A 72089-nucleotide genomic window follows, 5' to 3' on the forward strand; every position below is an offset into this window, starting at 1 on the left:
CTATTAGCCCAGAATTATATCTCTTTAGTCCTGTGCTTATTTAGACAAAACTTTAGGCTTCAGAGGGGGAGGTGCAATGGTTTGTAGGGAGTAAGTACAGCTGTTTGAGCGTCATCTGAAGGACTAGTTCTCTTTCCTTACGCCATACAATCTGAAATTAATCTGCTGACTTTGAAACCTATTAATGTGAGCAACACTATCAACTAAACTTCCAATTAATTCCCAGGAAGATCAATCTCCTTCTCTTATTTATCCCCTTACCATTCCCACAGGGATATCATGGTTCTTTTCACTTTATTTTATATTTTACTTTTACCTACTAAGAACTTTCATAACAAAATTCTCTGCTTTCATGGTTTATTTAAATCTGAAAAGTATCTAAGCCTCAAGTCAATTTCTCTAAATTTACGAGGCATCCTTAGGCAATTTGGAACTCATTAGTATCTCCTTTCTCAATTTCCTATAGTGCTCAAGCTGTAAAGCTTAAAGCTATATTAGCTTATCATTACTTATGAATACCATATACAGGACTTTTTTTAGTCTATTGGGATAAAAAATATGGTAAGATGTAATATTATTTACATGAAAACTCATAAAAGAACACTTAAATTATGTCAAGAGTAATTATTGGTAGTGAGAAATAGATTCAAAGTGACAAGTATTTTGGATATATTAGATTATGTTCTAAAAAGTTGAGAAAATAATGCTTTAATGATTGTGGGGGGGGCGGTTGGAGGAGATTTCAGAATCTCCCTCCAAAGTTTTAAACCAATATAGGGAAATGGACAAGGGAGTCAGACAAAAGAAAATCAAACCATTAGCTTTACTTATTGAAAAGCTGCTACCAGAAGGAGACGGGATTTGTTGCCACAAAGAGGCTATCTGGCATGCCCTACCCTTCTCTCTTTTGTTTATTTTTTATTGTGCTTTAAGTGAAAGTTTACAAATCAAGTCAGTCTTTCATACAAAAATTTATATACACCTTGTTATATATTCCTAGTTGCTCTCGCCCTAATGAGACAGCACACACCTTCTTTCCACTCTCTATTTTCGTGTCCATTCAGCCAGCCTCTGACCTCCTCTGCCCTCTCATCTCCCCTTCTGACAGGAAAGGCCCACATAGTCTCATGTGTCTACTTGATCCAAGAAGGTCACTCTTCACCAGCATCTTTTTCTACCTCATAGTCCAGTCAATGTTTCCTGTCTTGGGCTAAGAGAAAGGTCTGGGGACTGTGATCTTTGGGGTCCTTCTAGTCTCAGTCAGACCATTAAGTCTAGTCTTTTTACCAGAATTTGAGGTCTGCATCCCACTGCTCTCCTGCTGCCTCAAGCGTGCTCTCTTGTGTTCCCTGTCAGGGCAGTCACTGACTCTAGCTGGGCACAGTCTAGTTCTTCTGGTCTCAGGATAACCTTCTCTTTTTTATCAAACATACCTGCTCAGTAATAAGCAGAACTGAGCGAATACAGATCTTTCTTCTCTCCAGGGACACACTAGTTACTTCAAAGGAGGGGAGCAGAAATGTAACTTAGGAAGAGGCTGCTCCCAAAGGAAGAATACTCGAAAGAAGATGAGACACATGTTCATTTCCTTAGCTCTATATCAGCAATCTAATGCGTGAATCATATTTCCTCTTACGGTGAGGATTCAGTAAGGGGCTGTGGAAAAAGAGATGAAGTGTGCAACCAAAACCCTTTAATCCTGAGAAGCCTCTCTCTCTCCCTTCCACGGAAATGTGAGGATGATAAATGGACATTTTCTCTTTCAACAGAAGCCATCATTAGAGCATAGAACAGGGGTTGTTCTACGAAGGAGGCGTGGAAAGGAGGTGGAACACATTTTCAGGAGCGTGTGTTGCCTGATAATTGGTGCAGAGGCTGGTAAATAAAGGTTGAGCTCAAGTAGTAAGGCTTCATTGGAACATTATTTTCCTAAGGGTAAGATCTTTATCTTTCTTGTTTCTTCTATATCTCTAGTACCCAAAATTTTAAGTTTCGTATAACACTCACTAAGTTTTTGAATGAAAGAAGGGCAGCAAGCAACTTATGAGGGCCTTAAGTTTTAGACTTCACAAGTGGAATTCTCTTTTATAGTACTGCAGTAAAGGCTTTCAAGCAGTGTCTGACATGAACAAAATATCATTTGGGAAGATTAATCAGGCAAAGCATTATGCAATGGATTCCATTACCAGGACACTTGAGGGAGGGACTTCAATTAGAAGATAATTGCAGTAGCCTTAAGATGATCTTATGGTGGCCTTGATTAAAATAGAAGAGGGTGGACCTGGAAGACAGTAAAGGACAGTTAAGTAAAACCTCATGGAAGAAAACCAGCCTGCCTTGATAAATGACTATAAGGGGGTGGATGGGAATTTAGGGAGATACATCAACTGACTCATCGTTAATTCAGCACAATGTAGAGCTCTTGGCTGAGTAAATCCAAGTGAGTGACATAATGGCTATCCCATTTGTAGAACTATGGGGTTTCAGGGAATGGTCTTATGGAAAACTAATAAAGGTATCAGACATGAATTCTGTGGGTAACTGGTATTATCTGTGCAGAGACAGTAGCTGGAAAAGTGTAAAAGAATTCAAGTTAAATGTATACTGTAGATAAAAGATCATAAAAGCAACTTTTGGAAAGACTTCATTAACTAGAGAGATGGCCTCATGTTCATGATGCTGGTTGTGTTATGGTGTGTTCTGGAAACACTGCAGCAAGTATCATTTATCATTTGTATCTTTGGAATTTATTTCAATCACACTACTATTATTTATAAAATATAAATATGAATGATATTAATGCATGACCCCTTAATAACATGACTACTGTGTCTGGAATATCTGGTGAAGTAGTTAAGAGCTACAGCTGCAGACCAAAAGATTGGAAGTTCGAATCCATCAGGTGCTGCTTGAAAATCCTATGGGGCAGATCTACTCTGTCCTATAGGGTCACTCTGAGTCAGAATCAACTCGACGAAAACAGGTTGTTTATTTATTTATATTGTGTCTCTATTTTTTTTAGCCACAATAGCAACAACTGCAAGTATGGATATGTATGTAAAATTAGAAAAAGGAAACAATTTAAAGACTAAGAATCCAGTAAAAGCGGTAAAACAAATTCAGGCTATGTTGAAAATGCAGAGATGGGATATACTGATAGCAAAAGAGGTAGAGTTTAAAAATAAATGTAATGCTTCATCAAATTGAATTCCATGCTCAATTTTAAAAGGATTAAAAAAATTAAAGAAAAATTACTGAGATATTTTGTCATTAATTTATTACACATATACCTTAATGATACATTCATAAGGCAGTTTGATACTCTTCAACATATTTAAATCTGGAAACTTCTTAATTACAAATTTTATTTCGTTCTTAGTTTAAGAAAGTAAGGTTTTAAATACAACCCAAGTACTTTCAGTTTTTGTTTTTTTTGTTTTGTTTTTAACTAAAAGAAGTAGTAATTACAGGTCATTCTACACCTTAAAAATTTGTCAGTTTTGGCCCTTAGGTTCATTCATAGAATTACATAAAGACGGTTTTCTAGGGGAAAAACTAAATTGTAAAATTTCAAGTCTTTTATGTGGGTAAATATAATGGTTAATTTTATGTGTCAACTCTCCCAGGCTACTGTTGTTGTTGTTGTTATGTGCCATGGAGTCAATTTCAACTCACAGCGACCTTATGCGCAACACAACAAAACTCCACCTGGTCCTCCACCATCCTCGTCATCGTTGTTATGCTTGAGCCCATTGTGGCAGCCACTGTGTCAATCCATCTCATAAAGGGTCCTCCTCTTTTTTTGCCGACCCTCTGTTTACCAAGCATGATGTCCTTCTCCAGGGGCTGATCCCTTCTGATAACATGTCCAAAGTATGTGAGATGTAGTCTCACCATTCTTCTAAGGAGCATTCTGGTTGTACTTCCAAGGCAATTATTCACTTTTTTGGCAGCCCAACACCACAGTTCAAAGGCATCAATTCTTCTTCAGTGTTCCTTATTCATTGTCCAGCTTTCCCATGCATATGAGGTGATCGAAAACACCATGGCTTGGGTCAGGTGCATGTTACTCTTCAAGGTGACATCTTTGTTCTTTAACACTTTAAAGAAGTGTTTTCCAGCAGATTTGCCCAATGCAATGTGTCTTTTGATTTCTTGACTGCTGCTTCCATGGGTGTTGATTGTGGATCCAAGTAAAATGAAACCCTTGACAAATTCAATCATTTCTCCATTTATCACGATGCTGTTTATTGGTCCAGTTGTGAGGATTTTTGTTTTCTTTATGTTGAGGTGTAATCTATACTGAAGGCTGTGGTCTTTGATTTTCATCAGTAAGTGCTTCAAGTCCTCTTCACTTTCAGCAAGCAAGGTTGTGTCATCTGCATATCACAGGTTGTTAATGAGTCTTCCTCCAATCCTGATGCCAAGTTCTCCTTCATATAGTCCAGATTCTCAGTTATTTGCTCAGCATACAGATTGAATAATTATGGTGCAATGATACAGCCCTGACACACAGCCTCCCTGACTTTAGAACATGAAACACTTCCTTGTTCTGTTCTAACAACTGCCTCTTGATCTATGCACAGGTTTCTCATGAGCACAATTAACTGTTCTGGAATTCCCATTCTTCAAAATGTTATCCATAATTTGTTATGATCTATTCAGTTGAATGCCTTTGTATAGTCAATAAAACACGGGTAAATATCTTCCTGGTATTCTTTGCTTTCACCAAAGATCCATTTGACATCAGCAATGATATCTCTGGTTCCATGTTCTTTTCTGAATCTGGCTTGAATTTCTGCTACTTTTCTGTCAATATAATGCTGCAGTCACTTTTGAGTGATCTTCAGCAAGATTTTACTTGATATTAATGGTAGCATCAGCTAATTTCCACATTCAGTTGGATCACTTTTCCTGGGAATAGGCATACATACAGATCTCTTCCAGTGGGTTGGCCAGGTAACTGTCTTCCAAATTTCTTGGCGTAGGTGAGTGAGCACTCCTAGCACTGCATCCATTTGTTAAAACATTTCAACTGGTGTTCTGTCGATTTCTGGGGCCTTGTTTTTCGCCAATGCCTTCATTGCAGCTTGGACTTCTTCCTTCAATACCATTGGTTCCTGATCATATGCTACCAACGTCAGCCAATTCTTTTTGGTGTAGTGATGCTGTGTTCATTTAATATTTTCCCCACGGAATTTTTCAATATTGCAACTCGAGGCTTCAATTTTTTCTTTAGTTCTTTCAGCCTGAGAAATTCAGAGCATGTACTTCCCTTTTGGTTTTCTATCTCCATGTCTTTGCACATGTTATTATAATTCTTTACTTTGTCTTCTCCAGCCAGCCTTTGAAATCTGTTCAGCTCTTTTACTTTACCATTTCTTCCTTTCACCTTAGCTACTTGACATTCAATAGCAAGTTTCAGAGTTTCTTCTGACATCTATTTTGGTCTTTTCTTTCTTTCTTTGTCTTTTTAATGACCCCTTGCTTTCTTCATGTATGATGTTCTTGATGTCATTCCATAACTCATCTGGTCTTTGGTGGTTAGTGTTCAAGGAGTCAAATCTATTACTGAGATGATCTCTAAATTCAGATGGAATATGCAGAAGGTCATACTTTGTCTCTCGTGGACTTGTTCTACCCAGCTCTTTGGTCAAACACTAGTCTAGATGTTGCTGTGAAGGTATTTTATGGATGTGATTAACATTTAAAATCAGTTGATATTAGTAAAGGAGATTGCTCTTGATAATTACCTTTGATCAATCAGATGAACAGCGTAAGAGTAAAAACTGAAATTTCCTGGAGAAGGAATTCTGCCTCCAGACTATAACATAAAAATATTGCCTGAGTTTCTAGGCTGCTGGCCTGTCCAACAAATTCCACAGTTAGTAGACCCCACAATCAAGTGAGCCAATGCTTTTAAGTAAGTAAATACATACATACATACCTACCTATATACATGTATACATACATACATAATCTATATCTTTTTCTTTGGAGAAACCTGACTGATACATTAAGGCTTACTGTTACAAAGCAACTTCATGAGATTAACACCTTCTTAATAATTGATCTTCATATGTAATGGGAGAACCACTTAAGTTCCTTATGTTTTACAATTATGTGTTGATGGAAATACACTTAAAAATAGTAACCAAAAATCACTTATGTATACAGCCTAACCACTCTTTTCTTTTGTTAGCCAATGTGTATTAGAACATTTAAAAATACGAATACTTTTACATTTTTTACAACTGAAAATTATCATATACATTAAAAATACAATGGCCCTACAAGTCAATGGGCACTTAACCATGTCATGGGAAGAAATATACAAAAAAAAAAAATCAAGCACAGAAATAGGTCCAGGATTTTTGCTGGTTGTTGTTGCTATTATTATTATTGCTATAAAGTAATAGAGAGACAGTAAAGGTAAAGAGTCATAGTATTTATTAATTAGTAGTCCATCTGGGTATTCTTTTAAAGTAATTTGTTTAATTAGGAAAGTTAAGTTAGCCTATGAGACTGTACTCCTTCAAGTTCTCTAGAAGAAAGTCATGACATATATTACACAAGTTATCTTTGAAAGACATTTTTCCACTCATTAGAGCAAAGTTGCTATTAGGACCATATCTATCTTTCTGCAAGTTACAAGAGAGGATGCTTTCCTATGAAGCTGACTGCAATTTTTTAAATGCTGTGATATCTCACATTTGATATGACCAAGCAAGGAAAGAAGCTATGTATGTCCTGGCTTCTTATACACACCAGGCATACATGAACATAGGTCAAGGGCATTGTGACAGCTGCTATCAAAACTTGGGGAGCAGGAGTGCTTGCTTCAGGCAATGCCCAACAGATTATAACTACATCTGGGATTCAGCATATTTTTGATGAAAAATATGGGGGCTGGGGACAGAACGAGTACAGGATGCATTTCTTCATTCTGTGACCCAGGAGGACACACACATGAACACTGACTCTGAGCTTAAAGGTAGGTAATTAGGTTGACTTAAATTAAGCTTACCTATATATGTTGTGGAAACCCTGGTGGCGTAGGGGTTAAGTGCTACGGCTGTTAACCGAAGGTCTGGCAGTTTGAATCCACCAACCGCTCCTTGGAAACTCGATGGAGCAGTTCTACTCTGTCCTATAGTGTCGCTATGAATCGGAATCGACTCGATGGCACTGGGTTTGGTTTTCTGGTTTTATATATGTTGTTGTTGTTGGTTGCTGTGGAGTCAATTCCAGCTCATGGGGACCCCATATGTGCAGAAGCTTGCTCCATAGAATTTTCAAGGCTGTGACTTTTCAGAAGCAGATCTCCAGGCCTGTCTTCAGAAGCATCTCTGGGTGGGTTCAAACAGCCAACTTTTGGCTAGTAGTCCGAGGGTTAACTGTTTGCTCACCCAGGAATTCCTTTACCTAAATATAAATGTTTCAAGTTTAAATCAAGGGCATGACTAGACTTTTAATTATTAGGCAAGGATAGTGTCTTATTACATCATTATTGTTGTTTTAATTATATTATGATTATGGTTTTGAACAAATATAACACATTGATTTACAAAAAAAATACATTGAAGACATTTCACAGAACTGTACTGATTATAATCATTGCTTATGCTCCTGATCCCATATTATTTTTGGATACCAATGGGCTGTTCCTAGAAAAATTGTAAGGGAGGTATCCTTCTTTGAGATGTTCTTCATTGCTGCTCAGATTACAAGTGGTGCAAGGAAACTCTTCTTCTCACAACTCTGGTTTTCCTTGTATTTATCTCATCTTTCCATGGCCTTGTTCTCCTGTATATGATGATACGAAATAATTAGATTATTCATTTTACTTTATGGTACTATCAGTTTTCAAGAAATCCAGCTTGGGCAACATCATAGTCAACTTTGACTTCTCCCATTCCTTGTGCCCTCAGATAATAACTCAGTTTCAGAATTTACCACTGAAATGTCTCAGGTACCTGTCAAATCACTCCTAATCCTTGCTCCCAATTCATAGTGTTATCACCCTCATTCAAGCCCACATCATTTCTCCCCTGAAAGACTACAATCACTTTATAACCAGTCACTCAGCTACAATTGTCCCTACACACAGCTGCCAGAGGTCGCTTTACCATGTATTGTTTGGTTATGGATTATGCTGTTTCCTGCTCAAAAATTCTTTCTACTGCATAGCAAATTTAAAAATATGCATAATTAAGGCATTTCAAATACTTTAAAATATGTCCTCAACCATATTTTCTCTTCTTTGACTCCTTCCTTAAATGGCTCCTAAGTCTTGATCAAATTTGCCAGCTTGTTGCCATTTATCTTCATATGCCCTGAAGCTTAAAATGTTAGTTTAGGTTGGACAGGATACCAAAATGACTAAAGCAAAAAACTCCACATAAAAACAGCCATTACTTTAGTAATATGAAAATATAAACACAGATAAACATGGCACCTCTCCTCTTGGGCCAGTCAATCATTTTGATGAAGGAGTTGTATAAATATATTCAAGGGAATAAAAGTCATGATGGACATATTTGAAATGTGATAGGTATTCTTTTTCCTTGAAAAGTTAAGGAACACCGTCTAATAGAAATGGTAATATTTTATCTTGGCCTTGGAGAATTAAGTAGATGTTTAGCAGATGAAATTGGAAAATAAGGAAAGCAGAAGAATATTCCTGGTATGGGAAACTTATATCATGACAGGCAAAATTTTTTAAAGTATTTTAAGTGTTTATGAAATAATATCTATATTAGCGTGCATAGATCAAGGCTTCCAAAAATATGAGTCAAAAATACCAGTCCTTCAAGAGGTTCCATATGAGAAATGGGGGACTGGTGAGTTCCATGTCCAAAATGGCCTGGAAATTTGGCAGTGCATTTATTTATTTATTTTTCCTGAGTCTTATAATGAATTAGCATATTAACTGCTTTGGGAAGTCTGAAAAACAAAATTACTTTAAATTTTGAAGAATTTTACAGATGAATCACCCTTGTCCCCCTTTTGTAAAACAAACAAACAAAAAACAGCATTTAATTTTATTTTGAATAAATGTTAGGTAAAAACTGATTTGGGGAGTTGGACTGGACAAACACAGAGATGTTAATGAGGTTCTTGCACAAAAAAAACTATAAAGGTGTCATAAAAATTATTCTAAATAGCAAAGACAACTTCAGTACAGCCTAATATACTTGATAATAGTACATACATAGTATGACTAGAAATAGAGTGTTCTCTCTTGTTGTTGTAAGGTGCCAGTGAGTCTGTTCTGCCTCATAGTGACCCTATGTACAACAGGACAAAACACTGCATGATCCTGTGCCCTCCTCACAATCGTTGCTACGTTTGAGCCCATTGGTGCAGCCACTGTGTCAATCCTTTTCATTGAGAGTTTTCCTCTTTTTAGCTGACCTTCTACTTCACCAAGCATAATGTCCTTCTTCAGGGACTGGTCCTCCTGATAATATATCCAAAGTACATGAGATGAAGTCTCACCAACCTCACTTCTAAGGAGCACTCTTGTACTTCTTCCAAGACAGACTTGTTCATTCTTTTGGCAGACCATGATATATTCAATATTATTCACCAACACCATAATTCAAAGGTATCAATTCTTCTTCCATCTTCCTTATTCATTGTTCAGCTTCCACATGCATATGAGGTGATTGAAAATATCATGGGTTAAGTCAGGCACACCTTAGGTCTCAAAGTGACATCTTGGATTTTTAACACTTTAAAGAGTTCTTTTGGAGCAGATTTGCCCAATGCAATATGTCATTTGATTTCTTGACTGCTGCTTCAATGTGCATTGATTGTGGATACAAGTAAAGTGAAATCCTTGACAACTTCAATATTTTCTCTGCTTATCATGATGTTGCATATTGTTCTAGTTGTAAATATTTTTGTTTTCTTTATATTGAGATATAATCCATACTGAAGACTGTAATCTTTGATCATCAATAAGTCCTTCAGGTCCTCTTCACTTTCAGCAACCAAGGTTCTGTCATCTGCATATGGCAGGTTGTTGACGAGTCTTCACCCAATCCTGATGCCAAGTTCTTCTTCATATAGTCCAGCTTCTTGGGTTATTTGCTCAGCATACAGATTGAATAAGTATGGTGAAAATATACAACTCTGATGCACACCTTTCCTGATTTTAAACCACACAGTACCCCCCCTTGTTTTGTTCAAAAGATTGCCTCTTGGTGTATGCGTGGATTTCACATTACCACAACAAAGTGTTCTGGAGTTCCCATTCTTCATAATGTTATTAATGATTTTTTATGACCCATACAGTGGAATGCCTTTGCATAGTCAATAAAATGCAGTTAATCATCCTCCTGGTATTCTCTGTTTTCAGCCAAGATCCTTCTGACATCAGTAATGCTGTATCTCGTTCCACATCTTCTGAATCTGGCTTGAATTTCTGGCAGTTCTCTGTTGATGTACTGCTGCAACTGCTTTTAAATTAACTTCAGCAAAAATGCTACTTGCATGTGATATTAATGATATTGTTCAATAATTGCTACATTCTGTTGCATCACCTTTCTTTAGAAATGAACACAAATATGGATCTCTTACAGATGTTTGGTCAGGTAGCTGTCTTTCAAATTTCTTGGCATAGACAGTGCTGTATTTGTTTGTGAAAACATCTCAAATGGTAGTTGTTCAATTACTGGAGCCTTGATTTTGTCAATACCTTCAGTGCAGCTTGAAATATGCTATTGCCTGAAATAGTTGAACTTCGACCAATTCTTTTCGGTAGAGTGACTTTGCATTTCTTCCATCTTCTTTTGATGTTTCCGTATCATTCAATATTTTACCTATAGAATCCTTCAGAATTGCATCTCGAGGCTTGAATTTTTTTATTCAGTTCTTTCCTTTGAGAATTGCCAAGTATGTTTTTCCCTTTTGGTTTTCTAACTCCAGGTCTTGGCACAGTTCATTATAATACTTTATTTTGTCTTCTCAAGCTGTACTTTAAAACTTCAGTTTGGCTCTTTTACTTCATGATTTCTTCCATTTGGTTTAGCTACTCTACATTCAAGAGCAAGTTTCAGAGTCTCTTCTGACATCCATTTTGGTCTTTTCTTTCTTTCCTGTCTTTTTAATGACCTCTTGCACTCTTCATGCCTGATGTCCTTGATGTCATTCCACAACTCATCAGGTCTTCAGTCATTGTTCAATAAAATTTTTTTTTTTTTTTTTTGCTTCAAATATATTCTTGAGATGGTCTCTAAAATCAATTGGGATACACTGAAGGTCATATTTTGGTACTTATGGACTTGTTTTAGTTTTCTTCATCTTCAGCTCAAACTCGAATGTGACCAATTGAAAGTCTGTTTCACAGTTGGCCCTTGGTTTTGTTCTGACCAATGATAGTGAGCTTCTCCATCATCTCTTTCCACAGAAGTAGTCAATTTGATTCCTGTGTTTTACATCTGGTGATGTCCATGTGTATCGTTGTCATTGCTGTTATTGAAAGAAGGTATTTGCAATGAATAAGTTGTTGGTTTTGCAAAATTCTATCATGCAAACTCTAGCATCACTTTTATCACCAAGGCCATATTTCTCAACCACTGATCCTTTTCTTTGTTTCCAGCTTTCACATTCCAATCATCAGTAATTATCAATGCATCTTGACTGCATGTTTCATAATTTCATACTGTAGAAGTTGGTTAAAAGTCTTTAATTACTTCATTTTTTTTTTTTGGCCTTAGTGGTTGATGCATAAATTTGAATAATAGTCATATTAACTGGTCTTCTTTCTAGGCATATGGATATTATCCTATCACTGACAGCATTGTACTTCAGGACAGATCTTGAAATTTTCTTTGACTATGAATGCCATGCCTTTCCTCTTCAATTTGTCCTTCCCAGCATAGATTGTCTGATTCTAAATGGTCAATATCAGTCTACTTCAGATCAATAATACCTAGGATATCAATCATTATTTGTTCCATTTCATTTTTCATGACTTCTAATTTTCCTAGATTTATGCTTTGTACATTTGATATTCTGATTATTAATAGACATTTGTAGCTGTTTCTTCTCATTTGGAGTTATGCTACATCAACAAATGAAAGTCTCAGATGGTTTACCCCATCCACATCATTAATATCAACTCTACTTTGAGGAGACAGCTCCTCCCTAGTCATATTTTGAGTGCCTTTCAGCCTGAGGGAATCATCTTCAGGCATTATATCAGGCAATGTTCTCCTGCAATTCAGAAGATTTTCACTGGCCAATTGTTTCAGAAGTAGACCACTAGGTCCTTCTTCCTAGCCTGTCTTAGTCTGAAACCTATGCTGATATCTGATATACCATACAGGTGGCATAGCTTCCAACATCACAGCAACATGCAGACCAGCACAGCAGGACAAACTAATAGTTCTCTTTTAAGAAAGTAGAATTTTCTTATTCATTATTTTAGTTTTTGTAGAGGTAATATGGCAACTTGAATCTGGATATGTCTCTTCAATGACAAACTTTGACATCTTTTCCAGCAGAAAAGGGGATGAAGTGGGGGAAATGGCATGTCAGAGATAGGGGTACCTGTTACTGTAAGTATACAATAGCCTGCTTATATTATATGTAAAAAGATCTGAAGATAGTGGACTGCATTGTTTCAATTGCCCATATGGGTATCACTGAGTATGAAGAGATCAGAATTAGGAACTTCTGCATACCCAGGGACTGCGTCAATGGGCTTAAACATAACAACGATTATGAGGATGGTGCAGGACTGGGTGGTGTTTTCGATCTGTTATATGTAGGGTCACCAGGAGTCAGTCAACTCGATGGCATCTAACAACAACAATATGGTGTTGATCACAATCTTGATGATGATAATACTTCTAATATTTCATCGTATGAATAGGGTTTGTAAATATTTATATTCTGAATTGTTTAACATGGAGTAAATATTTGTTGTTGTTAGGTGCTGCCGAGTCCATTCTGACTCATAGTGATCCCACGTACGGAATGAAATGTTGCCTGGTCCTGCCCAGTCCTCACAATCATGGCTGTGCTTGAGCCAATACTTTCTCCGTCTAAAAGGTACTTGATCTGGTTAAGGTACTTAATTCTATTCTATGTAATTACATATATAAATTATGCGAGAAAAAAGCTATTTTAAATATTTCTCTTAATTATAAATGTTACTTATTTAGCAATAATGTTTATTGTCATTTAACTTGTCTGGTTATAACTCCTAAGCATGTCTTGAGTTGAAGTCCTTATTTTACACATATATTTTTCTTGATGAATACCACGAAAAAGAGACAGAATAGAAAAAAAAAAAAAAAGGAGAAAGAGAGAGAAGAAAACAAATGCCTTCACTTTCATGAGCAACGGAGGTTCATTTTCTTTTCTTCTGTCTTAGATGCTTACACTGCCTTGACGACTTAAAAGGTTTAACTGTTTATATCACCCAGGGCCTCCCCAATCTCCTCAATATCTGTAAATGCTCCAAGAATAGAGCAACATGTGCTGGCCTCTCCTGTAAAAGTTGTTCCTCCCTCAGAATAGCTAGGGAGTTATCGTTTCTCTCTGGTCTGAAAGTAGAGAAGGTAAAAGCCTTGAGTTTAAGAAGGCTGGGTTTCTTGCCTTGTCGAGAGTAAACATAAGAGAATGAAGATAATTCTAAAGGACAAACAAAAATGAATAGGAGTGTCTGTCATTGGCATTTTGGATCATGGTTCCATCATATCTAGGGTCAAAGTTATCCAATCTCTCCTAGAAGTTTGGTTAGGTGAATTTATAACTTTATCCTTGTTGGTTAAAATTGCCACATAAGAAGTCTTGAATAATAGCATGATGGTAAAATAAATAGCAATTTTATGGTATATGTTGAAGTTTTCTTGTTTAATTTAGAATTGGTCCTTTATGGTGTGATAGGTTGCTTTTATATGGTCTTTTTCACCATGGTCTTGTGACTCTCACAAAAATGATTTCATGGGACTATGTAAATAAGGTAATTGTGGTCCACCAAAGGGATTAGATGGCTTGCTAATAATGTAAATAAATTATATGGCATACATGTGGGGGTGTGGCCGTACAAATAAGGTTTATGGAACCCTAATGAAGGTGTTAGTTTCGCTATTCTGCTAGGCTTCAAATGAGCCATCCCAGAGGTGGAAAGGGGACCTCACCACCACCAAGAAGAAGAGCTGGGAGTGGAGACTGTTCTTTGAACCTAGGGTCCTTAAGTCAAGAAACTCCTAGAGAGAGAGAGAGCTGTAACACCAGAGACAGTGAGAAGCAGAGGCAGAGAAAAAGCAGCAGCAGAACCAGAAGACCAGCAGGAGACAAGCAGGAGGCAGCCAAGAGCTTTCTGGCCCATAGAGTGAGAAAGCTGAGTGCCTTCAGGCAGGAGACTTGCTGACAGAGTGGAGCTAGGCTTACTGACCCAAGGAGCTACAGTTGAGTGCCTTTGAGCTGAGGCTTACTGGCAGAGTGGGGTGCCTCTTGGCTAAAAGAGCTTTGTAACACTTGCCCTAGCAGGACAGAGTTCAGGCCGATGGGCTGAGGACTAGAGAAAGAGAGGCATGCCTGCAGGCACGGCTGAGAAGAGGCTGTCCTGATTGAAGGACTGTATCCTGGACTGTTTCCTGATCCTGAACTGTAGCCTGTTACTTCCTTAACAAACTTCATAACTGTGAAGGTATGTGTGGCCACTGCAACAAATTATTGAACCCAGCAGAGAAGTAGACAGTGCTGTGGGAGAGACGGTTGGTGTCAGAATTGGTAAAAAGTTTGGCTAGAGGAGGTGTGTCTCATCTCTACCTCATAGGAATTGGCCTTGGGTAACTGATACTGTTAATTTTAATTCTCTTTCCCCTTGCAAAGTTAGAGGAGGTCAGGCAGCCCCTCCACCACACCGTTTTTACAGGCTTGTTATCTGTATTTACTATAATTTGAGCCTATTTAAGTGAACAACTTACCTTTAGTGGTCATATTATTTATCTAGAATGTAAAACTTTTTAAGATTTTTTATTTTTCACGATAGTACTATTATATATGTTGCTTAACTGGCAATGAAGTATTTGGAAAAACATTTAAACAAAAAGCACTGAATAGTTGTTTGATATGGTACCTGTGAAGCATTTTCTCTTCTGAATGTAGTTTTATACACATTCATATAAATAGTGAATATAATATTTCTCAAACAAGGAGTATTTTAGCTCTGAGATACTATATGCGATTCTCAGTTGCCATGATAACTGGTTTTTATTGTACTACAAGCACAGATGTATGAAGCAAAAAGAAATAGACAAGAAAAAGGCAAATTTTCCAGAAATGGCACATTTTATTTAATCCAAACATTGAATTTCTTTCCTTTGCAGCTGATAACTTTTGAATCTTTAATATAAAATGTGATTTTAACATTAGATTTTGCAATGCATTTTTTTTTTTTTTAATAAAAATCTAGTGAGTCTGGATAACATACTAGATGACTTTAATGGACATCAAAAGATGCCTAGTTACCTGATCAGTCATTCTATGCATCATCAGGTTCCATTTTACACATCAAGCTGATTTACAAAATGCTTCTAAGATCTATTGTATTTATGCAGAATGGCCATCCTGAAATGCAAATGAGATGTATTTTAGTTTTGCTTGGACTGCCTAAAATATTGTCTTGTTTAATTCTTGTTAATACAGAGCCACTGGTGTGCTCCATTCAGCAAGGAAGGCCATATTTCTATCTCTTACCCTTGCAGATTTCCCTGATACCCTCAGAATAGTAATATGAAATATAAATTACTAAAACAAGCTTAAATATAGAAAAATATAAGAAATATGATTATAAGAAAATTTGGGCATCCATTCAAAGGAAGCATTGACTTTTAACTGAAAAGCCAAGCCTCAGTTTTGACTTAACTTTGTTCAAGAATTACATATTTTCCAGGTCTAGAAGTATGTCTGATCTTTGTTTGCACAATTGTATGCTGAACGAACTGAAAAAGAGCCAACATATCAGTTTTAGAAGAAATACAATCAGAATACTTCTTAGAAGTGAGCGTGGTGAGACCTCGGCTTGCTTACTCTGAACGCATCATCAAGAAAGACCAGTTGCTAGAAAAGGATATCACATTTGGTAAAACAGAAGGTCAGTGAAAACAAGGGAAACCCTCAATGATATTAATTGACACAATAGCTGTGAAAATGGACTCAAACATACCAAAGAGAATGAAGATGGTACAAGACCAGGCAATATTTCATTTTGTTATACGTAAGGTCACCACAAGAAGCTGACTCGACGGCTACTAACAACAACAACACTTACTGAACATTCTTGAGAGAACTAAATTGTGATATTTTCTTGATCATTATTTGATTTCTGTCTCTTAACACTCCGGAAAATAGGAGTCCCCACAGGACCCAACAGCAAGGTTCTTCTTTCTAAATCAGCGCTAGGTCAAAGGGAGCTAAAAGACACTTTCCCCCCAAATTTGTCACATTGTCGGCAAAGGCAAATTTGTTCTCTCCTATTATACCTGCTGGATCTTTTTGCATGCAATTCCGCGCTTGTGATCAAGCCTACACAACAGTTGGAGACCACAGTATTATCTCTTTTTCTAGTGCTGACCCTTAAATTTTCTCATCCTCAAACTTCATTCACCTGGTGCCCTTTTCTTCCAGAAAAGTCGGTGCCCAATCTGTGGATAAGATCCCTGAGTGGGCGGTGACGAGAGTATTTCAAACATTTAATTTGAGAGACTGTGATAAAGAAAAAAATAAATAAAACGGGCAGCTAATGCCCTGCCACCCATGTCCTGAAATAAATCTGTCTATAATGAAATTGCAGAATTAGTAAAATTGGTATCTATTGTTTGAAGAGGTAAAGAGGTAAGTGCTGAAAAACATTTTTTTTTTTTTTCTGGAAAATAGAACCTGTTCTACAAAATGAGTTGCAGTAGCGTTTCAGCACATTAATCCTGTATCTCTAGTACTTGGTATTTTAAACCTGCCTCTCCACTTGCTGGGAGCGTGGACAAAGCTATAAGCACTCCTGAGATCTCTGCGGCTCAAAAGGTGGCTCACGGACCAGGGCATGGCATGACTTAGGAGCTTTTCAGATATAATGGAATCTTAGGACCCACTCCAAACCAGCTCACTTTGAATCCCCATTTTCACCAAATCCCGAGGTGATTTTTATACACATTAAAGCTCTAGAAGCACTGACCTTAAGGAGCTGTAGTTATTTATCAGTGTCACTAATTTCTGCTTAGATCTGAAAATAATCACAAAAGAGCTGACAGCTTGTTTACGGGCACAGGCCAATGGAGGTCGGAATGAAAGATGCGAGCAACCAGATTGAATTCTATTGGGACACGGTGATTAATAGTTTCACAAATATTTTCTCATCTAATATTTGCAGCAGTCTTTGGCAGGTAATATGACCCATACTCTTATTATTATTTTAATAAAATGTAAATTTAGGTAATACTAATAAAACAGAGGTTCAAGTAGATCAAATAAGGTGAAAAAACTTTCTCCTTATTACCAGTTGCCACAGAGTTGATTCCGACTTATGGTGACCCTATGTATTTCAGAGTAGAACTGTGTTTCGTAGGGTTTTTGATGGCTAATTTTTTGAAATAGATCACTAGGTCCTTCGTCCTGGGTGCCTCGGGGTGGGCTCGAACCTCCAACCTTTTGTTTAGCAGCTAAGTGTGTTAACTGTTTGCACCACCCAGGGACTCCTTTCCAATATTACACAACTTTTTTTTTTTTTTAAGTTTTTTTTTTTTTTAGTAAATGTGGAATTATTTTATCAGGATTACTAAATATCTTCCTAACTGATCTTATTGATTTAAGTTATACTATCCTCTGTTTTTTTTTATCCTCTACAGTGTTACTAGAATAGTTGTTCTAGTATGCAGACTTAATTCTACCAGTTATGAGCTTAAAATCCTGAGATAGATTTCCATATGATTTAGATTTCTTGTCCTAAAACTTGTTTATATACGCCCTCCCTGCTGATAGATCATTCTCCCTCTTTTTATTTGTATGGTCAGCTCCGATTCTTTAAGACATGTTTCATTGCATCCTCTAAGAAATTTTCCCAAACATCTCAATCTGATACAACATTCTGAATGCAACTTTATCAGCCATCAACCTCACCCTTGAAACTACAAGCTGTTTGAGAGCAGAGAGTATCGCTTCTTTATTCCTTTTCCACCATTGTTTAGTGCAGTGCTGAGCCTGTAAGAGTTTAATGAAGGTTGATTGACTTACCTAAAGCAATTCAAAAAGTTAAGCAGAATTGGATGGGTCTGGCAGATCAACATTTAGAGTAAGTAATGAATGGACCACGTCTAGAAGGCCAACAAACCAAGTTAAGAATCTCAAAGCAAATATTGAAGGTCATAACAGTGTAGTTCTGAGTTCAGGACATTTTGTGCCAGAAACTTAATATGAAATAACAACAATAACAAAACACTTACCTGGCATTTCTAACACATATTATAACTCAAAAACCACCTTTTCATATAATACTGTAAACCACTGAATTTGATTCTAAGTCTAAGACCCTGTCTTCTGTTGTCTTGTCCTCTTCCTGATATTCATGGAGCTGATATCACTGTGAGAGATAGAGTGACAAGTACTCAGGTGGCTCTGCCTCTTGGTAATAACTGAAATGGGGGTATTCACCACTCCCTGTTGAGTCAGTTTTGACTCGTGGTGACTTCCTTTGTGTCAGAGTAGAACTGTGGCCTATAGAACTATCAATAGCTGATTTTTCAGAAGTAGATCACCAGGCCTTTCTTCAGAGGCACCATGGGGTGGATTCAAGCCTCCAAACTTTTGGTTAGCATCCAAGCAATTTCACTACCCAGGGACTCCATAGAAGTATTAAAATGGTTTTATTCAATGTAACATTATTTGGTTTCCATAACATATAAAATTTTAATTGGTTTTTACTGAATTTTCTTATGATATAATCACATTTTTGGCAGTTTATCTGTTGTTGTTCTTTTTAGGTACCACTGAGTTGATTTTGACTCATGGCAGCCCTATAAGAGTAGAACTACTCATAGAGTTTCCTAGACCATGATCTTTACTGGGGCAGGTTGCCAGGTCTTTTCTTCTGTGGAGACACAGGCGGGCTTGAGCTACAATCCTTTTGATAGCAGCCAATCACTAAACTATTGTACCACCAGGACTCATTATATTTATCTAATTAACCTTAATTAAAAATTGTGAGGTTTACATTATCACTTCGTTTTACAGATTAGTATATTAAATTTACAGAAAGTATTGTATCGTCCAAGATTGCACAGGCTGAAAGTGGCAGAAATCAGGACTCAGGCTTTGTTGGCTCTGATTCTAATACAATCTTCCATCATTCGTCTGTCAGTTTGTCATACTGTGGTGGCTTGCATGTTGCTGTGGTGCTGGAAGCTAAGCCACCAGTATTTCAGTTACTAGCAGGGCCACACAAGGTGGACAGGATTCAGTGGAGCTACCTGTCTGAGACAGACTTGGAAGAAGGACCTAGCAAAGTACTTTTGAAAAAAACTGGCCAGTGAAAACCTTATGGACAGCAGCAGAACATCGTCTGATATAGTGCTAGAAGAAAGTCCCTCAGGTTGGAAGGCACTCAAAATACGACTGGGAAAGAGCTGTCTCCTTGGAGGAGAGTTGACCTTAATAACCTGGATGGAGTAAAGCTTTCAGGACCTTCATTTGCCAATGTGGCACAACTCAAAATGAGAAGAAACAGCTGCAAATACCCCTTAATAATCTGAATGTGGAATGTAGGAAGAATAAATCTAGGAAAATTGGAAGTTGTCAAAAAAGAGATGGGCCACATAAAGATAGATATCCTAGGCATTAGTGAGCTGAGATGGAATTGTATTGGCCGCCTCAAATCAGACAATCTTGTGGTCTACTATGCTGGGAGTGACAAATTGAAGAGGAACTGCCTCACATTCATTGCCATAAAGAACATTTCAAGGTTTATTGTGAAGTACAATGCTGTCAGTGATAGGATAATACCTAAATGCCTACAAGGAAGATCAGTTAATATGACTACTATTCAAATTTATGCACCAACCACTAAAGCCAAAGATGAAGAAACTGAGGGTTTTTACCAATTTTCTTCTTCAATCTGAAATGGATCAAACATGCAATCAAGTTGCATTGATAATTACTGGTGATTGGAAAGTGAAAGCTGGAAATGAAGAAAAAGGATCAGTAGTTGAAAAATATGGCCTTGGTGACAGAAATGATTCCAGGGATTTCATGACACAATTTTGTAAGAACAATGACTTATTCGTTGGTAATGACTTTTTTCAATAACATAAATGGCAACTACACACATGGACCTTGCCAGATGGAATACACAGGAATCAAATTGAATAGACCTGTGGAAAGAGCTTAGATGAAGCTTGATATCATCATTCAGAACAAAACCAGGGTGGACTGTGAAACAGGCCATTGATGGCTTCTGTGCAAGTTCAAATGAAGTTGAAGAAAATTAGAACAAGTCCATGAGAACCAAAGTACGACTTTGAGTATATTCCACCTTAATATAGAGACTATCTGAAGAATTGATTTTAGCCACTGAACACTAACGACAGAAGACCAGAAGAGTTGTAGGATGATATCAAGGACACCATAGATGAAGAAAACAAAAGGGCATTAAAAAGACAGAAAAAAATTCAAAATGGATGTCAGAGTAGACTCTGAAACTTGCTCTTGAATGTAGAATATCTAAAACAATGAAAGAAATGATGGAGTTAAACAGGTGAACAGAAGATTTCAAAGGGCAGCTCGAGAAGACAAAGTATTATATTGAAATGTGCAAAGACCTGGAGTTAGAAAACCAAAAGGGAAGAACATGCTCAGTGTTTCTCAAGCTGAAAGTGCTAAAGAAAAAATTCAAGTCTTCAGCTGTGATATAGAAGGATTCTATGGGCAAAAAATTGAAAGACACAGGAAGCATCGAAAGAAGATGGAGGGAATACACAGAGTCACAGAGGGAATACACAGAATAATAATAAAAAAAGGTAAACAGTCAACTATTTCAGGAAGTAGCATATGATCAAGAATAGGTTGTACTGAAGGAAGAAGTCCAAGCTGCACTGAAATCATTGGCAAAAAAAGAAAAGCCTCCAGGAATTGATGAGGTACCAATTGAGATGTTTCAACAAATGAATTCAGCATTGGAAGTGCTCACTTATCTATGCCAAGAAATTTGTCAGACAGCTACTTGGCCAACTGACTGGAAGAGATCCATATATGTGCTTATTCCAAACAGAGATGATCCAAAGGAATGTGGAAACCATCTAACAATATCATTAATGTTACCTGCAAGTAAAATTATGCTGGAGATAATTCAAAAACGGTTGCAGCAGTTCATGTACAGGGAAACCAAAACCTTTGGGACATAGCAAAAGCAGTGCTTAGAGATCAATTTATAGTTACAAATGCACACATCCAAAAAGAACAAAGGACCAAAATGAAAACATTAACCCTACAACTTGAACAAATAGAAAGAGAACAGCAAAAGGAGCTGTGAGGCATGAGAAGAAAGGACATAATAAAGATTAGGAAAAAAAAAAAAACAGAAACAAACCTGTTACCATCAAGTTGATTTCAACACATAGCAACCTTATATGGCAGAGTAGAACTGCCCCTGGAATTTCCAAGGAGGACCTGGTGGACTCGAACAGCTGAGCTTTTGGTTAGCAGCCATAGCTCTTAACCACTACATTGTCAGTGTTTCCATAATAATGGTAATAAAGATTAGAACAGAAATATATAAAATAGAGACTAGAAAAAGAGTTGAAAGAGCGAAAAAGACCAAAAGTTTTTCTTTGAAAAGATCAACAAAATCAACAAATCATTGGCCAAACTGACAAAAGAAAAACAGAAATGAAAGCAAATAACCCCAATAAGAAATGAGATGGGTGATATCATAACAGACCCAACTGAAATAAAAATAATCATAACAGAATACTATGGAAAATTGTACTCCAACAAATTTGAGAACCTAGAGGAAATGAACAAATTTCTAGAAACACACTACCTACCTATACTAATACAAACTGGGGTAGCAAAATTAAACAAACCCATAACAAAAGAAGAGATTGAAGAGGTGATTGAAAAAACCCCCATCAACAACAGCAAGAAAATCCCTGGCCTCAACAGCTCCACTGGAGAATTCTACCAAACTTTCAGTGAAGAGTTAACACCAGTACTTCTAAAGGTATTTCAGAACACAGAAAAGAAAGGAATACTCCCAAACTCATTCTATGAAGTCAGCATAACTCTGACACCCAAGCCAGGTAAAGACACCAAAAAAAAAAAAAAAAAGAAAATTACAGAACAATATCCTTCATGAACTTAGACCCAGAAATTCTCAACAAAATTCTAGCCAAAAGAATTCACAGCATATCAAAAAATAATTCATCATGATCAAGTGACATTCACATCAATGATTTTCAACATCAGAAAATCAAACAGTGTAATCTGTCACATAAATAAAATAAAAGATAAGAACCACATAATCATATCAATTGATGCAGAAAAAACTTTGACAAAGTCCAACATGCATTCCTGATGAAAATTCTTAGCAAAATAGGAATAGAAGGGAAATTCCTCGACATAATACACAACCTTTATATAAAGCCAACAGCCAACATCATTGTAAATGCAGGGACACTGAAAGTATTCCTCCTGAGAATGGGAATCAGACAAGGATGCCCTTTATCACCACTCTTCAACATTGTGCTGAAGGTCCCAGCCAGAGCAATAAAACAAGAAAAAGAAATAAAGGACATCCATACTGATAAGGAAGAAGTAAAATTATCCCTATTTGCAGAAAATATGATCTCATACATGGAAAACTCCAAAGAATCCACAAGAAAATTACTGGAACAAATACAAGATTTCAACAAAGTAACAGTGTACAAGAAAAACATACAAGAATCAGTTAGATTCCTCTACACTAACAAAGAGAACTTCAAAATAGAAATTATCAAATAAATCCCTTTTACAATAGCCCCCCCCAAAATCAAGTACTTAGGATTAAATCTAAACAGAGACCTAAAAGCCCTATACAAAGAAAACTATAGAACACCCCTGCAAGAAACCAAAAGAGACCTACATAAGCAGAAAAACATAACATGCTCATTGATAGGAAGACTCAATATTGTGATGTTAACTGTACCCAAAGCGATCTGCAGAAAAAATGCAATTCTGATCCAAATTCCAACAGCAATTTTTAAGGAGATGGAAAAACAAATCACCAACCTCATATGGAAAGGGAAAAGTCCCCAGGTAAGTAAAGCATTACTGAAGAAGAACAAAGTAGAAAGCCTCACACTACCTGATTTTAAAACCTATTATATCACCACAGTGGTCAAAACAGCCTGATATTGGTACAGATACATAGACCAAAAGAACAGAATTTAGAACCCAGATGTAAATTAATCCACCTAATGAGCAGATGTCTGTGAAACATGTCTGTCAGTTTGTCGTACTGTGGGGGCTTGCGTGTTGCTGTGATGCTGGAAGCTATGCCACCAGTATTCAGACACAAGCAGAGTCACCCACGGAGGATAGGTTTCAGCTGAGCTTCCAGACTAAGACAGACTAGGAAGAAGGACCCGGCAGTCTACTTCTGAAAAGGATTAGCCAGTGAAAACCTTAGGAATAGCAGCAGAACATTGTCTGATACAGTGCTGGAAGTTGAGCCCCAGGCTGGAAGGCACTCAAAAGATGACTGGGGAAGAGCTGCTTCCTCAAAGTAGAGTCGACCTTAATGACGTGGGTGGAGTAAAGCTTTCGGGACCTTCATTTCCTGATGTGGCATGACACAAAATGAGAAGAAACAGTGGGAAATATCCATTAATAATTGGAATATGGGATGTATGAAGTATGAACCAAGGAAAACTGGAAATCTTCAAAAATGATATGGAATGCATAAACATCGATATCTTAGGCATTAGTGAGCTGAAATGGACTGATATTGGCCATCTTGAATTGGACAGTCATGTAGTCCATTTTTCTGGGAATGGCAACTCGAGGAAGAATGACGTTGCATTCATCGTGAAAAAAAAATCTCAAGATCTATCCTGAAGTATAATGCTGTCAGTGATAGGATAATATCCATAAGCCTACAAGGAAGACCAGTTAATACCACTATTAGTCAAATTTATGCACTAACCACTCAGGCCAAAGATGAAGAAAATGAAGATTTTTATCAGCTTCAGCTGTCTGAAATTGTTCGAACATGCAATCAGGATGCATTGATAATTCCTGGTGATTGGAATGTGAAAATTGGAAACAAAGAAGAAGGATCAGTAGTTGGAAAATATGGGCTTCGTGATAGAAACAATGTTGGAGATTGAATGATAGAATTTTGCAAGACCAATGACTTCTTCATTGTAAATACCTTTTTTTCACCAACATAAACGGCAACTATACACATGGACCTCACGAGATAGAATACACAGGAATCAAATCTGTGGAAAGAGATGATGGAAAAGCTCCATATCATCAGTCAGAACAAAGCCAGGGGCCGACTGTGGAACAGACCATCAATTGCTCATATGCAAGTTCAAACCAAAACTGAGGAAAATCACAACAAGTCCATGATACCCAAAATACTACCATGAGTATATCCCACCTGAATTTAGAAACCATCTCTAGAATAGATTTGATGCCTTAAATACTAAGAACTGAAGACCAGAGGAATCGTGGAATGACGTCAAGGACATCATACGTGAAGAAAGCAAAAGGCCATTCCAAAGACAGGAAAGAAAGAAAAGACCAAGATGGATGTCAGAGGAGACTCTGAAACTTGCTCTCGAACATTGAGCAGCTAAAGCAAAAGGAAGAAATGAATAAGTAAAAGAACTGAAGATTTCAAAGGGCGGCTGGAAAAGACAAATAAACTATTATAATGATATGTGCAAAGAGCTATAGATAAAAAAACCAAAAGGGAAGAACACACTCGGCATTTCACAAGCTGAAAGAACAGAAGAAAAAATTCACGCCTCTAGTTGCAATAGTGAAGAATTCTATGGGGAAAATATTAAACAACACAGGAAACATCAGAAGATGGTGGAAAGAATACACAGAGACATTATACCAAAATAATTAGTTAACATTCAACCATTTCAAGAAGTACCATAGTACTGAAGAAAGAAGTCCAAGCTGCACTGAAGGCATTGGAGGAAAACAAGGGAATTGATGGAATATCAATTGAGATGTTTCAACAAAAGGATGCAGTGCTGGAAGTGCTCACTTATCTATGCCAAGAAACTTTGAAGACAGCTACCTGGCCAACCAACTGGACAAGATCTGTATTTATGATGATTCCCAAGAAAGGTGATCCAAACGAATGCAGAAATTATCAAACAATATCATTAATATCAGAAGCAAGCAAAATTTTACTGAAGATCATTCAAAAGTGGCAGCACATGGATAAGTAAAGCATTACTGAAAAAGAAGAACAAAGTGGGAGGCCTCACTCTACCTGATTTTAGAACCTGTTATACTGCCACAGTAATCCAAACAGCCTGGTACTGGTACAACAACAGATACATAGACCAATGGAACAGAAGTGAGAATCCAGACATAAATCCATCCACATATGATCAACTGATATCTGACAAAGGCCCAAAGTCAGTTAAATGGGGAAAAGATAGCCTGTTTAACAAATGGTACTGGCATAACTGGATATCCATCTGCAAAAAAATGAAACAAGACCCATACCTCATACCATACACAAAAACTAACTCAAAATGGACGAAAGACCTAAATCTAAAATGATAAACATCATAGAAGAAAAATTAGGGACAATGCTAGGAGCCCTTATACATGGCATAAACAGTATAGAAAACATTACTAACAGTGCAGAAGAGAAAAAAGATAATTGGGAACTCCTAAAAATCAAACACCTATGCTTATGCAAAGGCATCACCAAAAGAGTAAAAAGATTACCTATGGATTGGGAAAAAGTTTTTAGCTATGACATTTCTGATCAGCACCTGATCTCTAAATTCTACATGATACTGCAAAAACTCAACTACAAAAAGAAAAACAACCCATATTAAAAACGGGCAAAGTATATGAACAGGAATTTCATTAAAGAAGACGTTCAGGTAGCTAACAGAGACATGAGGAAATGCTCGCAATCATTCGCCATTAGAAAAACACAAATCAAAACTACAATGAGATTCCATCTCACTCCAACAAGGCTGGCATTAATCCAAAAAACACAAAATAATTAATCAATGTTGGAGAGGTGGTGGAGAGACTGGAACACTTATACACTGCTGGTGGGAATGTAAAATGGTACAACCACTTTGGAAATCGATTTGGAGCTTCCTTAAAAAGCTAGTAATAGAACTACCATACGATTCAGCAATCTCACTCCTTGGAATATATCCTAGAGAAATAAGAGCTTTTACATGAACAGGTATATGCACACCCATGTTCATTGCAGCACTGTTTACAATAGTAAAAAGATGGAAGCAACCAATGTGCCCATCAACAGATGAATGGATAAATAAATTATGGCTATTCACAAAATGGAATACTATGCGTCAATAAAGAACAATGATAAATCTGTGAAACATTTCATAACATGGAGGACTATGGAAGGCATTACACTGAGTGAAATTAGTAAGTTGCAAAAGGACAAATATTATATAAGACTACTATCATAAGAACTCAAAAAATAGTTTAAACAGAGAAAAAAATACTCTTTGATGGTTATGAAAGTGGGGGGAAGGGAGAGGGGTTTTCAATACTTAGATAGTAAATAGCTATTTTAGGTGAAGGGAAAGGCAACACACAATACAGGAGAGGTCAGCACAACTGGACTAAACCAAAAGCAAAGAAGTTTCCTGAATAAGCTGAATGCTTCAAAGGCCAGCATAGCAAAGGCAGGGATTTGGGGACCATGGTTTCAGAGGACATCCAAGTCAATAGGCACAGAAAAATCTATTAAGAAAACATCCTGCATCCCACTTTGGAGAGCAGTGTCTGGGGTCTTAAACACTATCAAACCAACATCTAAGATGCATGAATTGGTCTCAACCCATCTGGAGCAAAGGAGAATGAAGAATGCCAAAGACACAGCGTAATTATGAGCAAAGAGAAAGAAACCAAAAAAAAAAACAACCCAGTACCGCCGAGTTGATTCCGACTTACAGCGACCCTATAGGCCAAAGTAGAACTGCCCCATAGAGTTTCCAAGGAGTACCTGGTGGATTCGAACTTCCAACCCTTTGGTTAGCAGCCATAGCACTTAACCTCTGTGCCACCAGGCTTTCCAAGAGACAGAAAAGGCCACATAAACCAGAGACTACATCAGCCTGAGACCAGAAGAACTACAACCGATGACTGCCCTGACAGGGAACACAACAGAGAACTCTTGAGGGAGCAGGAGAGCAATGGGATGCAGACCTCAAATTCTGGTAAAAAGACCAGACTTAATGGTCTGACTGAGACTAGAAGAAACCAGGAGGTCTTCATCCCCAGACCTTCTGTTAGCCCAAGACAGGAACTATTCCCAAAGCCAACTCTTCATTCAGGGACTGGACTGCACTATGGGATAGAAGATGATACTGGTGAAGAGTGAGCTTCTTGGATCACGTAGACACATGAGACTATGTGGGCAGTTCCTGTGTGGAAGGGACTTGAAAATAGAGAGTGGAGGGTAGGAGAATACTGTCTTATCGGGGGGAGAGCAACTAGGAGTATATAGCAAAGTGTATATAAATATTTGTATGAGAGACTGACTTGATTTGTAAACTTTCAATTAAAGCAGAATGAAAACTGAAAAAAAAAAAAAAAAGTCGCTGCAGCAGTATATGGACAGGGAACTGCCAGAAATTCAGGCTGGATTCAGAACAGGACGTGGAATCAGGATATCATTGTTGATGTCAGATGGATCCTGGCTGAAAGCAGAGAATACCAGAAGCATGTTTACCTGTGTTTTATTGACTATGCAAGGCATTTGACTATGTGGATAATAAAAAATTATGTACAACTTTGAGAAGAATGGGAATTCCAGAACACTTAATTGTGTTCATGAGGAACCTTTACATAGATCAAGAGGCAGAACAAGGGGACGTGATACTGAGTGGTTTAAAGTCAGGAAAGGTGTGCATCAGTGTTACATCCTTTCACCATATGCATTTAATCTGTATGCTGGGCAAATAATCTGAGAAGCTGGACTATATGAAGAAGAACGGGGCATCAGGATTGGAGGAAGACTTATTAACAACCTGTGTTATGCAGATGACACAACCTTGTTTGCTGAAAGTGAAGAGGACTTGAAGCACTTACTAATGAATATCAAAGACCATGGCCTTCAGTATGGATTACACCTCAACATAAAACAAAAATCCTCATGACTGGACCAATAAGCCATATCATGATAAACAGAGAAAAGATTGAAGTTGTCAAGGATTTCAGTTTACTTGGTCCACAATCAACACCCATGGAAGGAGCAGTCGAGAAATCAAGACTCACTGCATTGGGCAAATCTGCTGCAAAAAAAAAAAAAAAAAAAAGGCCTCTTTAAAGTGTTGAAAAGCAATGATATCACCTTGAAGGCTAAGGTGCACCTGACCCAAACCATGGTGTTTTCAATCACATGCATGCGAAAGCTGGACAATGAATAAGGAAGACTGAAGAAGAATTAATGCCTTTGAATTGTGGTGTTGGCCAAGAATATTGAATATAGCATGGGCTGCTAAAAAAAGAACAAATTTGTCTTGGAAGAAGTACACCCAGAATGATCCTTAGAAGCAAGGATGATGAAACGGCATCTAACATACTTTGGACATGTTGTCAGGATGGATCAGTCCCTGGAGAAGCATCTCATGCTTGGTAAAGTACAGAGTCAGTGGAAAAGAGGAAGACCCTCAATGAGATGTATTGACACAGTGATTTCAACAATGGGCTCGAGCATAACAACAATTGTAATGATGGTGCAGGACTGGGCAGTGTTTTGTTCTGTGATACACAGGGTTGCTATGAGTCAGAACCAACTCGACGGCACCTAACAACAACAACGATGAGCAGCCAATATTTGACAAAGGCCCAAAGTCAGTCAAATGGGGAAAAGATATTCTTTTTAACAAATGGTGCTGGCAAAATTGGATATCCATTTGCAGAAAAATGAAACATACCACACATCATACACACAGAAAAACTCAAAATGGATCAAAGACTAAATATAAAATCTAAAACAATAAAGAACATGGAAGAAAAAATAGGGGCAAAGTTAGGAGCCCTAATACATGGCATAAACAGTATAGAAACCAAACTAACTATGCACAAACACCAGAAGAGAAACTAGATAACTGGGAGTTCCTAAAAATTCAAACACTTATGCTCATCGAAAGACTTCACTAAAAGCGTAAAAAGAGTACCTACACACTAGGAAAATCTTTTTGGGTATGACATTTCTGATAAGGGTCTAATCTCTAAAATCTATAAGATATTGCAACTCTTCTACAACAAAAAACACAAGTAACCCAATCAAAAAAATGGGCAAAGGATATAAACAGACACTTCACCAAAGAAGACATTCAGGCATCTAACAGACATACGAGGAAATGGCCAAGATCATTAGCCATTAGAGAAATGCAAATTAAAACTACAATGAAATACCATCTCATCCCAACATTGCTGGTACTAATCCAGAGAACACAGAATAATAAATGTTGGAGAGGTTGTGGAGAGACTGGAACACTTATGTACTGCTGGTAGAAATGTAAAATGGTACAATCACTTTGGAAAATGATTTGGCTCTTCCTTATAAAGCTAAAAATAAAAATAACGTATGATCCAGCAATCTCACTCCTATGAACATATCCCAGAGAAATAAGAACTGTCACAGGAATAGACATATGCACACCCATGTTCACTGAAACATTATTCACAAGAACAAAAAGATGGAAACAACCTAAGTGCCCATCGATGAATGGATAAACAAACTATGGTACACACACACAATGGAATACAACGCCATGATAAAGAACAATGATGAATCCACAAAACATCTCACAACATGGATGAATCTGAAGGGCATTATGCTGAGAGAAATTAGTAACAAAAGGACAGATATTGTATGAGACCACTATTATAAGAACTCGAGGAAAGGTTTAAATACAGAAAAAAGCATTCTTTGATATTTAGGAGGGTAGGGAGGGAGGGGGAGGAGAATTCACTAACTAGATATTAGACAAAGATCAACTTCAGTGAAGGGAAGGACAAAGCACATTACAGGGGAAGTCAGCACAACTGGACTAAACCAAAAGCTAAGAAGTTTCCTGGATGCATCCAAACACTTTGAGGGACAAAGTAGCTGGGGCTGGGGACTGGGGACCATAGTGTTGGAGAACACCTAGGTCAATTGGCATAACAAAGTTTATTAAGAAAATGTTCTGCATCCCACTTTGGTGAATGGCGTCTGGGGTTTTAAAAGCTTTCGTGTGGCCATCTAAGATGCATCAATTTGTCCCATCCCACTTGGAGCAAAGGAGAATGAAGAAAACTAAAGATTCGAGGAAAATATTAGCCCAAGGAGACTAAAGAACCACGTGTAGCAGAGACTCCACCAACCTGAGACCAGAAGTAGATGGTGCCCAGCTACCACCAATGACCGCCCTGACAGGGAACACAACAGAGAGTCCCAGACGGAGTGGAGAAAGTGTGGAGCAGAACTCATTCACATAAAAAAAAAAAAAAAAGAACAGACTTAATGGTCTGACAAAGGCAGGAGGAACCCCAGAAACTATGGCCCGTGGACGATCTGTTAACCCAGAACTGACTTCCTGAAGATTAGTCAGAACTATAAAACAAAAAAATAATACATGTGAGGAGTGTGCTTCTTAGTTCAATCAGATACTAGAGACCAAATGGGCAGCTCTTGACCAGGGGCAGAATGAGAAGGCAGGAAGGGATAGGAAATGGTTGAAGGAACATAGAGAACCTGGGGTGGAAAGGTGGAGTGTGTTTTCACATTGTGGAGATTTCAGCTAATGTCACAAAACAATATGTGTATAATTTTTGTATGAAAAATTTACTTGAGCTGTAAACTTTCACGTAAAGCATAATAAAAAAGATGATCACTGCATTAAGATTGGAGGAAGATTCATTACAACCTGTGGTATGCAGATGACATGATCTTCCTTACTGAAAGTGAACAGGACTTGAAGATCCTACTAATGAAGATCAAGGACTACAGTCATCAGTTTGGATTACACCTTAACATAAAGAAAACCAAAATCCTCACATCTGGACCAATAAACAACATCATGATAAAAAGAGAAAAAGATTGATGTTGTCAAGGATTTCATTTTACTTTGATCCACAATCAACACCCACTGAAGCAGTAGTCAATAAATCAAAGGACATATTGCATTGGGCAAATATTCTACTAAAGACCTCTTTAAAGTGTTAAAAAGCAGAGATGTCACCTTAAGGACTAAGGTGCACCTGACTCGAGCCATGGCATTTCAATCACCTCGTATGCAAGCAAAAGCTGAATAATAAATAAGGGAGATCACAGAAGAATTGATGCCTTTGAGTTATGGTGTTGGCAAAGAATATTGAATATTCCATGGACTTCCAGGAGAGCAAACAAGCCTGTTTTGGAAGAAGTATAGCCAGAATGTTCCTTAGAAGGATGGTGAGACTTCATCTCATGTACTTTGGACATGTTATCAGGAGGTAGCAGTCCCTGGAGAAGGATATCATGTTTGGAAAATTAGAGGGTCAGTGAAAAAGTGATGGGTTGACACAGTGGCTACAACAATGGGTTCAAACATAGCAACAATTGTGAGGACGGTGCATACCGGACAGTGTTTCTTTCTGTTGTACACGGGATTGATATGAGTTGGAACTGACTTGGAGGCACCAAACGAGAGCAACACAATGCAACCTTGTTTCCTCGTCTGATAGAATACAGACATTCTCCGTTGTGTTGTCCCTTTGGCTCAGATTAAGCCCTAGGATGATCAAAAAGGTTCCTCCAGGAATGATCTTTGAGGAAACATGCTGTAGACAAGAGAGTGTCCTCTTGCAAGCTTTCTGAGTTAATCAAGTATACTGACTCTGATTGTAGTGGGTGTTGGAAGGAGATTAGTTCATGCCTTACATCACAATAAGAAATACTATTCTTCCCAAGATCTTCACTGACTCCTTCAACCTGTGCATTCTGTAATTTATAATTCATTTTCTATTTAAGCATATTGGTAACTAGTCCCTAAATTATATCTGATGATACTTTGCTTTCCAATTATCGTTGTACTACTTTCCAGAAAATCTAGAATGTATCTTTGGCTTTCAAGTGGAGGTCTTTGGGAGTCTGGGAATGCTTCCCTGCAGCCTCCAATTTTCCACCTGTGAGAATTTTTGCTCTTTCCAGCAAATAGCCTAGTTTGTGGCTAGGATATTAGGAAAAGTTATTTGTAACCAACAGTCCATTTGGAACAAACAATTTATTTAAAAAATATTTTAACCTTACTGTATTACTAAGGTATTAAAGACATAAAAAGTTTTGAAACTAATTATTTTAACATATTCTGTTACTTAATTTTCCCTTTGATTTTACATGCTAAGTTTTATACTACAATGTATTTTATAGCCAAGTTTAAACCCCTCAAAATAGAATTTTAATGAAAATGCTAATATATTCTCAAGTATAGCTGCATAAAAGCTGCAGTCTTTTTTTTTTTAAATCATTTTCATCAAGGTTTAAAACATATGGTAGGTCGTTTTTAGTAGTTTTCTGATAGTATGTGGAACTTGTAGTTACAAATATTCTCCCATTTAAATAAGCTCACTCAACTTCACCTTTCTGCATTAGCAGAACTTAACTATTCATTGTCAACTGATTCATGAATATAGAACCAAGCTTCATTTGTAGCATATGGTCTAAAGATAATAAATTTAAATGCCTGATGTAAAGTAAATGAGAATTGGGATTGTAATGCTGATAGCTTTTTCTGCAAGACTCTTATAGCATCTGTCCAGGAACTTTAATTTTTTTCAGATGTTTTTCACACGTGCTGTTTTGAATCTCTGTATATGTGTTATAACTTTCCTTCAAGACAATAGTTAGAAAAGTTGATTATTATTTAAGAATAAAAAGGCATATGTGTGGAAAAATCGTATGATTTTAGTTCTTTTTTGAAAAGCCTTGAATTCTATCCATAGGCCAATAAAACTGAACATTAGAAGAAAAAATTGTGAGTTAGGGTTTGAACAGGTAAAAAGTATAAGATATGGTTTATAAGTACTGAGTACCACTCCTGTCCTTCTAAGCTCTCCCATTTGTGACGGACTAGAACTTGGCAACTGCATCTTCGACTGTCTCCTGACAGTCTGGTTCTAGGTTATAGTCCACTAATGATAGGTAATCTCATAATATTTGGGAAGGAGGAGAAAAGAAGAAGTAATTATTCTTGTCAACATGTGTAGGTAGGCATGTGGCTTTGGCAGGTGTCAGTCATAATTTTTTGCCAGCAAGTTCCCTGTGTCATCAGAGAATCAACCACTTTGATGTTCTCAGCAGCTGAGAACATCCAGAGGCAATCTTCTGCACTCCCTGCGCTCCTCAGTTTTGTGAAGCCTACTAAGAGTTTTATGCCCTTCACTCTCATAGCCTTTCCAAAAAAATATGCAAACCTCTAATTTCTTGCGCTAAATCCCTTCCTATTTGAAATACCTTTAGTTGTTCCCATCTTCATGACTCGACACAAACTGCTACATCTACTATGTGCACTTGTGATCTGTTTGAAGAGAGTGGGCTAGATTTCTGTCATTTGAGACTATTACTATAGATTCATAAATGTGAACCAGCTTTTTTTTTCAATAATCCAAACGCTTTTCATCAACACATGATTTCAAGAGAGAAGAATGTATTAAAATCTCATTGAGAGGCGGGGGCCAAGATGGCGGACTAGGCGGACGCTACCGCGGATCCCTCTTGCAACAAAGACTCGGAAAAACAAGGGAATCGATCACATACATAACAATCTACGAACTCTGAACAACAAGCACAGACTTAGAGACGGAAAACGAACAAATACGGGCAGACAGTGACTGTTTTCAGAACTAGGAGCCAGCGCACCAGGCAGGTGACCTTCGGAGCTCGATCTGGGGCAGAGCCCAGGGGGGCAGACGGCACAGAAAGGGGGCCCACCCCTTCCCCCCGAACCCATCCCGGGAGGAAGTCTAGCAGGTTGGCGCGGGCGGCGTAGGGGCGCAGCCGGAGGGAGAAGCACCCGGGAGGCAGTGACTGATCTGGGAGGGGGGAGAACAGCATCCCAGCTGGGGTGCCGTCCCGCCGGGAGTTAGGCGAGAAGCCGACGGGGCGCGAGCGGGGGGGGGGGTCAACTATATTTCCCTAAAGTGATCCCAGGGCGGGGCCCACACGTTCGTGCGGGAGGACGCACACCCAGTCCGCGCGTGTGGCACGGCACACCAGAGGGAGAAATCCCCGGAAGTGTCTGGTCTCAAAACAGGGAAAGCAGCATCCCAGACGGGGAGCCATTCCGCTGGGATCTGGGCGAGCGCGCGCGCGCGCGCGCGCGGGCGGGGCATGAGCGCGGGGTCCATCTTTATTACCCTGAATTGACCCAGGGGGCGGGACCACCTGGTCGTGCGAGTGACGCCCTCCCAGTTTGCGTGAGAGGTGTGGCACACCGGAAGGAGAAGTCCCCGGGAGGAACTGATTGGTCCCGAAGTGCAGAAAGTAGCGTCCCAGACGGGGTGCCGTCCTGCCGGGGCTTGGGCGCGTGCACGAGCGGGGCGTGAGCGCGGAGTCCATTTTTATTGCCCTGAATTGACCCAGGAGGCGGGCCCACCTGGCCGTGCGGAGGAACTGATTGGTCCCGAAGCGCAGAAAGTAGCGTCCCAGGCGGGGTGCCGTCCTGCCGGGGCTTGGGCGCGCGCACGAGCGGGGCGTGAGCGCGGAGTCCATTTTTATTGCCCTGAATTGACCCAGGGGGCGGGCCCACCTGGCCGTGCAGGTGACGCCAAACCAGTTCGCGCAAGAGGTGTGGCGCTCCGGAAGGAGAAGTCCCCGGGAGGAAGTGACTGGTTCCGGAACGGGGAAAGCAGCGTCTCAACCCGGAAGTCATCCCGCTGGGATTTGGGCGCGCGCACAGGCGGGGCGTGACCGCGGGACCTAATTATAATCGCCTGAATAGACCCTGGGGGCGGGCCCACCCGTTCGTGCGGGAAACGCCCACCCAGTGCCCACGAGCGGTCCCGTGCACCGGAGGAAGTCCCCAGGAGGAAGTGACTGGTTTCCGAGCAAGGAAAGCAGTGTCCTAGCCAGGGACCCGTCCAGCCCGGATTTTGGCGAACGGGGGCGGAGCTTGAACGTGGTGTTCAGCTCTATATTCTGTGGTGCTACACTCCTAGCTCTCAGATCCCTCCCCCACTCTCCCCAGGCGACCGCATTAACATCCGAATACCCGGAGCCAGAGAGAGAATTCAGATAGGGATCTGACTGCATTTTTTTTTAGCTGACTACTTGGAAAATCTAGTTTCCCAGTGATGGCTCGGAGACAGCAGTCCATATCAAACCACATAAAGAAACAGACCATGACAGCTTCTCCAACCCCCCAAACAAAAGAATCAAAATCTTTCCCAAATGAAGATACAATCCTGGAATTATCAGATGCAGAATATAAAAAACTAATTTACAGAATGCTTAAAGATATCACAAATGAAATTAGGATAAATGCAGAAAAAGCCAAGGAACACACTGATAAAACTGTTGAAGAACTCAAAAAGGTTATTCAAGAACATAGTGGAAAAATTAACAAGTTGCAAGAATCCATAGAGAGACAGCATGTAGAAATCCAAAAGATTAACAATAAAATTACAGAATTTGACAACGCAATAGAAAGTCAGAGGAGCAGACTCGAGCAATTAGAATGTAGACTGGGACTTCTGGAGGACCAGGGAAACAACACCAACATAGCTGAAAAAAAATCAGATAAAAGAATTTAAAAAAATGAAGAAACCCTAAGAATCATGTGGGACTCTATCAAGAAGGATAACTTGCGAGTGATTGGAGTCCCAGAACAGGGAGGGGGGACAGAAAACACAGAGAAAATAGTTGAAGAACTCCTGACACAAAACTTCCCTGACATCATGAAAGAAGAAAGGATATCTATCCAAGATGCTCATCGAACCCCATTTAAGATTGATCCAAAAAGAAAAACACCAAGACATATCATCATCAAACTTGCCAAAACCAAAGACAAACAGAAAATTTTAAAAGCAGCCAGGGAGAAAAGAAAGGTTTCCTTCAAGGGAGGATCAATAAGAATAAGTTCAGACTACTCAGCAGAAACCATGCAGGCAAGAAGGGAATGGGACGACATATACAGAGCACTAAACGAGAAAAACTGCCAACCAAGGATCATATATCCAGCAAAACTCTCTCTGAAATATGAAGGAGAAATTAAGATATTTACAGATAAACACAAGTTTAGAGAATTTGCAAAAACTAAACCAAGACTGCAAGAAATGCTAAAGGAGATTGTTTGGCCGGATGACCAATAATATCAGGTACCAGCACAATACAAGGTCACAAAACAGAACGTCCTGATATCAACGCAACTCAAACAGGGAAAGCACAAAAACAAACAAATTAAGACTAATTCTAAAAAATAAATAAATAAACAAAATAATACACACAACAGGAAATCATGGAAATCAATAGATAAACGATCAAAATAATCAAAAAGAGGGACTAAATATAGGAGGCATTGAACTGCCAGATGGAGAGTGATACAAGGCGAAATAGAAGGATACAAGTTAGGTTTTTACTTAGAAAAATAGGGGTAAATAAAAAGGTAGCCACAAAAAGGAATATCAATTCCATAACTCAAGAAAAAAGCCAAGAAAAACGTAACGACTCAATAAACACAAAGTTAAACATTATGAAAATGAGGATCTCACAAGCTACTAAGAAAAACGTCTCAGCACAAAAAAGCATGTGGAAAAATGAAATGGCCAACAACACACATGAAAAGGCATCAAAATGACAGCACTAAAAACTTACTTATCTATAATTACGCTGAATGTAAATGGACGAAATGCACCAATAAAGAGACAGAGAGTCACGGACTGGATAAAAAAACACGATCCATCTATATGCTGCCTACAAGAGACACACCTTAGACTTAGAGACACAAACAAACTAAAACTCAAAGGATGGAAAAAAATATATCAAGCAAACAATAAGCAAAAAAGAAGAGGAGTAGCAATATTAATTTCTGACAAAATAGACTTTAGACTTAAATCCGCCACAAAGGATAAAGAAGGACACTATATAATGATAAAAGGGACAATTGATCAGGAAGACATAACCATATTAAATATTTACGCACCTAATGACAGGGCTGCAAGATACATAAATCAAATTTTAACAGAATTGAAAAGTGAGATAGACACCTCCACATATATAGTAGGAGACTTCAACACACCACTTTCGGAGAAGGACAGGACATCCAGTAAGAAGCTCAATAGAGACACGGAAGACCTACTTACAACAATCAACCAACTTGACCTCATTGACTTATACAGAACTCTCCACCCAACTGCTGCAAAATATACTTTTTTTTCTAGCGCACATGGAACATTCTCTAGAATAGACCACATATTAGGGCATAAAACAAATCTTTCCAGAATCCAAAACATCGAAATATTACAAAGCATCTTCTCAGACCACAAGGCAATGAAGCTAGAAATCAATAACAGAAAAACTAGGGAAAAGAAATCAAATACTTGGAAAATGAACAATACCCTCCTGAAAAAAGACTGGGTTATAGAAGACATCAAGGAGGGAATAAGGAAATTCTTAGAAAGCAACGAGAATGAAAATACTTCCTATCAAAACCTCTGGGACACAGCAAAAGCAGTGCTCAGAGGCCAATTTATATCGATAAATGCACACATACAAAAAGAAGAAAGAGCCAAAATCAGAGAACTGTCCCTACAACTTGAACAAATAGAAACTGAGCAACAAAAGAATCCATCAGGCACCAGAAGAAAACAAATAATAAAAATTAGAGCTGAACTAAATGAATTAGAGAACAGAAAAACAATTGAAAGAATTAACAAAGCCAAAAGCTGGTTCCTTGAAAAAATTAACAAAATTGATAAACCATTGGCCAGACTGACTAAAGAAATACAGGAAAGGAAACAAATAACCCGAATAAGAAATGAGAAGGACCACATCACAACAGAACCAAATGAAATCAAAAGAATCATATCAGATTACTACATAAAATTGTACTCTAACAAAGTTGAAAACCTAGAAGAAATGGATAAATTCTTGGAACAATACTACTTACCTAAACTAACACATTCAGAAGTAGAACAACTAAATAGACCCATAACAAAAAAAGAGATTGAAACGGTAATCAAAAAACTCCCAACAAAAAAAAGTCCTGGCCCAGATGGCTTCACTGCAGAGTTCTACCAAACCTTCAGAGAAGACTTAACACCATTACTATTGAAGGTATTTCAAAGTATAGAAAAAGACGGAATACTACCCAACTCATTCTATGAAGCTACCATCTCCCTGATACCAAAACCAGGTAAAGACATTACAAGAAAAGAAAATTTTAGACCTATATCCCTCATGAACATAGATGCAAAAATCCTCAACAAAATTCTAGCCAATAGAATCCAACAACACATCAAAAAAATAATTCACCCTGATCAAGTGGGATTTATACCAGGTATGCAAGGCTGGTTTAATATCAGAAAAACCATTAATGTAATCCATCACATAAATAAAACAAAAGACAAAAACCACATGATCTTATCAATTGATGCAGAAAAGGCATTTGACAAAGTCCAACACCCATTTATGATAAAAACTCTCACCAAAATAGGAATTGAAGGAAAATTCCTCAACATAATAAAGGGCATATATGCAAAGCCAACGGCTAATATCACTCTAAATGGAGAGAACCTGAAAGCATTTCCCTTGAGAACGGGAACCAGACAAGGATGCCCTTTATCACCGCTCTTATTCAACATCGTACTTGAAGTCCTAGCCAGGGCAATTAGGCTAGACAAAGAAATAAAGGGTATCCAGATTGGTAAGGAGGAAGTAAAGCTATCACTATTTGCAGATGACATGATCGTATACATGGAAAACCCTAAGAAATCCTCCAGAAAACTACTGAAAGTAATAGAAGAGTTTGGAAGAGTCTCAGGATATAAAATAAACATACAAAAATCACTTGGATTCCTCTACATCAACAAAAAGAACACCGAAGAGGAAATAACCAAATCAATACCATTCACAGTAGCCCCCAAGAAGATAAAATACTTAGGAATAAATCTTACCAAGGATGTAAAAGACCTATACAAAGAAAACTATAAAACTCTGCTACAAGAAATTCAAAAGGACACACTTAAATGGAAAAACATATCCTGCTCATGGATAGGAAGACTTAACATAGTAAAAATGTCTATTCTACCAAAAGCCATTTATACATACAACGCACTTCCAATCCAAATACCAATGTCATACTTTAAGGGAATAGAGAAACAAATCACTAATTTCATATGGAAAGGAAAGAACCCCCGGATAAGCAAAACATTACTGAAGAAGAAGAAGAAAGTGGGAGGCCTCACCCTACCTGATTTCAGAACCTATTATATACCTACAGTAGTCAAAACAGCCTGGTACTGGTACAACAACAGGCACATAGACCAATGGAACAGAATTGAGAATCCAGATATAAATCCATCCATTTATGAGCAGCTGATATTTGACAAAGGACCAGTGTCAATTAACTGGGGAAAAGATAGCCTTTTTAACAAATGGTGCTGGCATACCTGGATATCCATTTGCAAAAGAATGAAACAGGACCCATACCTCACACCATGCACAAAAACTAACTCCAAGTGGATCAAAGACCTAAACATAAAGACTAAAACGATAAAAATCATGGAAGAAAAAATAGGATCTACCCTAGGAGCCCTAATACAGGGCATAAACAGAATACAAAACATTACCAAAAATGATGAAGAGAAACCAGATAACTGGGAGCTCCTAAAAATCAAACACCTATGCTCATCTAAAGACTTCACCAAAAGAGTAAAAAGACCACCTACAGACTGGGAAAGAATATTCAGCTATGACATCTCCGACCAGCGCCTGATCTCTAAAATCTACATGATTCTGTCAAAACTCAACCAGAAAAAGACAAACAACCCAATCAAGAAGTGGGCAAAGGATATGAACACACATTTCACTAAGGAAGATATTCAGGCAGCCAACAGATACATGAGAAAATGCTCTCGATCATTAGCCATTAGAGAAATGCAAATTAAAACTACGATGAGATTCCATCTGACACCAACTAGACTGGCATTAATTCAAAAAACACAAAATAATAAATGTTGGAGAGGCTGCGGAGAGACTGGAACTCTCATACACTGCTGGTGGGATTGTAAAATGGTACAACCACTTTGGAAATCCATCTGGCGTTATCTTAAACAGTTAGAAATAGAACTACCATACAACCCAGAAATCCCACTCCTCGGAATATACCCTAAAAATACAAGACCCTTCACACAAACAGATATATGCACACCCATGTTTATTGCAGCTCTGTTTACAATAGCAAAAAGCTGGAAGCAACCAAGATGTCCGTCAATGGATGAATGGGTAAATAAATTGTGGCATATTCACACAATGGAATACTACGCATCGATAAAGAACAGTGACGAATCTCTGAAACATTTCATAACATGGAGGAATCTGGAAGGCATTATGCTGAGTGAAATGAGTCAGTTGCAAAAGGACAAATATTGTATAAGACCACTATTATAAGATCTTGAGAAATAGAAAAAAACGGAAAAGAACACATACTTTTGTGGTTACAAAGGGGGGAGGGAGGGAGGGAGGGAGAGGGCTTTTTATTGATCAATCTGTAGATGGGAACTGCTTTGGGTGAAGGGAAAGACAACACTCAAAACAAGGAAGGTCAGCCTAATTGGACAGGATTAAAAGTAAAGAGGTTTCCGAGATAAAATGAAAGCTTCAAAGGATAGCGAAGCAGGGGCTGGGGTCTGGGGAACTTGGTTTGAGAGGACTTCTAAATCAATGGGCAAAACAATTCTATTATGAAAACACTCTGCATCCCACTTTGAATTGTGGCACCTGGGGTCCTAAATGCCAACAAGCAGCCATCTAAAATACATTAATTGGTCTCAACCCACCGGGAGCAAAGGCAAAGGAAGAACACCAAGGTCACACGACAACTAAGAACCCAAGAGACAGAAAGGGCCACTTGAACCAGAGACCTACAATATCCTGAGACCAGAAGAACTAGTTGGTGCCCGGCCACAATCGATGTCTGCCCTGTCAGGGAACACAACAGACAACTCCTGAGGGAGCAGGAGACCAATGGGATGCAGACCCCAAATTCTCATTAAAAGACCACACCTAATGGTATGATTGCGACTAGAGGAATCCCAGAGACAATGCTCCCCAGAACTTCTGATGGCACAGGACAGGAACCATCCCCGAAGACAAATCATCAGGCATGAAAAGGACTGGTCAGTGGGGGGGAGAGAGATACTGATGAAGAGTGAGCTAATTAAATCAGGTGGACACGGGAGAGTGTGTTGGCAACTCTTGACTGGAGGGGGGATGGGAAGATAGAGAGAGAGGGAAGAAGGTAAAATTGGCACGAAACGAGAGACTGTAAGGGCTGACTCAATAGGGGGAGAGCAAGTGGGAGAAGGGAGTAAGATGAATGTAAACCTACATGTGACAGACTGATTGGAATGGTAAATGTTCACTTGAAGCTTAATAAAAATTAAAAAAAAAAATCTCATTGAAATGAATAATAATATCAGAAATTACCACTGGGATGAATAGGTCCTTAAAAAACCACTTACATTTTGAATCAGAGCTAATTTATTACAGAACTTCATAGTGCATCATTATATTATGGACTACGTATAAATGGCACCCCTGAAGTTTTTTAAGACCACCTATACAGTTACACATAATTGTCTTGTGACATTTACCTTTCTGTCAAAGAGACATCTCTTGCTTCCAAATGTTATAGATATTTTTTTTCACTGGTGTACTATTATACCAGTCTACTTTTCTTTCTTTTTTTTTTTTTTTTTACTAACTTTTATTGAGCTTCAAGTGAACGTTTACAAATCAAGTCAGACTGTCACATATAAGTTTATATACACCTTACTCTGTACTCCCACTTGCTCTCTCCCTAATGAGTCAGCACTTCCAGTCTCTCCTTTCGTGACAATTTTTCCAGCTTCCAACCCACTCTATCCTCCCATCCCCCCTCCAGACAGGAGATGCCAGCACAGTCTCAAGTGCCCACCTGATATAATTAGCTCACTCTTCATCAGCATCTCTCTCCTACCCACTGTCCAGTCTCTTTCATGTCTGATGAGTTGTCTTTGGGAATGGTTCCTGTCCTGTGCCAACAGAAGGTTTGGGGACCATGACTGCTGTGATTCCTCTAGTCTCAGTCAGACCATTAAGTATGGTCTTTTGATGAGAATTTGGGGTCTGCATCCCACTGATCTCCTGCTCCCTCAGGGGTTCTCTGTTGTGCTCCCTGTCAGGGCAGTCATCATTTGTGGCCGGGCACCAACTAGTTCTTCTGGTCTCAGGATGATGTAGGTCTCTGGTTCATGTGGCCCTTTCTGTCTCTTGGGCTCTTAGTTATCGTGTGACCTTGGTGTTCTTCATTCTCCTTTGCTCCAGGTGGATTGAGACCAATTGATGCATCTTAGATGGCCGCTTGTTAGCATTTAAGACCCCAGATGCCACATTTCAAAGTGGGATGCAGAATGTTTTCATAATAGAATTATTTTGCCAATTGACTTAGAAGTCTCCTTAAACCATGGTCCCCAAATCCCCGCCCTTGCTCCGCTGACCTTTGAAGCCTTCAGTTTATCCTGGAAACTTCTTTGCTTTTGGTCCGGGCCAGTTGAGCTGACCTTCCATGCATTGAGTATTGTCCATCACTTCACCTAAAGCAGTTCTTATCTACTAATTAATCAGTAAGAAACCCTCTCCCCCCCTCCCTCCCTCCCCCTCTTGTAACCACAAAAGTATGTGTTCTTCTCAGTTTATACTATTTCTCAAGATCTTATAATAGTGGTCTTATACAATATTTGTCCTTTTGCCTCTGACTAATTTCGCTCAGCATAATGCCTTCCAGGTTCCTCCATGTTATGAAATGTTTCACAGATTCGTCACTGTTCTTTATCGATGCGTAGTATTCCATTGTGTGAGTATACCACAATTTATTTACCCATTCATCCGTTGATGGACACCTTGGTTGCTTCCAGCTTTTTGCTATTGTAAACAGAGCTGCAATAAACATGGGTGTGCATATATCTGTTTGTGTGAAGGCTCTTAATTCCCTAGGGTATATTCCAAGGAGTGGGATTTCTGGGTTGTATGGTAGTCTTATTTCTAACTGTTTAAGATAACGCCAGATGGATTTCCAAAGTGGTTGTACCATTTTACATTCCCACCAGCAGTATATAAGAGTTCCAATCTCTCCGCAGCCTCTCCAACATTTATTATTTTGTGTTTTTTGGATTAATGCCAGCCTTGTTGGAGTGAGATGGAATCTCATCGTAGTTTTCATTAGCATTTCTCTAATGGCTAATGATCGAGAGCATTTTCTCATGTATCTGTTAGCTGCCTGAATATCTTCTTTAGTGAAGTGTGTGTTCATATCCTTTGCCCACTTTTTGATTGGGTTGTTTGTCTTTTTGTGGTTGAGTTTTGACAGAATCATATAGATTTTAGAGATCAGGCGCTGGTCAGAGATGTCATAGCTGAAAATTCTTTTCCAGTCTGTAGGTGGTCTTTTTACTCTTTTGGTGAAGTCTTTAGATGAGCATAGGTGTTTGATTTTTAGGAGCTCCCAGTTATCTCGTTTCTCTTTGTCATTTTTGGTAATGTTTTGTATTCTGTTTATGCAATTAGGGCTCCTAAGGTTGTCTCTATTTTTTCTTCCATGATCTTTATCGTTTTAGTCTTTATATTTAGGTCTTTGATCCAATTGGAGTTAGTTTTTGTGCATGGTGTGAGGTATGGGTCCTGTTTCATTTTTTTGCAAGTGAATACCTAGTTATGCCAGCACCATTTGTTAAAAAGACTATCTTTTCCCCAATTAACTGACACTGGTCCTTTGTCAAATATCAGCTACTCATATGTGGATGGATTTATATCTGGGTTCTCAATTCTGTTCCACTGGTCTATGTGTCTGTTGTTGTACCAGTACCAGGTTATTTTGACTACTGTGGCTGTATAATAGGTTCTGAAATCAGGTAGAGTGAGGCCTCCCACTTTCTTCTTCTTTTTCAGTAATGCTTTGCTTATCCGAGGCTTCTTTCCCTTCCATATGAAGTTGGTGATTTGTTTCTCCATCACCTTAAAAAATGACATTGGAATTTGGATCGGAAGTGCATTGTATGTATAGATGGCTTTTGGTAGAACAGATATTTTTACTATGTTAAGTCTTCCTATCCATGAGCAAGGTATGTGTTTCCACTTAAGTACGTCCTTTTTAATTTCTTGTAGTAGAGCTTTGTAGTTTTCTATGTATAGGTCTTTCACACCCTTGGTAAGATTTATTCCTAAGTATCTTATCTTCTTGGGGGCTACTGTGAATGGTATTGATTTGGTTATTTCCTCTTCGATGTTCTGTTTGTTGATGTAGAGGAATCCAAGTGATTTTTGTATGTTTATCTTATAACCTGAGACTCCGCCAAACTCTTCTATTAGTTTCAGTAGTTTTCTGGAGGATTCCTTGGGGTTTTCTTTGTATAAGATCATGTCCTCTGCAAATAGAGATAATTTTACTTCCTCTTTGCCAATCCGGATGCCCTTTATTTCTTTGTCTAGCCTAATTGCTCTGGCTAGAACTTCTAGCACAATGTTGAATAAGAGCGGTGATAAAGGGCATCCTTGTCTGGTTCCCGTTCTCAAGGGAAATGCTTTCAGGTTCTCTCCATTTAGAGTGATGTTGGCTGTTGGCTTTGCATAGATGCCCTTTATTATGTTGAGGAACTTTCCTTCCATTCCCATTTTGGTGAGACTTTTTATCATAAATGGGTGTTGGACTTTGTCAAATGCCTTTTCTTCATCAATTGAGAAGATCATGTGGTTTTTGTCTTTTGTTTTATTTATATAGTGGATTACATTAACGGTTTTTCTAATATTAAACCAGCCTTGCATACCTGGTATAAATCCCACTTGGTCGGGGTGAATTATTTTTTTGATATGTTGTTGAATTCTATTGTCTAGAATTTTGTTGAGGATTTTTGCATGTATGTTCATGAGGGATATAGGTCTGTAATTTTCTTTTTTTGTGATGTCTTTACCTGGTTTTGGTATCAGGGAGATGGTGGCTTCATAGAATGAGTTGGGTAGTATTCCATCATTTTCTATGCTTTGAAATACCTTTAGTAGTAGTGGTGTTAACTCTTCTCTGAAAGTTTGGTAGAACTCTGCAGTATAGCCATCCGGGCCAGGGCTTTTTTTTGCTGGGAGTTTTTTGATTACCGTTTCAATCTCTTTTTTTGTTACGGGTGGATTTAGTTGTTCTACTTCTGATTGTGTTAGTTTAGGTAGGTAGTGTTTTTCCAGGAATTCATCCATTTCTTCTAGGTTTGCAAATTTGTTGGAGTACAATTTTTTGTAATAATCTGATACGATTCTTTTAATTTCAGTTGGGTTTGTTGTGATGTGGCCCTTCTCGTTTCTTATTCAGGTTATTTGTTTCCTTTCCTGTATTTCTTTAGTCAGTCTAGCCAATGGTTTATCAATTTTGTTAATTTTTTCAAGGAACCAGCTTTTGGCTTTGTTAATTCTTTCAATTGTTTTTCTGTTCTCTAATTCATTTAATTCAGCTCTAATTTTTATTATTTGTTTTCTTCTGGTGCCTGATGGATTCTTTTGTTGCTCAGTTTCTATTTGTTCAAGTTGTAGGGACAGTTCTCTGCTTTTGGCTCTTTCTTCTTTTTGTATGTGTGCATTTATCGATATAAATTGGCCTCTGAGCACTGCTTTTGCTCTGTCCCAGAGGTTTTGATAGGAAGTATTTTCATTCTCGTTGCATTCTATGAATTTCCTTATTCCCTCCTTGATGTCTCCTATAACCCAGTCTTTTTTCAGGAGGGTATTGTTCATTTTCCAAGTATTTGATTTCTTTTCCCTAGTTTTTCTGTTATTGATTTCTAGTTTTATTGCCTTCTGGTCTGAGAAGATGCTTTGTAATATTTTGATGTTTTGGATTCTGCAAAAGTTTGTTTTATGACCTAATGTGTGGTCTATTCTAGAGAATGTTCCATGTGCCCTAGAAAAAAAAGTATACTTTGCAGCAGTTGGGTGGAGAGTTCTGTATAAGTCAATGAGGTCAAGTTGGTTGATTGTTGTAATTAGGTCTTCCGTGTCTCTACCGAGTTTCTTACTGGACGTCCTGTCCTTCTCCGAAAGTGGTGTTTTGAAGTCTCCTACTATAACTGTGGAGGTGTCTATCTCACTTTTCAGTTCTGTTAAAATTTGATTTATGTATCTTGCAGCCCTGTCATTGGGTGCATAAATATTTAGTATGGTTATATCTTCCTGATCAATTGTCCCTTTTATCATTATGTAGTGTCCTTCTTTATCCTTTGTGGTGGATTTAACTTTAAAGTCTGTTTTGTCAGAAATTAATATTGCTACTCCTCTTCTTTTTTGCTTATTGTTTACTTGATATATTTTTTTCCATCCTTTGAGTTTTAGTTTGTTTGTGTCTCTAAGTCTAAGGTGTTTCTCTTGTAGGCAGCATATAGACGGATCGTGTTTCTTTATCCAGTCCGTGACTCTCTGTCTCTTTATTGGTGCATTTAGTCCATTTACATTCAGCGTAATTATAGACAAGTAAGTGTTTAGTGTTGTCATTTTGATGCCTTTTTATGTGTGTTGTTGACAATTTCATTTTTCCACATACTTTTTTGTGCTGAGACATTTTTCTTTGTAAATTGTGTGTTCCTCATTTTCATAGTATTTGACTTTATGTTTGTTGAGTCGTTACATTTTTCTTGGCTTTTATTTTGAGTTATGGAGTTGTTATACCTCTTTGTGGTTACCTTAATATTTACCCCTATTTTTCTAAGTAAAAACCTAACTTGTATTGTCCGATATCGCCTTTTATCCCTCTCCATATGACAGTTCTATGTCACCTGTATTTAGTCCCTCTTTTTGATTATTGTGATCTTTTACATATTGACTTTAGTGATTCCCTGTTTTGAGCATTTTTTTTAATTAATCTTAATTTGTTTTTGTGATTTCCCTATTTGAGTTGATATCAGGATGTTCTGTTCTGTGACCTTGCGTTGTGTTGGTATCTGATATTATTGGTTTTCTGACCAAACAATACCCTTTAGTATTTCTTGTAGCTTTGGTTTGGTTTTTGCAAATTCTCTAAGCTTGTGCTTATCTGTAAATATCTTATTTCGCCTTCATATTTCAGAGAGAGTTTTGCTGGCTATATGATCCTTGGCTGGCAGTTTTTCTCCTTCAGTGCTCTCTATATGTCATCCCATTGCCTTCTTGCCTGCATGGTTTCTGCTGAGTAGTCTGAACTTATTCTTATTGATTCTCCCTTGAAGGAGACTTTTCTTTTATCCCTGGTTGCTTTTAAAATTTTCTGTTTATCTTTGGTTTTGGCAAGTTTGATGATAATATGTCTTGGTGTTTTTCTTTTTGGATCAATCTTAAATGGGGTTCGATGAGCATCTTGGATAGATATCCTTTCGTCTTTCATGATGTCAGGGAAGTTTTGTGTCAGGAGATCTTCAACTATTTTCTCTGTGTTTTCTGTCCTCCCTACCTGTTCTGGGACTCCAATCACCCGCAAATTATCCTTCTTGATAGAGTCCCACATGATTCTTAGGGTGTCTTCATTTTTTTAAATTCTTTTATCTGTTTTTTTTTTTTTTTTTCAGCTATGTTGGTGTTAATTCCCTGGTCCTCCAGATTTCCCACTCTGCCTTCTAATTGCTCGAGTCTGCTCCTCTGACTTCCTATTGCATTGTCTAATCTGTAATTTTATTGTTAATCTTTTGGATTTCTGCATGCTGTCTCTCTATGGATTCTTACAACTTGTTAATTTTTCCACTATGTTCTTGAATAATCTTTTTGAGTTCTTCAACAGTTTTATCAGTGTGTTCCTTGGCTTTTTCTGTAGTTTGCCTTATTTCATTTCTGAGGTCATCCTTGATGTCTTGAAGCATTCTGTAAATTAGTTTTTTTAGTCTGTATCTGTTGATTCCAGGATTGTGTCTTCATTTGGGAAAAATTTTGATTATTTTGTTTGGGGGGTTGTAGAAGCTGTCATGGTCTGCTTCTTTATGTGGTTTGATATCGACTGCTGTCTCCGAGCCATCAGTAAGATATATATATATAAAAAAAAAAAGGTATAGTAGTGATTTATTCTATATTTGCTCACTGAGTCTTATCTTGTTTTGTTTTCTTTCAATATACGTGGATGGGCTACTAGATTGTGCTGTCTTGTTTGTTGTAGCCCTTAACTTACTTATGATCTATTACCAGCTGGTTTGGGCTGTAGCCAGATATATATGCCTGAATCTATTCACTATTCTTGAGTAGAATCTGATTTTGAGTCATCAAGTGTGTGCTGCACCTTAACACCTATCCACCTCGAGAAGTAGTGGTGATAGTTGTGTGCACCATATTCTAGTAGCAGCTGGGGTTCACACTCCAGGGGGGGCAGGATGCTGACAGGCTTCCCCCAAGTGTCAGTGAGGTAGGTGTGTCTCTATTCCTATAGCACCTTGGTGGGAGGGCTCTGCAGCTGTACCTTAGGCCCCCAATGCAAGTACCTCTACAGATTGGTAGGTGTCACCCTCCTTAGACCCCTAAGGCGAGAGGCTAGGTGGTCTAGGGGGAGCTTCAGCCCTCAGTTCCCTGTTGTGGGTCAGTTAGGGCTCTGTTGAATAAGCAGAGATATCAGACCTGGGAAACATGTTTTTCCAGTAAATCCGCTAAAAAAAAATGCAGTCAGATCCCTATCAGAACTGCCTTTGCATTATTACAAAATTACAGCCACCTTAAAAAAAAAAAAAATTTTTTTTTTTTTTTTGTTCCCTGTAAGGATGAAAGCCCGAGATTTGGATCATATATGCTTGGCTGGAGCTGGTTCTGTGTTTTTAGTCCAATTAGGGAAGGATTTTTGGTGCCTGGTTTTTTTGTGGTTGCTTCTCTCAGGCCGGAAGAATGGGTTAGGAAAAGACCAAAAAAAAAAAAAGGGGGGGAAAGCAAAGCAGCGGAGCCGGAGCCGTTCTCCCTCTTGCTCAGGAAATTCCAATGTTAATGAAGCTGCCTGGGAAGGGGGAGGGCAGGATTCAGAAAAACAGGAGAGAGTACACCCCAGAATTAAGCCAAAGTTGCTTATCTTGCTTGGGATGACTATTTTATCTGAGATTCCCGAGGGACGTGTTGCCTATGTGTGCTGGCTGTGTGGAGATTGTCCCCGAGGGTCTGGCCCACTGAAGCCGTGGTCAGATCCTCCGCTGCCAGTCCAAAGCCCAGCATCAAGGTTCCCCTGCTAGGACACTGCACTCCCGGCTCCAAAATCAGTCGCTGTCTCCCGGGGACTTCTCGTCCCGCCAGCCGCGTCACCGCGCCACCCTTACGGACCGGCTGGGCCCCCTCCGGGGGTTAGTTCAGGGGAGTAGGGCTGCGCCCCATTTTTGCACCATCACAAGATGTTGTGTTCAGCCCTCCTGCGCCCAGTCCAAACCCGGCACCAAGGTTCCCCGGCTGGGACGCTGCACTCCCGGCTCCAAAACCAGTCACTGCCTCTTGGGGACTTCCCCTCCCGCCGCCCGCTCGGACCAGCTGGGCCCCCTCCCGGGTCAGTTCAGGGGCATAGGGCTCCGCCCCGTGTTTGTGCCGTGACAGGATGCCATGCTCAGCTCCCCTGTGCGCAGTCCAAAGCCCTGCGCCGAGGTTCCCCAGCTGGGATGCTGCACTCCCAGCTCCAAAACCAGTCACTGTCTCCCGGGGACTTCTCCTCCCACCAGCCGCGTCACCACGCCACCCGTGCGGACTGGCTGGGCCCCCTCCCAGGGTCAGTTCAGGGGGTAGGGCTGCGCCCCATGTTTGCGCCATCACAGGATGTTGTGTTCAGCCCCCCTGTGCCCAGTCCTAAGCCCGGCACCAGGTTACCTGACTGGGACGCTGGCTCCAGGCTCCGAAAACAGTCGCTGCTTCCCCGTAGTTGTTCCTTCTCTGTCTCTGTCACTCAGGTCAACTATTTAAATCTGTGTTTGTTGTTCAGGGTTCGTAGATTGTCATGTATGTGATCAATTCACTTGTTTTTCCGAGTCTTTGTTGCAAGAGGGATCCGAGGTAGAGTCTACCTAGTCAGCCATCTTGGCCCCCCTCCAATACCAGCCTACTTTTCTTGATTAAATTTGAACCATATTCTTTGATTGAAGCACATACACAGGTATGAACTTATTGTTTAGTGTTTAACTTATGTAAATTTGTCTCTGAATTATATTGAATATTCTTTAAAATAGTTGGGCTGAGAAAAGATGGCCAGATCAGTTTGATAATTCAATCACATTTTAAGGCAGAAAAACTCTGGAGAAGTCCATGGGGTGGTAAAACTCAACACATCAACTTCAGGTTAGCTCTCCTTTAAATGAAGTGGGAAACTTAGGAAAACAGCAGAGTTAAATGAGTTAACTCAGATTTTAAATACATTTTACTTGGCACATAAGGAATAAGGTATCACTTAATTCATTCTGAGACAGTCTCTGTGAAATAGGAAGATTTACTATAAATTTTACTTCACAGATAGGGTGATATACAGGATGTGGCTTTAAGTAAACTTTCAGTATCATTTAGAAAATTTGTGGTCACCTATAATAAGTCAAGACAAGATCTGTATTAGAGAGGGGAATGATTATCTTCTGATGTCATCTTTGATACTTAAAGATTATTGCTAGTGAAAGCATAATTTTAGTAGTTTTGAACAAAATTCAAATACATTTTTATATACATATGTATATATGGAAACCCTGGTCGCGTAGTGGTTAAGTGCTACAGCTGCTAACCAAGAGGTCGGCGGTTCAAATTCACCAGGCACTCCTTGGAAACTCTATGGGGCAGTTCTACTCTGTCCAGTAGGGTCACTATGAGTCGGGATCGACTCTACTGCAGTGGGTTAGGGGGTATGTATATATACTCTATATGTATATATATTCTCTTGCTTATATACTATAGACACAAGAGCAGAACTATAGAGTCTATATATGGAATAAGCAAGCTTTGGATAATTTAAGACTATAACAGTTTTGGAATTAATGTGTGTACATCTTTTTCTTAACGTATGCATTTCTGGGAAATCTTCATACATATCTATGTCTCCATGGCATTGTATCAGATCTTTTAATCTATCATCTGTTAAATAGGTAGAGAACTAATGTTACATACAATTTCAGTTACTTAAAGCCATGTGCATAAGTGTTCCGTGTTTATTCATTTATTCAGCAAATGTATATCGAGTGCCTGCTCTACATGAGGTACTGTGCTAACAGTTGCATATATAATGTGAACAAAACAGATATGGATCTGTTCCCATAGTCCTTATGGTTTCATGTTGGAGACAGGCATCAATTACATAGATGGTGTCTTAGTCCCAAAGTGCTGCTATAACAGAAATAGTGCAAGTGGATGGCTTTAACAAAGAGAAATTTATTTCCTCACAGTAAAGTAGGCTAAAAGTCCAAATTCAAGGTGTCAGCTCCAGGGGAAGACTTTTACTCTGCTGGCTCTGGGGGAAGGTCCTTGTCCCCAGTCTTCCCCTGGTTGAGGAGCTTCTCAGGCACAGGGACCCCCGGTCCAAAGGACACGCTCTGCTCCTGGTGCTGCTTTCTTGGTGGTAGGAGGTCCTCCAACTCTCTGCTTGCTTCACTTTCTTTTATCTCTTGAGAGATAAAAGGTGGTTCAGGCCACACCCCAGGGAAGCTCCCTTTACCTTGGGTCAGGGTGGTGACCTGAGCAAGGGTGGTGTTACAATCCCACCCTAATCCTCTCAGCATAAAATTACAATCACAAAATGGAGGACAACCACAGAATACTGGGAAGCATGGCCTAACCAAGTTGATACACACATTTTCGGGGGACATAATTCAATCCATGACAGATGGGTAGATAGATAGATAATTGAAAGCAGTGATGAATTTTGAAACAAAGTACTAGAATACTAGAACTGTGACAATATCTAGAAGAGTACTTCATCTAGTCTAGGAGATCTGAGGAGAGGGAACCACTGAATAAATATTTCTCTATGAAATTTCCCTAATGGAGTGACATTTGAGCTGATGAAGGGTAATATATCAGTGAAGCAGAGACATTATGAAGGTAATGGGATCAGGGATTTATTATAGATACTAAACCATAAGGAGTCTGGGGAAGAGCTGGGAGAACTGAAGTTTGAAAATGGTGGGTTAGAGGATCAGAGAACCAAGTCACCAACTTCTGGGTGAAGCACTTCCAAAGATCAGTCAGACAAAGCCTGCAGGGGCATTTGAGCAGCCAAGAAAATCCAGTTGCCCAAGAGGGCTGTCAAGAGCTTATAAAGAGTTCCATAAAAAAGTTAATTGCTTCTGTGTAACTTCTACTTCATTTTGGACTGGGCCACTGTTGGTTATCAGGACAAGCAATAGGGTAAAATACTGGACACAGAGCATAGGAGAGCAGGAAGTTGGAGCCCACTGGGTACCTCTGTATCTGCCTGCCAACTATGTGGCCACAAAAAGATATTCCAAGGGTGATGGCCATTACTTTATAAATCTCACACATTTCTCTTTTGGTCAGCTCTAACTGGGAGCCCAACAGTAAAGGTATCCTGGGAAATGTAGTTCCACACTTAGCCAAGAGGCCAACAGAACAATCCAGTATAGGTGAGTAGGAGTTAACTAGGTGAACGCAGTTTTCAGGAATGGGGGAAACAGAAGCTAACGGCACAGAGACCAGTATGTCGTATCCATTGTTCATTATTCATTATTTAATATAATGTGAACCATCAGTAACATACACTTTTGATCAAAACTGTTATTTCCTAGTTTGGTTTTTATGAGAAAATGCAATGAGAATTAAGAAAAGGGTTTGAACACTTCACATAAAATCTAAAAAATTGAGCAAAACAATACACACACAAACAGAAAACAATCAATATCACAAGCATAAGTAATAAAAGAAAAATCTCTACTTGGTACTTCTGAATATATATATATATTTTTCAATGCACGCTGAGTGTTATGTAAAACAAGAACTTGAGAGTTAAGGAGTGGTAACTGAGAGAAGGCTGGCAATTCAAATTTGTATTGGGAAAATTTCATAGAAGTGAAAATGATACTGACTTAAGTCCCCTCAGGATCTCTGAACAAACCACATAGAATTTGCCTTCTTTTGAACCACTTCTTTCTGGTCTCAGAACATAAAACAATTCATGAATCCACACCTTTGTGCAGAATTTCTATGCACGGTGGAGCAAATTCTAGAATCTTCAAAAAGGGATGAAAAAATTCTACAGGTAAAAAAGGATGATAAATGCTTATTTGATATTAAGTTCTGTTGATAAATGGTTAATTTATCTCTTTTATTTTTATTTCTTTTTGCTCTCTCTCTCTCTATCCCATCTTTCCTTCTCCCTTTTTTTCTCAGCCAAATTATCCTCTGGCTATTGCTTCCAGCACCTATAATGATTCAGATAGGCAACGTTTTCTTAAAACTTACATTTTGATTATTTGTTGTATATGGGAGGTATGTCTATTTAAAAAAAATCATCTTTGTACTTACATAGCAAATATTAAGCGACAAGTGTAAAGAAACCAGCCCTTGAAAGCAAACAAAAAACTAAACAACTACTCCATAAAGTCAGGCTTTTACTCAGACTAGGACGTACTATACCATTTGAATTTTATCCAGTCTTGAAGAAAAGATCAGTGAGAAACCTCAGTACCATATGTTTTCTCTCATTTGATCAGTGAAGTTGAATGAAAATCAGTAAAACATCACGGACAAGTTGCTAGATGGTGTATGATTTTAAATTTAAATTGTTAAAGAACAGGATCAGTATCCAATCTCTTTATTTTTCTTTCTCTTTTTAGAGGGTATGAAAATGGTGCAACTGCGATTTATATACCTCATGAATATTTCCAAATCAGATGTGGGCTATTACAATCAAGAGCAAGAAAAGGCTATATGCTCATATTTCTTACTATTTGAAGATGTAAAATTGTCCCTTTTTCTTTCTTTCTGCTTTCTTTTCAGAGATCTGCACAAGCTACTCTTAGTGTATACCATTTTTTTCTTTTTTTATTGCATGCTAAATGTTATATGCAAATGTTAAAAGCACCTGATACAGTTAATGAACTATTTTCTATCTGATAATAGTGGGAAGAGCAGTCTTTTATGCACATCTTTGGGTTCTTTGCTCTTAATTGACTTTTGCTATTAGTTCATATAATGCTTTTAAGTAAATGACATGTGACACAGGAAATACCTATCTGGTGTCAATATTTTAAGTCACAAGAAATAGAACAGTCACACACAAAACAGGTCACAACCTCCCAACAATGTGTGAGACATACACCCCACTTTCATATAAACCCATGGAGTGCTTTTCTTTTTATGTGGTAATGGTGGACTCAGTTTCTGGTTGGTGTATAAGAAGTGTAAAAACATGACTAAACAAATCAAATATGGCAATTCAACATTTGTTGAGTAACTACTAAGTGCCAGGCAGTGGTATTATATAAATAAAGAAAGCCACATCAATTCCATAAACATTTTGCAACTTAGAAAAAGTAGCTTGAAAATAATTGCAAAACAATGGAAAGTAAAATGATAGAATTGTTATATAAGTATATATTGATAGATTTTTTTTTTTTTTACAATGGGAAGTATATTTTAGGCATTGTTATTTGAATTATTTGATGGATAACATAAACAAGGAAGAACCACCAGAAGAACTAGGTTTTATACATACCCTTGTGTTTCCTTATGCAATATTCTGATTAAAGAACAAAGCCATGATGGCTTGTAGTGTAAGTTTACATCTTACGGTGGAAGTTTACGTCTCTTTACAGTACTCTCAAAGATTGCTAACAGTAACTCAATCATCGGTTACAACAGCCTTAAACATGGAAAACTCTTCTCACCCATTCCCAGCTCTCAGGCCCACTCTATTGTTACCTAAGACTCTATAGGGTTGTTATAAGTTGGAATCGACTCGAGGGCAACGGATTTGTTTTGGTTTGGGTATTGAGAGTTCATCAAGTATCACAATGTCGTTGCCTTATATTACTACTACTTATAACTATGCTATCTTGGGTAAGCTTAGTACAAGATCAATTTTGAACACCACCAACAATCAGAATTTCAGCACTTTCTTTTATTAGTTTATTCTCCTGCTCTCAGCAAGAATTATTTCAAACCACCTTTATTCTCCATCTTTGACTGTTCTCCTTCACATCGTTGCTCCCTCTCAGTAGATTATCTTGTGACATACTAAACTGAGAAAAATATTAGCAATTTTAAAAGGATATACTTTAATTTTGCCCAAAGACCTACGTGTACATTGTTATTTAAACCTACCTTGCCCTGATTATTCTTTTTGCAATGGAAGAAGCCTTCCAATTTAAAGCTAGTTCTTCTGTATGTACAATGTATGTAGTCTCTCCAGCATTCTCAGATTCCCTGTATTTTAACACCCCTTCTGTGCCTTTTATCTCTAATCTCATCATCTTTAGTGAATCTTTTCCATTAACACTCAAAAAAGGCACATGGACGCATCTTTTTATAGCCATGGTTCTGTGGTTCTTCCTATTTGCCACAATTTTTTCAAAGAAGTTTCCTGTGTGTAATTCTTTATTTCACTCTTCAACTAGAAGTCTGTCTTTCTTTTTTTTCTCACCATTATTATGTCTTTAACTGAAAGTTTCTCATGGGTTTTCTTATAATGATACAGTTTACTTCTATTTTTAGTTTGTTGGCTAATTTTAATCTTAATTATGTCTAATGTTGTCAAATGTGTTGTCTATATTGAACAATATGTTCAAATATTTTTTACATGTGTTTTGTTGATATGTAGAATTTCATTCACTGAATTTCAGATTTAAAACCAACTTTTCATTGTGCATGCTTTATTATCTTTTTTATGTATTTTTGGATTTAATTCGATAAGAAGTATTAGGTTTTCTTGTCTAGGGATATTATTCTGTAGTTTGTTTTATTCTACTGTGTCTTTCTAGATTTACTATTAGGAATACTATTAGTGATTGCTTCTCCTCTACTCCTGTTTCTATAGGCTGGTAGATTAGCATCACTTATTCCATACATGTATGATAGAATTTGCCACTGAAGTCATCTGGTCATGGAGGTTCTGATGTTGGAAGGTTTTAAATTTTGAATTAAATTTCTTTAATAACTATTGTGTTATTCAGATTTTATATTTCTTCTTGTGTCTGATTTGCTAATTAATGTCTTTGAAGGAGTTGGTCCTTTTCATCTCAATTTGTGAAACTAATTGACCAATTGTTTTTAATATCCACTATCATCATTTTGGATTCCCTGGGTGACACAAGTGGCTTAGTGCTAGGCTACTAACCTAAAAGTTGGTGGTTTGAATCCACCTAGAGGTGCCTGGAAAGAAAGTCCTAGCAATATGCTTCTAGAAGATTACAGTCCCTGAAAACCCTATTGAGCACAGTTCTACTCTGAAACACATTAATTCATCATGATTTAAAAATCTACTCAACAGCCACTTGTTGGTTATCATCATTTTAATGTGTATAGTGTCTACTAGGAAACCCTGGTGGCGTAGTGGTTAAGAACTACAGCTGCTAACCAGAAGGTCGGCAGTTCGAATCTGCCAGGTGCTCCTTGGAAACTCTATGGGTCAGTTCTACTCTGTCCTTCAGGGTTAGTGTCTACTAAACTAAAGGCTGATGGTTTGAAACTACCCAGCAACACTGTGAAAGAAGGCCCTGGTGATCTCATTCCATACAGATTACAGTCAAGAATACCCTACGGAGTAGTTCTACTCTGTAACACATGAGGCAGGCTGCCTTTAGTAGGAATTGGTTAGGTTTAGCGTCTGTCCAAGCCCATTGCCATCAAGTCCGTTCAGAATCATGACAATCCTATAGGACAGAGTAAATCTGCCCCATAGGGTTTGCAAAGAGTGGATGGTGGGTTCAAATTGTTGATCTTTTTATTAGCAGCTGAGCTCTTAGCCACTACACTACCAGGACTCCTTAGAGTCTATAGTAATATGCAAATTTCTTTCCAAATATTGGTAATTTATGTTTTCTCACCTTCGCTCTTCATCAGCCCAGCTATACATTTATCAATTTTCCCAAAGAATCAGCTTTTGTTTTATTAATTTTTCTTTATTGTTGCTCATTTTCCATTTTACTGATTTCTGCTTTCATCTTTATTCTTACTTTCCACTTGACTGCTCTTGTTTCTCTAATTTGTTAAGGTGGAAGTCTAAGTAATTGATTCTAAGAGAGTTTTCTATCTGAATACATGTATTCACAACTAAAAATGTCCCTATACCCTTCAGCTGTGTGTCAAAGATTTTTTTTATTTTATTTATTTTGCTGTTGCTGAGAGTATAAACAGCAACACACACATCAATTCAACAGTCTCTGCGTGTACCATTCACTGACATTGATCACGTTCTTCAGGTTGTGCGACCATCCTCACCTGCCTTTTCTGAGTTGTTCTTTGCCCAGTTAACATAAACTTACTGCCCCCTAAGGTTCCTATTTAATCTTTTGAGTTGCTTTTGATTGACACTTGGATCCTAGATAGATAGTTCTTAAAAAGCATAATGCTCAAGGCAGATATTCTATACTAGTTAAACTAAATTATTGTTTGGTTTTAAAAAGACTTCAAAGTCTTTAAAGACTTTAAAAAATGGCTAAGGAGGCAGTTGTTCACTGAAGGAATTAGCCACAATTTCCATATCCTCCTTCTACTCCTGACTCTCTTTCTTTGTCTGTTGTTCCAGGCAAATGGAGGACAATTGTTGTTCCTTGGATGGCTTGGATGTGCAAGCTTTTAAGAGTCCAGGCACTACACAAAGAACTAGGAGTTAGAAGTACTAACCATGTTATTAGCCCAATTAACTGGGATGTCCCATGAGACCATGACTCTAAAACCCAAAGATTTTTATATTTGTGTTTTCAAAATCATTCAGTTCAAATTAATTTACAGTTTTTCCTTTGACTAATGCTTATATTACAGATATATTTTTCAGATATATTATTTTTATCAATTTCTTTTTTAATTCAGTTGTCAGAGAGCATGTTCTGTGTGATCGCAGGACTTTAAACGCATTGATGCTGGTTTTATGATCTATCGTATGGCATAGCTTGGTGAATGTTTTAAGTTCACTTTAAAATAATCTTTATTCTTCAGTTTGTGGGGCCAGTGTTCTAGAAATTCAAGCAGTTGCTTGATAGTGTTTTTTATATCTTTTATATCCTACAGATTTTCAGTCTACTGGATCTATCCTTTGCTGAAAGGCAAGTATTGAAATATCTTACAATAATTGTTGAGTTGCCTACCTCTTCCTTCAGTTCTGTCAGTTTTTGCTTCATGTAATTTGAAGTTCTATTATTAAGTGCATCACATTTAAGATCATCATATCTTCTTGGTTAATTGACTTTTTTATCATCGTGAAATATCCCCCTTTATTTTTGGTAATTCATCCTGTCCTAAATTCTACTTTGTCACTCTTAAGATTAGTGTTTCCATCGCATATCTTCTTCTCCTACCCTTTAACTATGTTTTATGATGGAAAAAAAAAAAGTATAACATTCAAAAGTAATTGCAAAAATAGTACAGAGAGTTGCCATGTACCCTTTACTCAGCTTCCCTTAAAGATAATGTCTTACTTTACCTTGTGTTTAACAGGACATGGACAAAACCAGGAAATTGGCATTGGTACCGTATTATTAGCTCAGTTACAGACTTTATTTGGATTTCAACAGTTTGTACATGAACTGTGTGTGTGTGAGAGGGAGATTCTATGAAATTTTACCACATGGTTGATTTGTTTAACCATTATTAAAATCACAATACAGAACCACTCCATCATACAAAGAAACTAACTCCCTTGTGTTGTCTCCTAATAGTCACAATCTTCCCTCCCCATCCCTAACCTCTGGCAAACACTATCTGTTCTCATAATTTTATCACTTCAGGAATGTTATAAACATGAAAACATAAAGTTTGTGATCTTTCGTGATTGACTTCTTCCTTCAATGTAATACCCTTGGAACCTATTTGTGTTGTTTTGTGTTATCGGCAGCTCATTCATTCCCTTTTTTGCTGAGTAATGTTCTAAGCTATGCATGTACCACCGTGTGTCTACCCAGTCACTCTTTGAAGGTCATTTGGATTGTTTCGGTTTGGAGCTATTACACACACAGCTGCTATGAATCTTCGTGTATAGCTTTTGGTGAACATAGTTTTTATTTCTTTAAGACAAATACCCAGGATTGTAGTGACATGTGGTTGGTGTATATTTAACTTCATAAGAGACTACCAAAATGTTTTCAGAGTGGCTATACCATTTTATATTCCCAAAGACAATGTGTGAAAGATCTGTTTGTTCTCCATCGTCACCAGTACTAGTTATTATCAGTATATTTTATTTTATTGTACCAGGTGTATAGTCATATCTTGTCATAACTTTACTTTGCATTTTCTTAACAGCAAATGATATTTAACATTTTTCTTGTGCTTTTCTGTTATCTGTGTATCCTCTGTAGTATAGTTGACTATTCAAGCGTTTTGCCCATTTTTTTAACTGAACTGTTTATTTACTCCTGAGTTTAGATGAGTTTAGAGAATTCTTTGTGTATTCTGTGTAATTCCTTTGTAGGATATGTGATTTACAAATATTTCCTCGCAGTCTGTGGCTTGTCTTTTTATCTTCTTTACAGACTTTTTCACAGAGAAATAGTGTTTTAATTTGATGAAGCCCTATTTACAGATTTTTTGTTGTTGTTTTGTTGTATGCATGATGCTTTTGATGTCATGTCTAAGAACTCTCTACCTAATGCCAGGTCATAAAGATTTTCTCCTACGATTTCTTCAAAAGTGTAACAGCATTGCAATGCTAATTTAGATAATCCTGTTATTACCTGTTTAATCTCCCTGCCTTTATGCTCTGTAAGACCTATAAGAGCAGGTGTCATTTCTCCACATCGTATCACAAGGGCCTGTGTCACTGAACTGCAGAAAGCTGCGAATAAATATTTGAAGCGTGATGAGGAAATTTTTGGCTTGTTAATTCTTCCTTCTTATAGATTTCTTTTAAGTTGTTGTACTTCACTCTCCTTGTCTTCTTTCTGTCTTGTTTCTCCTACCCCCAATTCTAGAAGTTTCTCAAGGCTTAATCTTAATCTTCAAGCCCATATTCTGGCCTTATTGGCAGATATTAGAGCATAATGATTACAAACATGGTCTATAGATTCAAACAGACCTGACTCAGATTCCTGGCTCTTCCACTTACTATTTGCATAACCTAGAACAAGTTAATTGAGATCAATACCTGATTTCTTTATTGTAAAATGGAGTAACAATAATATTCTTAAAGTGCTATTAAGAATCTTGTAATAAGATAACTCAAGTAAGGCCGTAGCATAACTTCAGATATAAATCTATGCATGGTATTAAAATAGTATTGCTATTTATTCTATTATTTTATGTACATTTCCAGAAAACTCATTCGTTATCACTTTATTTCTTTATGTAGGTTGTTGTTGATGTGGTTAGGTGCCGTCCAGTCAGTTCCAATTCAGTGACCCTATATAAAACAAAATGAAACAGTGTCTGGTTCTGTGCCATCCTCACAGTAATTGCTATGTTTGACCTCACTGTTCAGCCAGCGTATCAATCCATCTTGTTGAGGGGCTTCTTCTTCTTTTGCTGACCCAGTACTTTACCAAGCATGATGTCTTTCTCCAGGGACTGGTCCCTCCTGATAGCATGTCCAAAGTTCATGAGACAGTTTCACCATCCTCATTTCCAAGGAACATTCTGGCTGTACTTCATCCAAGACAGATTTGTTCATTCTCCTGGCAGCCCGTGACACATTCAATATTCTTTGCCAACACCGTAATTCAAACGCATCAAATCTGCTTTGATCTCCCTTATTTATTGTCCTGCTTTCACATGCATATTAGGCAATTGATAATACCATGGCACGGGTCAGATGCACTGTCTTAGCCATCTAACGCTGCTGTAACAGAAATACCACAAGTGGATGGCTTTAAAAAATAGAAATTTATTTTCTCACAGCGTAATAGGCTAGAAGTCCAAATTCAGGGCACCAGCTCCAGGGGAAGACTTTCTCTCTCTGTTTGTTCTGGAGGAAAGTCCTTGGCATCAAAATTCCTCAAGAATGCACAGGAACCCTGAGTTCAAAGAACGAGATCTGCTCCCAGCACTATTTCTTGATGGTATGAGGTCTCCAGCTCTCTGCTTGCCTCCCTTTGCTTTTATCTCTGGTAAGATAAGAGGTGGTTCAGGCCACACTCCAAGGAAACTACCTTTACAGTGCATCAGGGCTGTGACATTAGTAAGGGTGTTACAATCTCCCCTTAACCTCTTTCACATAAAATTACAATCATAAAACAGAGGACAACCACACAATACTGGGAATCATGGCCTAACCAAATTGACACGTATATTTGGGAGATACAATTCAATCCAGGACATGCACCTTAGTCCTCAAAGTAACATCTTTGCTTTTCAACACTTTGAAGAGATCTTTTGCTGCAGATTCGTCCAGTGCAACGTGTCATTTGATTTCTTGACTGCTGCTTCGATGGGTGTTGATTGCGGATACATATAAAATAAAATCTTTGACAACTACAATCTTTTCTCCACTTATCATGATATTGCTTATTGGTCCAGTTATGAGGATCTTTGTTTTCTTTGTGTTGAGGTGTATGATTGGTTGTATAATTCATGGTGCATTAATATAATTACTGACATTTTTCTCAGAAGCATGAGTCTATCTCTTATTGAAGCCAGGGAAAAAAATGATTACTTTGCATCCTCATAGGGAGTGCCATGTGTAATGCAGTTAAAAATGTACTGAAAATGCAAACTACGGCAATGAGGTACTGAGAGTTTTTCTTTTTTTGTAATATTTTTTCAAATGAAGGTAATGAGATTCAGTCAAAACATAATTCCATAAATAATATTGCACTGGGATTAAATTGAATCTTTTTACAAGTGAAACATCTAAATAGCATGTTTAGTCCAATTAAAGACTACAGAATATCTAGAGGAGATGATGGAATACATATCCCTTCTAACGTCTGTAATTTTAGAGGTTTTCAACTGCAATTTGACTGTGATCAATTTACTTTTTATATGCTGTCAATGGAATTTAACCTATGTAAAATGTGACTATTCTTGATGCAGAAAAGGAACTCTTAACTGGTGAGGAAATTTCATAAAAGAAATAGTGTTGTGCAATGACTACATCTTAAAATTGAAATAAATAAAAATATACTTTGAATGAAATTCAAAATTGTGTTAAAGTTTTTAATTTTTGAAATAAAGCTTAAATGATATGATTGCAACAATACTTCAGAGCTAAAAGACAAGGTAAAAGCTTTCATAGTATACTAACAAAAATGAGAATTGGGGAAAAAAGAGCATAAAAGAAGTTTAAGTACAATATATATTGTTTTATTTGTTAAGTTGAGAAGTACAGTAGCTGGAAGCACATCCAGAGTTTAAAACGGCTTAATGGTAGACACACAAATATATTTCACATAGCAGACTCAGGGATGAGATAATTCTCTGAAATAAAGTAAGGTGTTTGTTATATGCATTATTAGTCAATTTAAAAAATAAATAATTAACTATAAGTTAATTTTTTTCCAGATGCAGATATACATATATATATATATATATACACACAATCTATATTAGTGTTTTTGTTTTTTTGGTATTAGTTATCTAGTGCTGCTATAACAGAAATACCACAAGTGGATGGCTTTAACAAAGAGAAATTTGTTCTCTCATGGTATAGGAAGCTAGAAGCCTGAATTCAGGGTAGCAGCTCCAGGAGAAGGCTTTCTCTCTCCATCTCTCTCTGTTGGCTCTGAAGGAAGTTCCTTGTCATCAATCTTCCCCTGTTGAGGAGCTTCTTAGCTCAAGGACCCTGGGTCCAAAGGATGCACTATGCTCCCGGTGCTTCTTCCTTGTACTACAAGGTCCCCCTGTTTCTCTACTTGCTTCTGTCTTTTATACCTCAAAAGAGTTTGGCTTAAATTGTAGATTAATCTTGTAGCATGAGTCTACATAACTGCCTCTGGAGTATTATTCAGCATAAAGAGAAATGGAGTTCCAATACGTGTCACCACATGGATGAAACTTGAAAACATTATGCTAAGTGGAAACCCTGGTTGCCTAGTGGTTAAGTGCTACAGCTGTTAACCAACAGGTCGGTAGTTTGGACCTGCCAGGAGCTCCTTGGAAACCCTGTTGGGCAGTTCTAGTCTGTCCTGTAGGGTCGCTATGAGTTGGAATCGACTCGACAGCAGTGTTTTTTTTTTTTTAGGTGAAATAAGCCAGATACAAAAGGACAAATATTTTATGATTACATTTTTGTGAAATATCTAGAATAAGCAAATTCATCCACACAAAAGAAGATTTGTGGTTACCAGGGGCTAGGGAGGAAAGGTAGAAAACCAAACCAAACCCACTGGTATCAAACCAATTCAAACTCATACAGTGACCCTCAAGGACAGAGTAGAACTACCCTATTGGGTTTCTGAGGCTGTAGTCTTTATAGTAAACAGGCATAACTTTCGCCCCTGGAGCAATGGGTGAATTCAAACAGCCAACCTTTAGGTTTGCAGCTGAGCACTTAACCACTGGATCACCAGGGCTCCTGAGGAAGGAAGGAAAGGGAGTTCAAAAAGCAATAGATATATACATAAAACAAAATAGTTGAATTATTGCACTTTTATTTTCTCTGTCCTAACCCAAAAAAAAAAGGGGGAGTCTTAAAAAATAAACAACCACAATACCATTGTCATTTTAAAAAATTAACATTAATTTAAAAAATTTTCCACTATCCAGTGTTAATATATTGCTGATTGCCTCATCATTTAAAGAAATAATTTGTTCAAATTAGAACCCAAGCAAAGTTTATAAATCCCACATAAATATAAAAATCATGCACCTAGAAGATGGCCAAGGTGGGCCTGGTATTTTGCCTTAGTATTTGCAGGTGACATTTTTTGTTTCATTTTGCTTTTCGCTTGAATTTATATCAACTTTGTTCTTTACCCTTGCAATCCAGTATCTTCACCAGGATATGTCTTGTGGGAGCTTTTAAATAATTTTTCTTCCTATAAGGTCGCTATGAGTTGGAATCAACTTGATGGCAATGAGTTTTTTTTTTTTTGGTTGACACTGAGGTCTGTAGTTTTAGATTTTCCTTGATTTCAAGAAAGTATCCTTTCATATCTTCAAAAACTTTTTTTCTGATTTATTTGGTAGTTCATTTCTTCTGTTTCACCAGTTACCAGTCTGAGAACAGTCTCATCTATCCTTCTGTAATTCATCTTATTTCTGATTCATTTATCTCTCTTTTCACGTTGCATTCAATTCCAGATATTTTCCACTTGGTTTCATACATCATTTATTATGAGCTTTGCTGCTTGTAATGAGTATATATTTATCTTTTAAGTGAATTCTGAAACCATTCTAATCTTCCTTTTATTCTTTATTTATTAGAGCTAATTAAAACTTCCTTGTGAATGCAAAGCTATAAAAAAATGTGACTTCTTTTCCTAGGATATCTCCTTCAAAAACATATTTTCTATAATTTTCATGTCACAAATATTTGCATTGGCTCATATCTTTTATATTTTTCTCACTCCCCATTAATACATGAATGGCACACATTGTTTCTGGCCCTGAAATCTTCACAAAATGGTTGAATATATTCTCCATGGCTACTCTTCCCTATTTACCTGGGTATGATTTGGTTCTTTGTCCTCTGTGGAAACTTGACAGCTAACCAAAAGGTTGGCAGTTTGAGTCCACTGAGACATACTTCTGAAGAAAGGCCTGGAGATTTACTTCCAAAAAATCAGCATTTGAAAACCTTTTGGAACACAGTTCTACTCTCCAGAAACAAAGGTTTTCCAGGAGTTAGAATCAACTCCATGGCAACTGCTTTCAAACCATAAAGAAGTGTTTGAATGTCAATCCTTTCTCAATTTCTGTTTAGTCACGCAATTGCAGCAAGTGTGAAAGGACTGGGTTTGGAGGTAGGAGCAGATGAGAAGCTTTGTCTTTCTATGCACTTTTTTCTCTGTGTTAAAACCTTTGTATTATCAGGATATATGTCTTGTTTATAGAAAGACAGATATGTTTCAGATTTACGTTTATTCATTGTTTTAGAGTATGTCATAGTTATCTAGTGCTGCTATAATAGAAAAACCACAAGTGGATGGCTTTAACAGAGAGAAATTTATTTTCCCACAGTCTAGCAGGCTAGTAGTACAAATTCAGGGTGTCAGTTCCAAGAGAAGCCTTTCTCTGTCTGTCGGCTCTGGAGCAAGGTTCTTCTCATCAATCTTCCCCTTGACTAGGAGCTTTTCTGAGCAGGAACCATGAGTCCAAAGGATGAGCTCTGCTCCCGGTGCTGCTATCTTGGTAGTATGAGGTCCCCCTGTCTCTCTTCTTGCTTCTCTTATATTCTGAATGCAATTGGTTCAAGACACAATCCAACCTTGTAGACTGAGTCTTGCCTCACTAACATAAGTGTCATCTATCCCTCCCCATTAACGTCATAGAGGCAGGATTTACAACACATAGGAAAATCACATCATATGACAAAATGGTGGACAATCACATGATACTGGGAATCATGGCCTAGCCAAATTGATGCACATACTTTTGGAGGACACAATTCAAATCATGACATTCTACCCTTTGGGCCACCAAAATTCATGTACTTGCCACATGTAAAACATATTCACCACATCATATCATAGCAAAAGTCTTAACTCCAAATCCAAAATCCAAAAATTCATCTTCATCTGTGAAATCTAGAAAATTAGCTGTTTCTAAAGGCACAATGGCAGAACAGGCACAAGCTAGATATTTCCTTACAAATGGGACAAAGTGGAGGTAAAGAAGGGATAACAGGCATCAAGCAAGTCAGCAGAATGCATTACATTAGCTCTCAAGGCTTTGAAAATAACCCTCTGTTATCTAAGACAATGTACACAGTGGTCCTGCCCTTCAGATTCTAGGTATTGGCCACACTCTCCGGATTCTGAGTGAGGGCCCCTTGCCCCTAGGCTTCAGCTCCAACTTCCAAGACCACGGGGACAGCAACTCTGCTCCCTTGGCTTTAGGTGCACCATTCTCTTAGTCCATCTGAGTGGCAACTCCACACTTTGAAACCCAAAGGGTCATGGCCATACCATTTGAGACTGAGGCAGCTTGGCTTCCTATGTTCCCTGTCTCTTCAGCTTCTGCATCCTGGTTCATTAGCTTCCTAGCCCCTCAGGCCTCATGTCTGCATCTACCCTCCTGGGGCAAGGGTAAGTGTTCCAGAGCTCTGCAGCTCCACCAATAACAGCCTGGAGGCACTCCACTGCACCAGTAAACTCTAGCCAGAAGGCACTGAGCTGTCTTGCTCCATGGGTCCGCAAGCTTAGCTCACCAGTGAGTGCCTGTAGGCACTCTACTCAACCAGGAAGCCTCCTGGGCAAAGGCACTCGGCTCTTGCTTCGTGGATTGGCTACAGCACTGTCTGGCATTGGTCTTCTGCTTCTGTTGCTGCCAGTCCTCTGCTGCTGATTCTCGCCATCAGTGCCCTTTCTGCTGTTAACAGTTCTCTTCACTTTGTTCTGGGTCTTCTATCCATTCACAGTTACAAAACTTATTCCATATTTTAGGTATCTGTTAGAGCAGCACCCACTCTCTCTGTACCAAAGTCTGTCTTAGTATTCTAGTGCTGCTATAACAGGAATACCACAAGTGGATGGCTTAAACAGAGAGAAATTTATTTTCTCACAGTCTGGTAGGATAGAAGTCCAAATTCAGGTCATAAGCTCCAGGGAAAGGCTTTTTTTCTCTGTCAGCTCTGGAGGGAGGTCCTTCTCATCAATCTCCTGGACTAGGAGTTTTTCTGAGCAGGAACTCAGGGTCCAAAGGACAGACTGCTCCTGGTGCTCCTTTCTTGGTGGTATAAGGTCCCTCTGTCTCTCTGCTAGCTTCTCTCTTTTATATCCAAAAGATATCGGCTCAAGACACAATCCAATCCTGTAGATTGAATCCCGCCTCATTAACATAACAGCCACTTATACTCCCTCATTAACATCATACAGGTAGGATTTACAACGCATAGGAAAATCACACAATTCTGGGAATGATGGCCTAGCCAAATCAATACACATATTTTTCAGGGACATAGTTCAACCCATGACAGGGTGCGTCAGCCTCTTCAGTGGGAGGTTCCTCTTGGAAAAACTTCACAGTTCACTGGATTTCCATTTTGTTTTCCTCATTGTAATAAAAGCGCTATGTGTGAGAAATATAGTGAGACAAGATTGCAATATGATACCAACTTTTTTTAATGAGAATGAATTAAAATTGGAAAGCAATCAATTCAAAACAATTAGCCTTCATCTCAAAAATGAAACATTCCAAAGCAATGAAAGAGGTTGAATTTACAGTAGGATATATCCATAGTAAGATAGAAGCAGTTTAAACATACAGAGTGAGGGTGTATTAATTGTGGTGAGGGCCCAGGGAGCATAAAGAAGTTCATCTGTAAGAGATGAGTCTTATCAGCTCTTATTAAACTCTAGGTGGCATGAGTTTCCAGCACAGGGGTGTTCCTAGCATTTTCACCCTTGGTCTTAGCCAGATATCACTGGCAAAGATGTCTTCCTTAGCTAGTTTAAGGGTCGTACCCTTTTAACATGTTCCAGCACTTTATAAGTCAGAGAAGCCTGAAGCAATCAAAGTTCCAGGGCTATTTACCTTAAGTATGATCCATAGCTATCTGCTCAATAACTCTATTGATCATGGATTGATTGATGTATGTACTGGCACTAATTCTGTCATCTGCAGTGTCAGTTATTTTGATCTTCTGAAGTAGCTTAGTCAAACTCTTTTTGATATGGTAGATGATAGTTTGAATGATTTTCTTTTGTTTGAAGATGATCCCATTATCAGTATTTTAAGGTAGCTAATTAGCACTGTCTTTTTGATAATATGTGTTAAATATCCTCTGAATGTATGTTGAAAAGTGTACAATGAATGGATCAATGAATGGAAATATAACTTTATTTTCCTACTTAGAAGCCACTTTAATTGAACAATAGGTGATTTAAATAGATATAAAAATAGAAAAAATTAGTTTCGATTCACTATGTAAATTCTTATTAAAAGAAAACATGTGTCTTATATGGATCAGTCAGTTCTGCACCTCTAGGGATGTTGGTTCTCAGATTGCTTATTCACCGACCTGAATGTGGGCAGCTAGTGTTTATGGAGCCAGGATGTCTGCAATGCAATATAGAGTTTTTCCCCTGGATATGGAAATGGACACTTGAAGAGAGCAATGCAGCTATAAAGCAGAAGCTTCGAGGATTATAAGATTGGCAAGCATATTACTAGAATGTGTTTTCAACTCACATCTGTCAGGGGAAACAGATATCCAATTACTAAAATTGATTCCAGGAAAGAAAAGCATATCACATCCTAACGATGAAAGAAATTTTAAAAATTATCCAGAAAAAAGAAAGAAAAAAAAATTTCAAAAAGAACTAGACCAAGCTGAATTTACAGTAGATCTGCGAGCAACCCTTGTCAAGTATCTGGCATCTCGCAAGTGAAGCATGTATGTACTTTCATAATGGAGCTGTTTTACAACATGCCAGACTTAGAAGTATTTCCCCCTCTGGGTCAAATCATTTATTAATTCTTAAATTGTACTCAGACAACACATTTTGAAAACCAGGTGTCTTAGGCTGGGTTCTCTAGAGAAGCAAAACCAGTAAAGCGTATAAATATATATAGAGAGAGATTTATATCAAGGAGAGGGCTCACGCAATTGTAGAGGCTGGAACGTGCCAAGTCCGTGGATTAGGATAGATGCTTCTCTTGATTCATGTAGCCGCAGGGGATGGTGGATCCAAGATCTGCAAGTCGGAGAGCAGGGCTCCTGCTCTCATGCTGTGAAGATGGACGAATCCCAAGGTCTGCAGATAAGATGGTAGCTCAAGTCCCAAGAGCTGGAGGTCAGATGAACAGGAGGCAGCCACAGGATCCAGAGTGAGCAAAAAAAACAGAACATCCGCTTATATTCTGATGCAGGCCACACCTCCAAGGAAAATCCCTTTCAACTGCTTGGCTACTCACAGCAGATTCAGTCATGGGAGTGATCACATATAAACACTGAGAATCACGGCCCAGCCAAGCTGACACACGATCTCAACCATCACACCAGGTGACAGTGTTTCCTTTCCTTTTATTTGCCATTTGTGACCATGCCAAGCAGCACTCAGAAAGTAGCCACACTGTTTCCAGCCCCCTGCCAAAGGTGAGAGGTTATTGATTGGATTGTGTTCCCCAAAAACATGTTTTGGAATCATTTTTGGTAATACATATTACTATCTATACATATGGATAGAATCCTATTTAAAAGTAGAGTTTTCTTTGTTATGTTAATGGCACCATATCAGTGTCAGGTGTGCCTAAACCTAACCACTTCTGAATTATAAAAAAACGAAGAAACCAAACCCAGTGCCTTCGAGTCGATTCCAACTCATAGGGACCCTATAGGACAGAGCAGAACAGCCCCATAGGGTTTCCAAGGAGAGCCTGGTGACTTCAAACTGCCCACCTTTTGGATAGGGAGAGTAGTTTTCAACCACATGCCACCAGGGTTTCCAAGTTATAAAAAGATCAGATTAGACACAGAAGTAACCAAAATGAAGATAGGTGCCACATGCAGATTGTCAAGGAACCAAGGAAGCTGAAAGAGAAAGGGATCTTGCCCCAGAGCCAACAGAGAGCTTTTCTCTAGAGCTGGTATCCTGAATTCAGATTTCTAGCCTCCTGAACTGTACGAAAATAAACTACTGTTCTTTAAAGCCACCCACTTGTGGTATTTCTATTATAGCAGCAGTAGGAAGCTAAGACAAAGTTTTTTTTCAAATGAACTGAAACCCTGAGATGGTTTGGCTCAGTTGGTCAATAGGTTGACATGGCTGAGTTTGACTTCTGCCATCGCCAAGTTTTATAGGTACCACCAGGTGACTATTTAGGTATTAGAAAGCTGTTATGATCCTATTATTAACTCCCTTTGGCCAGACTTGTGGGCCTGTAATGGTATCCAGTCATACATCTTTTGAACTGTAATCGAGTTTACTTTCTGTAATAGAATCACAGACAGCAAGCTAGCTGTGTCTCCAAAGAAGGAGACTTGGAGCCAGCGATTCTACAGATTGTACATTTTATACTTTTTTAGTAAAGTCTCAGTAGAAAGAGGCATACAGATCCAGCTGTAATGTACTTGAGAAAAAATAGGCATTTTAAATCCATCTGTTTCTCAAGAGAAAAAAAAAAAATTTTGGGGTGGTGTCAGTAGTCTTGGGATTTTCCTGAGGGCCTAACATAACACTGACCCCAGGCTGCTTCTCCATCCCTCTCACCCACTTATCTAATGCTTGCTAGTATTATGCTATAGGAGGAAGTACACTTGCAATTTCTCAAAACAGAATGTGGCTATCTCTGTGCTTGTGCTTTTCCTTTGAGCTAAAAAAAAAAAAAAATTTTTTTGCCTCCTTACCTACCTAACAAACCCTAATCAGCTTTCAAAACCCAGTAGAATAGTCATATCTACTCAGAAGCCTGCTCTGTCATTCCTTCTAGGCATCTAGTTAACTAACCCCTCTTTGGCAGTGCCTTTGTGTCTTGTACCTATTTTTTTTTTATTGTGCTTTAAGTGAAAGTTTACAAATCAAGTCAGTCTCTCATACAAAAATTTATACATATCTTGCTATGTACTACCAGCAGCTCTCCTCTTAATGAGACAGCACATTCATCCTCTCCACCCTGTCCATTTAACCAGCTCCTGTCTTCCTCTCTGTTCTCTTACCGCCTTCAGACAGGAGGTGCCCACATAGTCTCATGTGTCTACTTCAGCCAGGAAGCTCACTCCTCATCACTATCATTTTCTGTCTTATACTCTAGCCCAATCCCTATCTGAAGAATTGACTTCAGGAAGGCTTCCGGTCTTGGGCTAACAGAAGATCTGGGGACCATGACCTCCGGGGTCCCCCTAGTCTCAGTCAGACCATTAAGCTCGGTCTTTTTACAAGAATTTGAAGTCTGCATCCCATTGTTCTGCTGCTCCATCAGGGATTCTCTGTTGTGTTTCCTGTCAGAACAGTCATTGGTGGTAGCCAGGCACCATCTAGTTCTTCTGGTCTCAGGCTGATGGAGCCTCTGGTTTATGTGGCCCTTTCTGTCTCTTGGGCTCATATGTACCTTACATCTTTGGTGTTCTTCATCCTCCTTTGCTTCAGTTGAGTTGAGACCAATTGATGCATCTTAGATGGCCACTTGCTAACTTTTAAGACCCCAGACGCCACTCACCAAAGTGGAATGCAGAGAATTTTCTTAATATATTTTGTTATGCCAATTGACCTAGATGTCCCCTGAAACCATGGCCTCCAGACCCCCATCCCTGCTACTCTGGCCTTTGAAGCATTCGATTGTTACCAGGAAACTTCTTTGCTTTTTGTTTAGCCCAGTTCTTGTGCCTATTTTTATGATTACACTTTTCATTGTATTATAATTACTTGCATGTCATATTTCATCTTGAGGGCAGAATTTTTGATGTATTTATCCCTGTCATCTCTAACACCTACCA

Source organism: Elephas maximus, chromosome 18 (assembly GCF_024166365.1).
Source record: "Elephas maximus indicus isolate mEleMax1 chromosome 18, mEleMax1 primary haplotype, whole genome shotgun sequence".
In the NCBI taxonomy this organism is placed as follows: Eukaryota; Metazoa; Chordata; class Mammalia; order Proboscidea; family Elephantidae; genus Elephas; species Elephas maximus.